The sequence below is a fragment of the Fringilla coelebs genome (assembly GCF_963513975.1).
Source record: "Fringilla coelebs genome assembly, chromosome: 10".
Taxonomy (NCBI): Eukaryota; Metazoa; Chordata; class Aves; order Passeriformes; family Fringillidae; genus Fringilla; species Fringilla coelebs.
In genome coordinates this window covers 7,167,658-7,239,746 of record NC_140036.1, presented here as the reverse complement: position 1 = coordinate 7,239,746, position 72,089 = coordinate 7,167,658, and the positions used below count along the sequence as shown (strand labels likewise).

The 72,089-nt window shown below is 42.2% G+C and overlaps 1 protein-coding gene across 2 annotated transcripts; it reads right to left on the bottom strand.

Annotated features, from left to right (window-relative positions):
- Window positions 1-17,682: 17,682 nt before the first annotated feature.
- Window positions 17,683-65,595, bottom strand: PXYLP1 (2-phosphoxylose phosphatase 1; the record flags this gene model as incomplete). Of its 2 annotated transcripts, XM_084212194.1 has the most annotated exons (6): window positions 17,683-19,929; window positions 21,223-21,362; window positions 29,246-29,372; window positions 30,241-30,402; window positions 50,458-50,589; window positions 65,566-65,595. In XM_084212194.1, 5 exons carry the CDS (start codon window positions 50,534-50,536, stop codon window positions 18,998-19,000), a joined length of 1,440 nt encoding a protein of 479 aa, XP_084068320.1. In that variant the 3' UTR covers window positions 17,683-18,997. The 2 variants fall into 2 exon arrangements, with proteins under 2 accessions (XP_084068320.1, XP_084068321.1); XM_084212195.1 differs by lacking the exons at window positions 50,458-50,589; window positions 65,566-65,595 and adding an exon at window positions 35,314-35,407.
- Window positions 65,596-72,089: the final 6,494 nt, after the last annotated feature.

Genomic DNA, 72,089 nt, shown 5'->3' with positions numbered 1-72,089 from the left:
TCAGCTTTCCCTGATAATCAGCAGCCTGAATGAGCCCACAATGATGCTTTTGATGCAGTTCTGGGCCTTTCCCCTCTCCAGAGCATTCATATCATTTTGATCTCATTGCCTTCTCCAGAGGAGACTACCCACAGTGTGCAGAGATGGGCAAGACAGGGAAGAAGGGGTTTAAGATGTAATTTGCATTTCCAGGTGGGAGTTTTCTGGGCCTGCATTTGTCCTGCATTAGTTTCCGAAGCCTGCACTTGTCTAATGCAGTTCAACATTTGAATAACAGAAATGGATGGGTTTGAAGTAACTGCAATCACTTGGAAGTAAAAAAACCCAAACAAATAAATCCAATCTACCCCAAAACTCTACAAATCAATTCATACCTTTGTTCAACTTGCATGAGTGTTTAACAAAGCAAATCTAGGGCTGGCTAAGGGACAGTAGCAATATGAATATTAAAAATATTGCAATTGCATCAGTTACCACTTATTTTCACTGAGGAACACTGACGTTCTGATTATGCTATGGAATAAACAGAAATAGCATATTGCAAAGCCAGTGATGGGCATAACCATAGAGATGAACAGGTTTCTAAAGACAGGTGAAAACAACCAGAGGTGCCCACACCCATCTCTCCAGCGCAGCTCTTCCCTACCACAGTGCTAGTCAGGGCAGCACAAGGGTCCATGGAGTGGGAGTCACTTCTGCCTCAGCATCCCAGCAGCTCAGTTGGCACACACAGCATGACAGCAACTGGGCCATGGCCTTGGGACCTCTGAGGGAAAAAGCCACAGCACAAAACAAAAACATTTTCTGTCCACAAAACAACTGAAATGAGTTGAACTAAGCACAGAAACAAGGATCTACCTACTGTCACTATGACAGAACTGGGAAGGGAAGGGGAGTGAGGAGTTTATTTAAACTCTCTGGTTTACATCCTGACACAGACATTATGAATTTTGTGTATTTATACATTGTCCTGGCTTATGTTGTAACAGAACCTGTTTGTTGTTAGCTAAAGCCTTTGAGAAGATATTATGACAGAAGGTTCTGGCATCTTTCTCACAAAACTTTTACCAGCTTGGAGTCTTGTCACTTCTCTTTACAACAGGTCTGCAAGCCTCCTCCCTGAGGTCTATGGCATTTCAATTTTCTACAAACATTCTATAATTGATGTCTATTTCAAATGTTCCTCTCTGTTGTATTTCATGGCAGAGGCTAAAGTGGGGGGTGGGGGGGCACTTTCCGAGAATTGTGTTTGAAAACCACTCTCAAATTTCTGCTGCTGTGCGTGACAGATGAAATAATGGAGATGAAAGGAGAGTATGGAAATTTTGACTAATGAGGAGAACATGAAATGTAGTTAGCCTCTGGAAATACCTTAAAGCAACAAGTCTGTATATTACCCTCTGTTCTTTCCTGTTTACACGCAGTTTTTATACAGGATTCACCACCTAAGCATTTAAATGCATCATTTCCACAGCATTTTTGTGGGGCACATCTCACTTTACTTGTCTGTACACACCTTGGACATGGAAGCACTCTAAAAACAGTCTGGGCAATGTTTCTGAAGAGAAGTACAAATTGTTCTATTGGGCCCCACTGGGACACCCTCTCAGGGTAAGCAGAGCATGGCTTACAACACCTCTCTGCAAGAGACACAGGCACTTGCCTTGAGACACTCAGCAAGCACAAAGCAAGGCCAGAAATAAACCTCCCACAGATTTAATTAGAGGCTGGTGTTTATACTCTCATTTCCCTATTGCCTTCCTGACCAATGGCTGAAATCAGGCATGGACAGAAAGAGCTTGAAACTGGCTTCAGGTGATAATTAACAAACTCTCACTCTGCCACCTCTCTGCATGGCTAAGGAGGCATTTCAGAAACATAAATCTATCCAGCTCTCAGGCTCTGTTTATCACAACTTCTTTAATGCTACCCAAATCCCCTTGAGAAGAAGGCATATTTAAAAAATTAACATAAAAATAAAGTATACATATTTTCTGAGAGCTGCATCTTTTGTGCATGATGAAGAGAATTTGGTCTCCTACAAGTTGCCAATGCAGCAGTTTAAAATAAATGTTTGTGTTATTAAATTCTTATATGAGGCTAAAACTTCTGGACTGGAATTCAAAATTTTAACCTGAAGTGGTATGGTACTATTTACTGTATTACTGACATCTCATTTTCAGTGGTTGTTAACAAACTCAGTGTTTGTTCTCTCTAAAAATCAGACCTCTTAAGTGCCGGAACATCTTGGCTAGCCAAAGTCCTCTGCTCCTTTCTACACTCTACATCCAAGAACATCAGTACTAAATTTCACATTTCTACTTGCACAGACCAGTTCTTACATGACTATCAGCATGACAAATGCTGAGATCAGGAGTAATTTAACAATCCTCTGAAAAGAAGCAAAACTTTCTTAAGTTTTTGCTCACGCTTCTGGTAGATATTTAGTGAAATACCTAAAATTTTCTCACCAAAACAGAAGGTCCTTCAGGAGAATCAGTAAAAATAGGGATTGTTCGAGAGGGACAAGCAGCTTCTCACTCCATTGCTTCACTCTCTTAACTGACTTCCAGAATTTGTCCTATAATGACTGTTCTTTAGGGCTACCAACATGTGCATCTCTGTCACTGGAAGAGAGCACTGCACTGTGCACCCTGGGATGCCGTGATTAGACACCAAACTTCCACGTCTGGACACTGGTGCTGTAACACTGAAGCCCTACCACACCACCCAAGAATACAGAGCCAAAATTATACAAAAATACTAAGCATGCAGACAGTGACAGAGAGCAGTCACAATGTGAGTGTAATACAACACCAGTTGGTCTCTGTGAGCATTTTTTTCATTTATTCAATTGCAAAGTTTGTATTTTTGTCACAGACTTGGGGATGGCATGCCAGTTGTACTGAGTTTCCAGCTGCCACAGCCCAAGCCAGGGCTGTTGCATGTCAGAGTTTAGAATTAAACATGCAGAATGCAGAAAACAGTCACAATACCTCCTTTATGATGCTAATGAAAACATAAAAAATGAAATTAAAAAGCCCTCATCTAAAGTAAAAATAGCAGTCACTGCCACAGAGACTGTATGAGGCAAAATGAGAACTACATTTCAGCAAAACTGCACATGCTCTTGTAGCCAGACAAGAAAAACCTTCTCTTTTGCTCAGTGGGATATTAAACTTTATAGCTGTACTTCTTATTTTTAGATAGTTCTTTGAATGCATAGCTTCTGACTTCCCTAATTTCTTTTGAATGTAGTAAGTTTGGATATTTTTTAATTTTTTTTTTTTTAAGAGCTGCACTGTCATAAATCAGTCCAGTCTTTGGAGGTCTTAAAAAATGTAACCGTTATGACTAATATTCATAAATACCTTTATTATCCCTCCTAGGCTTTATGGAATGCCCTGCCATTCCCATCTCAGGCTGGGCACAGTACCCACCATGTCTCTGGGCATGTGCAAGCACACACACACAAAGAGTCTCTCACTGCAGGCTGTTCAGTCCAGAAGAGCCCGAGCACACTCCTGGGGTGCAGCAAGTGCCAGCAGTGCTATGGTGTGACACAAAGCAGGACGGGAATCCCGGGCTCATTTCCCACAGGGAAGAGCCAGAACTGCTAAAGATGGATTCACCTGCACACAAAGTCCCTGCTCCCTCCAGGGGAGCAGAGCAGGCACTAATGAGCCTCGGGCAGAAAGAGAGAGACATCATCACACTTCCCATCACTATGAGCACCTTCCAGCTGCACCAGCCCAAGGAATGAATATGAGCCCGAGCGCAGGAGCTGTGATCCACGGCCAAGGAGCCAAGCAGGGGGCTGAGGGAATGACCTTTTGGCTTCAGATGTAGAATAATTGATGGGTCTGTTTGTAGGTGTGATAGAGGATCTGAACCATTGCAATACAGAGGATTTGCAACTGGTCCTCAGGAGACTGGAACCTGCAGGAAATTTCAGAGAGCACAGTCAAGCATTGACTTTCCTCAAATGTCATCTTTTCCACTGGACACATGTAAGAACAGGAATATGTGTGATACCACTGCAAGGTGAGTCTCTCAGCCACACATTCTCTTAAATGTTAAGCTTCAGACATAAAACAGGCTCATGCCACAAAACCACATCTAATTCTAATCCCTTTACTGCTACTAAACTAGACATTTCCCCAGTTTTCAATCAAGCTCAGTTGGCTCTAACGAATGCATTGCAGCTGTGGAAAGTATCTGAAAGAATTAGCTGTTGTTTTGAGGAATCTCAGATGGAACATTCCACATGTGGTCCTTTGGGACTGCCACACAGCAAAGGCTGGGAAAGCCAAACCACAAAAGGAAAGTCCATGGGGGGCTATGTACATGCTCCCACAGGGTGCAAGGTGTGTTGGCTGTTTCAAAGCTCAGGGAGGGAAAGGATCAGGTCTAGCAAACAGAGCTAAAATCAGCTGGAGAAAACCCAAACACTATATACAGCATTTGGAGAAATAGCTGAACCCAGCTGCCAAGGACACGATTCACAAATTGAAAACCACACACACACTACCATCAGCTATCCCCTTAAACCCAAAGAGCTGAGGACCTGAGCCTGGATTTGATTGCTACCACAATTCATGAGACCAGTCAGGACTAGTGCTTTGATTCAGGTCTAATAATACCAATTTAAGTTACTTCCATGACATCTGAGCACCAGAAGACAGAAGTCTTGAGATTATTTATTCTTATGAAGTGAGTCAATGGAGTAGAGACAACTTCCTTGGATTTATGTGTATTCCCTCTAAGTTAACATTTACCACAGCAAAGAATTAACTGCAAATTCTGCTGAGAAGGCATGAGACTCTTCTAATTATGTTGAGAATGCTTTTGCAATATAATATTCATTATATTAAGCCTCCTATGATGCAAACAGTGTTAGTATATATAAGACTATCTGTAGAAGAATTACATAGAATCAGGGGAAAAATGTATGAGATTAAGGTTCCCAGACATTGCTGTATTTGCAATTCATGCTGACTGTGTTCACTGTCGAGATGTCATTTTACATTAGGAGTTTATTTTCCTGCTATTGATCCTCTCTCTGTTTATTCTTTTTCTCCTTCTTCAGCTGCCCGGGTTTTGGAAAACAATAACAACCAAAACTATAACAAAGAACCGGAAGTCCCAAACAAATTTTGCACACATTCATTCCATGACCATCTGCCAGCCTGACTTCTACAGCCCCATGCAAATTTCCATTAAAGTTGCCATGCATTTGAATAATGAGTCAATTTTAAAAGAAGAGAGGGAAAGAGGCACAGTGCACTCACATTGAAGAGGAGCTAAAATCAAATAAAAGTACTTTACAACATAGGTGTTCATAACATTGTAGTTGCTGTAAATAAACTGAAGCTGAAACTTGTTTCTGAAAACAAAATCTAACAAGGACAGAAATATGGCCAACAAATTAGGTGTTACATTTTGGTAAGGAATAAATGAAATACCCCATATAAACCAGACAGTTACAGAAACAGAAAAGGAAAAAAGATTGTGATAGGTACAATTCACCCAGGACATTTGAACTATATTCTATGCTCAACAGCAGGATTTGTCAATAGTAACGAGTCTGAAAGTGAAAGAGATATATGTGGAGTCTTTCTCCTTTTCTAACACATTATTCTTTTCTAACATTTTCTAACACATTAGTCTTTCTATTCTTTTTTTTTTATTTACTATCATTGCATTTCTCCAAGCTGGTTTTGGCTGAGACAGAGCATGGGAAAAAGCAGAGCAAAGTGTGTGTAAGCCTAAGTGTAAGATCTTTCTGGCATGCAATGATGGGACACCCTCTCCTGGAGAAAGAGACACACTTCCTCTGCTCCAGCAGTGAAAGAATAGGAAATTAGTGATATTCCTGGGATCTGGAGACAAACTACCACAACAAATCTTGATATCATGACAATAAGTAGGAATGTTTCCCCTTGATATACAAAGATTCTTCTCTGGACTGACAAAGACACTGTTAGATGCACCACCCTTCAGAAAAATCACTCATTCACATTTAATTATTAACAGCTATATTAGAATCATAAAGAGAGGAACATCTAGATGAAATAAGTCAGGACTTTTTACTCAAATTCAGATCCTCCACAAGGGGGATCCCATTGGTGGACTGACTCCCTGCATCACAAAATACATCACTTTGAACCAGGCAGAATATCACCATTGAGGTGGTTACCTCCTAAAGGTAAAAATTCAAATAGCTCAGATAGAAACAAAGGGTCATCTTGCTTTGCTAAAAGTCCAAGTTCTACACATTTCCTTCACTCACTTCTTTAAGATGTCATTGTTTCACGTCATTAGAGATTATGGCAGTTCTCACTAATCCACTCATATTTGCTCAGGATGTCATTTGCAAAATTTATAAAAGAAATTATGAAACTTCTCAAAGGAATGCCTTCAAGAGGCAAAATGTTAATCAACATGCTACTGCCTGTGGATGAATAAGAAAGCAGTGAATAGAGCAGGGATTTGTGGTGCCAGTGACCAGGCTATAGGTGACAGTGTGGTAATGCCTGTAGCCTTTAAAAATGAAAGACCTCTACAGGTACAGGGCTCCCAAATGAGCAGCCTGGATTCCAGCATGGCATATTCACACTGGCAGCAATACCTCAGACACCACAGTGGGGAATTCATTCTCCCCCCTGAGGTGGCTGGCAGCTCTGCTGTGTGCAGAAAGCAGGACAGCTTCTGAGCTGGACACTGCTGACTTGTATCTTAATTAGATGCAAAGGGGAGAGAAAACCACAGGTCAGTGTGGTCGCTGATGTGAATTTTGAATTTCATTTGACATTGCTAACATTGCTTTCATTTGCAGAGCTTCTAACCACAGTCTCGTGGGCTATGACAAGTTTGCAATAAATTACAAATGATCAAACTGCAGGTACTTCTCTCAGTTTGCAGCCCAATTTAGAAAACATCAGTGGAAGAACAGCAGCAGCACATGGCCCAGGCTATGCCTGATCAAAGGAGTATTATTCCTCACAGCTCCAGGAGCATTCAGGCACTGTTTACCTCAAGGCAGGAATGAATAGCAAGGATAAGGCACTGAAGCCCCTAGGAAGTTCTCACAGCCTGAAAAAGTCTGCAGAGAAAATTTCTAAGATGCATTAAGCACAAAGGTTCTCAGTGCCCAAGGCAAACTGGAAAATATTCCTTCCCTCAAGTTACTTAACATTAAATCATCACCTGCAGGATCAGGCTGCCATTTCACACTGAGTCACATCCCACAGTGTCAGGAGTTCTCCCCAAATCATTTACTCTTCCCCTCCCCACCCCAACACACACAGTGGTTTCTCATACAAGAACTAGCAGAATATGAATTACCTCTAGGAAGGAGTGAGACTTATATTCATACATAACATATATTAAAGCCCTGATTAAATTCAGCCACAGCCTTCCAGTCACTTCAAACGGTTCTACATTCAATTATAGTTAGGAATTTATAAAGAAAAAGAAAATTCTCAGCATTTCCTGGTGTTATATGTATACACTGACCTAGTGCATTTATGTTTTAAGTTTTGGCAAAACCCACAAGAAAGCATAACAATTTGGCACCCCCAGACAGTTAAACAATCAGCCATGTTCATAAAAATCTCTTCAAATAGTATCTCATTTCTGCCGGGCATTTCATCCAGAGGAATCTTGAACAGACTTTGAAATATGCAACAAAGCACAGTATAAATTATATAAATTATATTATCATTTCCCTCTCAGATGAGCTCTAGCACCTGTTTGACACTGAGCAGCATCACTGCACAGCAGGCTGCAGCTGGAAGCAGAGCAGTTTTTATACTGAAGCTGCAGGTGGAGTTCAGAGTCAGTATAATTACAGAGTCTGGAATTTCATCAGAATCCTAAAGATGACATTCCTTTCACTGCTTCTTGTGAAAGTCTGTAAAACTTAAATTATTAAAAAGGTTTTCCTCCAGCCATTCTTATTTTGGATTGACATTTCTTCAGTTGACTCTCAGTTTCAGTGATCACTAAAATCACAAAGGAATTGTGCTCTGGTAGAGCTTCCCAACAGGTATTGCATGTTGGAATAAGATCAGGATTTTCAATGAGGATGCAGGGGAACCTTTCCAAAGTTTGGTTCACATCTGTGAAGGGGCCATGCTCCTTACTAATAACACCCACCAGGGAGATGCATATATCATTTCTTAATGCAAATAACATGCTAACATTTCCAGCAGATTCATCTGAAATTGCTTCTCTTGACATCAAGAAAGCAGAGTGCCATGGCAAATAAATAATTTGGAACTTACCTTCCTGTTCTCCTTTCAGAAACCTCTCTCTTCAGGCCAGCTTTGTGGGAGTATAAGCAGAACCTGGAAATGGTGCTTTACCTGCACAACATTTATGGACAAGTGTCTATTGATGGAGAACAACAAAGAAAAAAGTAGGCTCCGGATTTTAGAAGCCTGTTGTCTGTGCATTTTTATCTTACCTCTGATCAACTTCAGTGTCTTCAGAACAGTCTTTAACCTCCCCTAGAGAATCTCTCTCCTCTGCTGGTCATATATTTTCACAAAATCTGTAGAGCTTGGTGACTTATATTCTTGACAAATGTTGTTGAAATCCACCCAGGTTCAAAATTTACCAAGGGGAGACCTCTCCCCAAACCAGTGCCGGGTGTGATTACAAAAACCCTTCTCTCCTGGGCTAAGGTGCTCCCAGCAGATCAGATTCAGTAGAGTACCAGATTAAAGAACCAAAGCTTTGTGCTCTTTTCTCCCACACATCCAACAAAATCAGTGATTTACAGAGCTGGCCCACCAGGGTAACAGCAGATATTGGCATTCTGTCAGCCTGAGAAAACTCTTCAATAGAGAAGACATCTGCTGAGAGTGTTTCGTAAGGACACTTCACTCTCTTCCACTGGCAAAGTTATTTTCAGAAGGTGTCAACAACCAAAGTCTTTGCCTATCTCTGTCCAGATGAACTACAGAAATCCCAGAAGTTTTGATAGAAACTCAATTGATAAATGCTGTAACACACTTTAAATTTTAGATCAATATTTAACAGGACTGTAATCTCCTCTGACAGGAAAGTGTTCTCATTAAAAATACTCCATTCCATACAGGGAACCTGGCTGGAAAATCACATAAAGAAATTTTGAAAATTCACATTTAGGAGGGCCTGAAGAAAAGAACAGTGCATACAGAGCAAAGTGTTCTATTCAATCCCAATTCTGACTTGGCAGATCTGACATCTGAGTGTAAATAAGAAACAATGAAAAAAGCTATATCAGAAACCCCTGTAAGATATTGTTTTTATATGTAGGCACACAAACAAATGCACATGAACTCATTGGCACCCTTTGGATTCTGGAAAAGCCAAACTTTGCAACAAGATTAAATAAGTTAAAAATCATAAGTTTATAAGATTTCTAAACAGAGTGGCTCAGAGGTGCAATAAGCCCTTCTCAATTCTGTGTCTGGAAAATAATTGAATTTTCCATCCCCCCCCCATCCCCCCAATCTCAATATTCCCATTCCCCCCCCCCCCCCCCCCCCCTCAATATTTTGGAGTTGCCTGAGTGGTCACTGATTTAAGAGAAAAATATATCAGCTTCTTTGGAAAGAGAAAATTTTGAAGGGAGGGGATGGGAAGGAAGGAAGTAATGAAAGGTAACAGATTAAGATGATGCAGATTTTTCCCTGAGGAGGTTCTTGGCAGGAAGCCCACAATGAAATCTACATTTGCACACTCCAGAGGGAACTGAAAGAAACCTCAGCCCTGCCAGACTATGTGGCTTCATTTGGATGGATGAAAAGGCTTTAGATAACTTGCTGTAGATTGGGAGAAATGCACAGCTTCCAAACACCCAAATCCATGAGCTGTTTGCCAGGAGGCTGCCACTATACATGCCAGAAGCAGTGGACATTAGGTAATTATTTCCATACAACCAAAGAAAAATAAAAGATGAGAGAGACCTGGAAGTCACCTCTTCATCTCCTCGTTACAAAACAAAATAAATGCTCAGGGAGGTGTTCATATCTCCTGTTCCTAAAGACATGGAAGGTCTGTGGCATCAAACCTCTCCCACCAGCTCATCCCATCATTCTGCTAGGCTTACTCCCACAATTTCTTTCTTAAATGCCCAACTTGAGTATTTTTAACTATAATTACTTCTAGCCCTAACCACAAGGAAGAAGATAATCAAAGCCTTTTTTTTTTCTTTCATAGTAACCATATTGGCATTTAACTGAACCCTTCTCCCCTTCCTGATTTCTCTCTGTAATCTCCCTCCAGGTTGCTCAACCACAGTTTTGAGCTTTCTCACTGTTCCGGATGATCAAAAGAAGGCATGGCACTTGAGGCATGTCCTTCACCAGCTCTGAAGGAGAGGGAGGATAGCTCCATGCATTCTCTGGACCACAGCACTTCCTTAGTGCTGCAGCAACCTTTCCTTCCTTGGATCTCCCTCTGGCAGTCCCCTGGCAGCAGCATCCCTTGGCTCTGGTTCTCTCTCACACAACCCTCAGGAACACAGCCCCACCCAGGCTCTGAGAAAGACCCTTCTTCCTCCCATCAATGTTGTTGCTACACCGTTGTATTTTGTCTTAATTAGTATAGCCTGCAGGGCACTCATTCTTTGAGTTATCCTGAGAGTTATTTCTAATAAATATAGATGAGAGGAACCTTCAAAGGTTACACCAGCTGTTTTAACACCATTTCCTACTGGTGAAATAATATGTTTCAATGTGCTTGAGAGCTCCAAGAGGCCAAAGAATTGTGACTGCTTCTGTGATAAATTGAAAGCTTAAGAGAATGAGGATGAAACATGTTTCATACTCAACCCATATTCATTATTTAAAAGCACACAGCATTAAAAAAACCTGACCTGGATTCTGTACTGATGAAATGATGCCATTTAAAAAAGAAACTAAAGCAAATACTACATTTCCTATTCCATAGCAATAAGTAAATTGCTCATAGTGTGTTTAGAATTAGAAGTGTGCACAATGAACCATTTACTAATCTATCATCTTTCCATCCACAAATTAACCACACAGGATGACAGAACAGTCTATCATCAATCCAACTTCATATTCTCAGTGCCACTTCCGGAAATATTCAAAGGGATTTCATAGCATATTTGAGCTTTGAGTTTGCATGCAAAATGCTCCCTGCACCTGCTGTTACCAGTGGCTAATATTTGACATTCTGTATTTTTCTTATTTCATTCACATACTTTCAATATTTATGTTCTCTGATCAGCCAGGTTCCGAGCCCAACATATAACTACCACAATATCTTCACAACAGCCAAAGGTGTATGAAATCTATACCATATTTATAGGGAAATAAACATTTGTGCAACAAGTATGACTGTCAAGTATGCCAGTGCTGATTTACTTCCTCTATAGATACATGAGAGCATAAATACAGGAAATTTAAAAAGCATTTGAAACTGGGATACAACATCAGCACAGGGCACGAACTCAACCTGCATCCTAATTTTCTGGGTGAAGCAGGAGGCTTCTTAAGGTGGCATTCCAGTTATTTGGAGGAAATACTTTGCGGGTATTTGCTGGAGGGAGAGGAGATCCTGCCTCCAGGGAAAGCCCTGGCTTGCACATTTCATCGGGCTTTGCTGCTGCTCAGACCTGCTCACACACGCACAGACACACCCAGGGCTGCGGAGAAGGGAACGTGTGCCTCAGCCGGGCACACACGGCCGCACCCCACCATTCCTCGGCTTCCACCACTGACACACGATCCACTTCGGAAGGTGCCCTTTAGAGGCAATTCCGTACCTCCTTATCAACGCCCCGGTGACCGCAGTTTTCCTGCTGGTCGCGTTTTTGGGGAGCCGTGCGGATCCCTGCGGCGCGGTCCGTCCCGGGCCCGTCTCCGGGAGACGCTTCCCAAGAGAGGCAGGGCCGGCCCGGGGATCTCTCAGCGCAGCTTCACTCCCTCCTGATTTCACAGCACGTTCCCCGCTTTGGGTACCGCATCCCGGCACTCCGTACCCGAACCGAGCCGCAGGAGCGGGCAGGACATGGTCGCGGTCCCCTACTCCGGCATCCCGGGGCTGCTCCGGCTCACCGGAGCATCCTCGGCATCCTCCTCCTCCTCCTCAGCGCCGCACGGCCCGGCCGGCACCTGCAGCCCCGTGTGCCCCTCACAGCCCGTGTGCCCCTCACAGCCCCCTCACAGCTCCGTGTGCCCCTCACAGCCCCATGTGCCCCTCACAGCCCGTGTGCCCCCCACAGCCCCTCACAGCCCCGTGTGCCCCTCACAGCCCGTGTGCCCCCCACAGCCCGTGTGCCCCTCACAGCCCGTGTGCCCCCCACAGCCCCTCACAGCCCGTGTGCCCCCCACAGCCCCTCACAGCCCCGTGTGCCCCTCACAGCCCCATGTGCCCCTCACAGCCCGTGTGCCCCCCACAGCCCCGTGTGCCCCCCACAGCCCCGTGTGCCCCCCACAGCCCCTCACAGCCCCGTGTGCCCCTCACAGCCCCCTCACAGCCCCGTGTGCCCCTCACAGCCCGTGTGCCCCTCACAGCCCCGTGTGCCCCTCACAGCCCGTGTGCCCCTCACAGCCCCGTGTGCCCCCCACAGCCCCCTCAGAGCCCCGGGTATGAGAGAACCTTGCGGGTGGAATTGCAGGATTGAGAATCTAGGCCACTCTTAGAAAATTCAAGTTTCTGCATCCAATGACGGAGTTGGAAGATGGTAAAGGGGTCTATTTCCCTGACAAAAAACGAGGTGTACCATTTGCATTGTCATCTGTTGTTGAGGAAGTAACACTGCGACCCCTAATGAAAATTGAAACCATCAATGATGGCCAAGGTCAGCAAACTGCTATTAAAACCGTGTGTGCACCAAGTCACTGGCAAGGCCCCAGGCAGCGTTTTTCAGTGTTGCTCCACAAACATCAGAGTGGAGCAGCAGGGAAAAGGGCAACAGCTCCAGAGCAGGAGCAAACCTGCAGGATTTAACCTGCAGCAGGGAGGCGATGGGGCAGCGGGGAGGGCTGAGGGCTAAAGCCACAGGCACAGCAGCACCCCATGGCTCCAGCAGCTCCAGCCAAGGGCCCAAAGAGCACCCAAGGAGCTATCGAGGACGCAGAAAGGCTGCTTCCCATTTGCAGGAAGTTTTCCTCCTGGCAAAGCAGGCAAAGTGAAGGTCTGTGTCCCAGCAAAGTGCTGTACAAAAATTACGGATGGCAAGCAGTCAGTCCTTTGTGAAAAGGGGAGATTCAGTCAAATCCAGTGGTTTCACAGGGACACATGGGTCCTGCTGTGACAATTACCTTCCATTCTCTGCCAGTCAGAATAAGCACTGCCAGAAGCAGCCCAGATTCACAACAAGGCCTCACAGCTAATGAGCCCGTCTAGCTGTGTTTAAGCTGGCTGCCTCCTCCTTATAAACACCACTTCAGAGCAGCACAGCCTGCTTCCAGTCCCCTCTTAAAAGCAAAAGTATTTTTATCACTCTTTAACAAGATGCAGTGCTCTTTCTTAGCAAAACCCCAATTACCAGATTGCAGACTCAAGTTAAATATTAACAGGTAAAACTCTCCCTAAACCTACTTACCTCTGGGTTCACAGCTAAAGGGTCAGCAACACAGCTGAGAGCACACTAATTGCTGACAAATGTCACATTACACTAGTCCTACTACATAGTCATGGACATCATTTAATCCCCCTTGGAAGAGGTTTAAGCAAAAAGACACCTCTCTAGTGCTTGAGATAGGACTCAAGCAATTATTGTTGTCCACTTGACAGCTAAAAATGACAGTAGCTATTAATCATCCTTCAAGATATGCTTATGCATGTATGAGCAAAGCAGAAAAGCACTGCAGCCTGTTACTTATAAAGGTTTGGTTGTTGAAGATTTTTTTTTTTTAAAGGCACTGAATTGGTCAAAAGCTTGTTATAACTGGCATTGCTAAAGAAGAACATTCACTATGCGATCAGTTCAAAAAGGAAAAAGAAATTAGCAACCAGTGGATCAATACTGATTCATCAGGAGCCAGACTTGATTCCATCCCTGTTACTCATCACTTTTGGAGGCAGACAGACTTTTAAAAGAGATAAAACAGTATTGCAATCATCCCCCTCATCATCTAAATCTGCAGAATCCCTTCTTAGGTCACTCTGCTTCTGATGACAAAATTGTTTGAGCCTATCCAATACCTGCAGCTGTGCCTACACAGGTCCAACCAGGAGTAGGACAGCACTCAATGTGTCCAGTAGCTGGCCCTGGACTCTTTAACTTCTGCCACTGCTGCAAACACCCCAGCAGTCACCCACACACCCTGCAGACACCTGCAGTTGCCCCTAGACATTCCTTCTGTCCTGTAGCTGGCCATTGGTCCTCAGACTCCTAGTTAGGAACAGCTTTGAGCCATTGCCTCTGTACCTGCTCCAGAAAAGGTGGATGCAAGAAGCCACATTCTCTATTTGCTATTTACTATTTTTCATCTTTTATCCTACGTATCCTGTTTTGCAAGGACCTACAGCAACAACTTCTGCTCAGACTTTCCCCTCCCACATCTTGCCATGACCATTCTACAGTGGCATCAGTAAGGCTGTGCCCTGAGGTGATGCTATGACACTGTATCCCCTGCCGTGGGCTTTATGCCCACACATGGGTCCTGTGACTTAAGGTTCAGAGGGGGAAGCCGGGGAAATTCCTCAGTGTGCAGTTTGTGTTCAGCTCTCACAGATCCCTGGCTCTCTCTGCTGTGCAGCCAGGAGAGTTGAGTCTTTGCTTTTAGCTAGCTCTTGTTCGTTAGTTGAGGCACAAAGTTTTCCTGGGGCTGTGGCTTCTTCTTCGGGAACTGTTCAGCTCTGCTCCGGTCCAAAATCCAGGCCAGCACCGGGAGCCCCACCCCGCGGCCCGGGGGGGAGGCTGCAGGGACATCGCGGCTCCGGACCCCAGGAGAAGCCAACCAGCTTTCTCCACAGTGAGAAGGTTTATTATCTAATGTTATTCATTCTTTCTTTTTCCGTGCCTGAGTGCACTCTGTTTGTTAAATAACAGGTTTGATTTTTTCACTTTCCTCTAAGAAATTCCTTTCAAACCTGCAGGGAGGGGCTGCCCAAACCTACCTTTCCTTAGAGGACACATTCATTTTAGGACGTTGCCTCCTAATTTGTCTCAGACTGAGAGAGACTGCCATATAGATGATTTTTTTTACCCTGCCAAAAAGACTTTTTAGAATGCAAACTGGACTGTTTTACATTTCAAATGCAATCACTTTCCTTTCACCCTACATTTTTACTTTCAACAGAAGAAAAAAAAAATTATTATTTTGGTCAGGGAAGCCTAAAGGAATAGCTTAAGTGTAATTCTAAATCACTTTTGAAAAGAGGTCTCCAGGACATTTGGAAACAACAAGCTTAATGGTGTTTGATTTCAGTTTGAAGGAAATTTACGAAGTTCAGACTCTGTCACATCTCAACTGCTTGAATAAAGTCATATACTCACATGTAGCATAGCTACTTTCATGTGAAAAAGGGGGAAGGAACAAAACCGCAAGGCAAGCAAACTGAGACCAAACCAGAAAACTGACAGGAAAAAATAATACTCTGTCTTATACTTCCCTATAGAATAGGCTTTACTAATTTCAGAAATAACTCTGCTGAAAAGTGAAGGGCTGATTTTAGTGCACAGGCTAGCAAAGCTGTAGAATACCTGCAGAATACACCTGCGCTCAACATGAATGACTCACTTCAAAATTACCACCACAGCTGTCGTTACTCCTTCCTCACCCCACAAGGGTTTGAGCATCTCACATAACCACCTGTTCACTTCAACCGCGGGTTTCTCGGACTGCAGAATGAAATCCATCTACGGGTCACCCGGTTTTAACTCTTCCTTTTCCAGAACCTTTCCCGGTGTAACTCCCGCAACCCGAGCTGCAGCGCAGGGAGCCGCCACGCGAGGGCGCCGCAGCCCCGCCGCGCTCCCGCTTCTCCCGGGGATGCCGCTCCCGCATCCCTGCGGCTCCGGGAATTGGCCTTTAGAGCCCTTCCCTTCCTTTTGCATGCACAAATACACGGCAGCTCAGGCCAAGCCATTTGGCACTCACAGTGTGCCAGGAGCGTTTGGAACTTAAGCTGTTACGGCTTCCTAGAAATGGAACAAACAGAGGGGAGGAGTGGGCGGGGAGAGACGGGACATCAGCACGGCGCTGGAAAAGAGCTGGATCGGGTGAGGAAGCACTGCAAGGATTTCATTCACAGTACAAGTACTCAACATGTTTAAACATCAGTTTCCGAATACCGTGTTTAGAACACAACAAAACAGCCCACTCCTACATCGGTTTCAAGCCAAGAGTAAGACCTCAAGCAGCATTCCTCAAAGCAGCAGCTTTTAGTCCTGCTCTATCACTTGCTTAAACTGTGCAACTGCTCAAGCCAGTGCATCCCAGTTAGTACAGCTAATTCATCAGTGCAGCCCTACAGAAAGGCTATTTATCAATTCCAGGATAAATAAATTCCCACCATTTCCTCTTTTCATTGCTCAGGTAGTTATATTTGTTACCTTAATCCAAATATAAATCTACTTGAAATTACAAATTGAATCATAAATTAGGTCAAACTTCAAAATGTCACGATGAATCGACTTCAGTAATGCAGTTTGCTTATCACTTTATGTCCATAGCCAAGTCCAAGGTTTGTGAGAGTGATCTCAACCCTGCAGCTCTTTCCTTTAGCTCTTCTGGTGGCACTGGAGATGGATCAAGTCTTTCATTGCTGCAGATCCTCTGCGTGTATGGCTCACAGGAGAATAAAATATCTTAATGAACTGTGCATACACAGAAGATTAGCTTTTGCCCTTTTTAAAAAAATATTTTTCTATTAAAGATTTGGTTCTGCCCGCCCAGTGACCCTCAAACTTACAGGTGAACAGATACTGACGACCTGAAGCTGTAACTGAAATTTGGTTCCAGATTTCCTTAAATTCCCTAATCCAGGTTTCTTGTCACTGCCCTGACCACAGTGGAGGCTTTTTTCCTGGAACAGATATCATTGCTCTTTTCCACACCAGGACAAGAGAGATGGAGCTGCTGGAGAGTCCCCACTGACAGCCAAGATGATCCTGACATGAGGGTAGAGCTGGGTCTGCTTAGCCCAGAGAAGAGAAGGCTCAAGGAAATCTCATCAATACCTGAAGGGAACTATAAGAGACATCTTCACAGTGTTGCCCAGTGACAGGAGAAGAGGCAGTGGGGGCACAATCACAGGAGGTCTCACCTCAACATAAAGGAAAAGTTATGGGCCTTTGCTACTTATATTGGGCAAAAGGTCCCCTTCACATAATCTCTACAGTCAGCTCAACTTGCAGATTCTCTCTTCCTGTTTGCCCTCCAGCTCACAAGCAGATCCAGTCTCTTAGACAGAAAGGTTACCACTCCAATGTGGTACAAAAGCCCCAAATATTCTACCAGGATTTCTAGTTCAGTATTCAAGAAATGTTTACTTGCTCCTGCCCAGACTGGGGCCCAGGACAGATTAAGTGCAGAAATCAGAAATGTAACAAGCAGCTTAACAATATCCACCTTGTTCCTGCAAACAGCTAAGGAAGTCACAATCAACATAACACAAAAACACAAAGAGACCCCAGAATTTTATTTAAAGAAACATGTTCAAATGCAGCATTGAAAACAGAGAGAGTGGAATGCCAAGAGTCAGAGAATTTATGCTGAGTTATGTTTTCTTTGACAAACTAGCACCATTGAATCACAACTCACAGACTAATTTATTTCTAGAGGTTACAAAACCTCCATCATTATAAAATTTCCAAGAATTCTATTAAAAATTGGTTCTCAATTTACTACTCCTACAGAGATGAAAGCAGTCTGAAGTTTTCATATCTACTCATTTTTCAAATTACCCATAAGAGACAGTTTATTCTTAAGTCTAAACATCCTGATCAAGGGAAAAAAATGTCTAAAAAGTGACCTCCACAAGTCTTTACAAACTAAACAAGTAAGAAAGATCTACTGTGTTATAAATATACACAGTACAATATGTACAAGTCTGGTCTTACAAAATAAGAGCTTCCTAGTCCATAAAAATACTAACTCAACTACGAAATTTTCTCAGTATTTAGTCAAGCTGTCCCAAGCAGTCACCATAGCAAATTCCTAAAATACTGATTTGTACCATAGCACAACAGCTTGAACGTGTTCACAACGGGAAAGAGCCCAACACTTCACCATAAAACTGATTTCTAAGCCTAATTTCCCACTCAGGTTTAGTGGTACTGTTAGTGTTTGCTACCTATTTTAATGTCACAAGGCCTTCACATGTTTCTAGACTGTGTTTGAGCTATTCAAAGTGCTGAAAGTGCAATCAGAGAGTAGAGTTTTGTATCCTTTTTCCAGTACACCCTTCTCTGGCACTGGCAACAACAGCCAAGGGCTTCTAGGTCTGTGAGGTGCAGAAGGCACACACTCATTTGTACATGCTCAGGAAGTATTCACACACACACACATCCACTTTGTCTTAAGGACCATAATATTCTAATATTATGGCTTCCTCTGAGTAAAGAAATTGAAAAATTCCTTTAAATTGCCATAATGCAGACACCTGGAATTCATAATGACCCTGACATGAAGTGCTTAAAATGACTGTGAGATGGTGTTAGAAAAAAATTGAGTTTTGGCTTTAAACTTAGGCTATCCAAGTATTGCTCTGGAACAGAGAAACACAAAGTCTATGCTCTCTCACTCTATCAAGCAAGGGCCGGGTTACATTCACCACATGGTTTATCACAACAGTTAACAGCATTTGTGAGCGTACACATACACATAACCCTTGGCATTTGTTCTTCTACTGAAGGCCATCTGCAGCCTGAATGAAAATGGAACTATTTGAAGAATGTTTCAAGCATTACCCTTCTGTACTTACACATGAAAATACAAGAAATAAGAAAACTGAACTGTGCCTCTGCCAGAAAACAGATCACTGACATAAGTTAACACTGCCTCCTTTCCTCCTCCCTTCTCTACAGTGCTCTCCTATGACATGCATCATAGTAGCTTGTACTGTTAAAAATTAAGAACATATCCCTCTTGACAAAGTTGACAAGTTTTTCTAGTGGGCACATTGGCTTGCTAGAACGTTTATAATGATCCTTGCAAAAGGAGGTCTGGAATGTGACATCAGCACCGTTGTACAGGATGCGGATAAAGTGTTCTTTGGGCCTCTTCCCATCCTGCCACAGCTCAAAAACTAATCTGGCAGCAAATCTGGGAAATCTGGCCTCTGTAATGCCCAAGGCACTAAGAACAGGTGACAAGGTGACATCATGTGCAGAGTAGAGGACAAACACTTCCTCCTTCTTGCCCTCTGCAATACGCTGCAGCCTGTTGACAGTCTGGTTGAGGAGAGGATGAGTAGCCAACAGCGAATACAAGAAGTAAAGTTTCTTTTCATGTCTTTCTCTCTCATCCTCCAACTGGTGTCTCTTGATTACTTTGAAGTGTTCCATACCAATGCAGCCAGCTTTGGTACATGGAAATGAGACATTATGACAGAAATAGCACAAGAGAGAATCTATTGGGTTAGAAGCTCTCAGCTGCCTGGTGGGAACGCCCACAATCTTTGCCATATCCACGTATATCTTCTCCAAATTGCTGTTTTTCACCCGTAAGCTGTACTGCCTGCGCTGCTCCTCCTCTAGGTAGTGGTTTCTCATGGGGCAGTCACAGCTTCCTGAGCAGAAAATGGTGCTCCACTGGTGCCTCATGTTAATTTTCTTCCAGTCAAAATCTGGCAAAAAGGTGTAGAGCAGGGCCAGTGCGCTCTGCAGGGTTCGGCTTTTCCCTGTGGTCTCCAGGTAGAGCTGCTTGGCTGTCCAGTCACTGGGGAGCAGTTTGTGTTTGTTGATGTAAATTTCTCTGAGCAGTTGTCCATTTCGCAAGTGCTGTACAACCCCTGAATTTTGACAGAAATTACAACACATGATTAGAATCTTTCCAGTTACACAAAAAAAAATTACAGCTCCTAGCCTTACTGATGATCTTACAAAACTGAACTGCACTTATGATGACTGTAAAGAAAACAGTCTGAAACATGAGAAACTTGCTATTCTTCAGTGTCTCTCAGATTCTAGAAACTAACCTGAAATACAGAAAAGAAGTTGGTTCCATAAATTTTTTTTTTTACCTCAGTGGTATAATATTAATTCTTTGGACTAGGACACAGACTGAATGGGTCTAACAGGAATATACAAGTAAGGTATTTTTTGAAGACTGCACCTCAGGTTTTCAGGCAGACAGAGAATGCTGTGCCCCTGAAAATTTATGGCAGCCAATAAAACCACCAGCAGTCAGGACACAAATACACAAAATGTAAATTAGCGTGTAAACCCACAAAACAATTGTGAGGTGTAGAAATTGCATCAAGCTTCCTTCTCCATCTTCCTTCAGGGAGCATTTAAATTGCTTGAGAATTTCTGCTAAAGCTCTGCCTTTATCCAGCTGTAGAGTGTATCCTTCTCACGTGCCAAAACCTCTACTCCAGAATCCACATTTCTTGCACAGCAGCAAAGCAATAGGCCTGAACCCTTTATGCCCTAGAACACCTCTGTATACCTTGCTGCAAGCCACAGGATTACCCAGATGCAGCTGAGTGACACAATCCGTGTGTTTGTGCAATTTCAGTGGTGTCCTGCCTTGCTTTCTCCTGATATCAATTTGCAAGACTTGACGGCAGCCAAGGATTCCTTCCAAAGGGATCCCAGAACACACAAGGATTTGACAGGCACCAGATGTATAAAGCATTTCCATAACACAAGCACCAGGTTTGTCTGCTACATCAGCATCTCTTGTAGGAGACACAGGGGCCCTTTGAATCACAACCCTGTCTGTAACAGAGCACCAGATCTTCCTCAGGAGGGCTGAGCAGTGCTGTTTGTCACAAGGGTAACAGAGGAGCTCTGAGGTGTGAAGCAACATGAAAGAAAGGTGCTCTGACTTGCTACAAAGGAATTTAAAAGAGATGCCAAGAATGACCAGTGTGTAACAGGATTGTCAAGCTATAGTACAAAGCATGGCTTCTACCAACTGTTGCCACTTTTACAGTTGAGTTACATATCCCAGCATAGCTGAGGATATGACCAACATGATAAAGCATTTATGTCAATATAAGGAGAATCAGAAGATCCTTTTTCAAGCAAACTGTGTTTAACAGAGCAGGGGACAAGACAGAGCTGCTAGGGGAACTCACCTGTCTGCGTAAGCTCTCCCATTTCACACAAGGAATGACTGGGAAAGTGAGGCAGGCTGCTCAGAGAACCATCCATTTGGGCTGCAGACCCTTTGGACATATGCTTAATGAAGGCTTCAAGCTGAGGATGAGAAGGTTTCCTAGAGAGATAAAACCAAAATGTGAAAACTTCCAAAAGCATATGGGAAAGCAGCTTAAGAAAGTCAAGTATTCCAAGTATGTCAGATCAGAAACTTCATTATGTGAAGTTCTTTCCCACTGGGACAACATCTGCTCTTACTCAGGACTTTTGCAAGTATGGACAAGAAATCTAACTACTTACTATCCACCAAAGGACTACAAAGAACTATGTCTTGTCACGTTAAAATTATGATACCTTTCACTAAGTATTTTAGAGCAATTTCTGGGGGTTGCTTTGAATTCAGTCACTAATACTGTTATGAATTAAAATTAAAAAGAAAATATATTTAAAAATCCTTAAAAAACCCTCCCAACCTCTCTCGTTTCTGAAGTACCAGTGCTCATTAACACCACAGCCAAAGCCAATTACAATCTAAAGGGGTTCAAATACAGTACTTTAAGGAGATGATCTTGAAGGAATTCTCAGATATTGTAACGTGCAATGCTGACCACAATCTCAGCTTTTTTTTCTACTTCCTTCAGCCTCAAATCAAAAAGCATGTGTAGTCTCACTTATGTGGGACTGGAAAGCAGCACCCAGTGGCCCCATTAAAACTGGAATCATTGCTTGGGGTACTACACTTTTATCCAGGAAGAAAGAGGCCAACATATACACAAGTAAGGTACTCTGCCATGGAAATAATGAATGCAGCTGGAAGAGATATTCACTAAAATATCCCAGTTAACTCACTGAAACAGAGTTCAAGTCAGTGAAAGAATGCTTAAATCTCCCACACTGCACTGGAAATTTCAAATACACCATGGATTCAGCTAACTCCGGTACCACTGCACAGAAAGCTACAAAATAATCCCACAATGTAACCCAAAGGTAACCAGAACCTTTAAAAAATAAATCTGTGATCACATTGTGATCACATGTGATCACATTCCTACAGCAGAAATGCATTACACAAGTGGGGACTTCCTTGCTAAATGTCAGCAGTTACCAAAGGTTACACAGTCACCTCTCTAATTTTGTGTAGAACTACATCAGAAACTGCTTGGCAACCCAACTCTGCTCCAGATGGTTCTTGTCTTGATAGGATATTCAGCTTGAATACAGTTATTTTCATGTTGCTTAAAAAATAGATATATAAAATTAATTTTGTCAGGGATTTCTTACAAAACTCTGGGATTTGTGTTTACTGCTCACATTTACGCTTGTTAGAAGGATAAACTTTTTTTGATATAAAAATCTCAGGTCTTAAAAAGAAACTTGACTTGCACACCAGAGGGAGCAGTAACACTACTAATGCAGGAATGAGAGTCTGGAATAGAAGTTTGCTGGGACAAAGACATCCATGCTCACTTAGAAGAGCCAACTGAGAAACTCTCACACATGAGAAGACCTCTTGCAGAGCTCTGCTCACAGCCTGCCTATACAGGAGGGCTCATAAGAATCAGTGTCTGCCAACAAAAAGGTAGCTCATATCGTTTTATAAAACTTGAATTTTTCAGTATCTAATTTCTCTTCAGGAAAAAAAAAATCCTGGCAGGAAAATGTTACTATTATGCCACTACTGCCAGTAAGAAAAAAATGCAAAATGAGACAAAAAGCATCATGAGATTAAAAGTCAGACTAACTTTTTCATTTTACTTCAAATTAAAGGAAAACAAGCCAATTAATGATATTCTAAATCCACAGCTTCTTCTGTATGTTGTAATTTTAACAGGGCAACTGAAGATCAATATTTGCAAAGCAGAGAAAGGAACAAAGCCTGGGTTATGTTTCTCAAGCAGTGGAGGCTTCCTTTGGTACAATCATATATTAGAAGCCTTCTCCAGCCCAGATGAACATTTTCAACAGAACATTTTGTACATCGCACTATTTTCACAGCCCAGCAGTGAAATCTAAAAATGGAAGAATTGAGTTGAGAAAATTAAATTGCACCCATTAGCAAATGGCTTTTTAAGCTTATTACAGAGGTAGCAGGCTGAACTACCAATTTTCTAAATTTTGAACTTTATAAAACTCTACACATGAATAAACTGAAAATCAAAATTTTCCTTAAACTCTGTTCATTTAATTAATAAGTTCTGCAAATACATGTGAGAGAAAACTAACAGAACTGCTTTACCCATTCTGCTTCTTTTGCTGCTTTGCTTACAAAAGCCTGAAAGAATTCTAATGGAATCAAATCTGTGCTGATAAAACTGCCAGCAATCACTTGTGGGAAGAAAGAAAGGGAAGAAGAAAGAAAAGTATTTATCTGTACTTTGCAAAAGGATTTTTTCAAAAAAATGGCAGGCAAAATAAATTAACTTTCAAGATAAAATTACAAAAGGGATGATAATTGATGATTTTATATTCCAGTGTATTAATAATATTAGACATGGAGATGCAAGTTACTTCACTTTGGATTACACTGGATTTAAAGTGAGCGCAAGATAAGCCCAAGCCTGCAGAAGTGCATTATGAAATATGACTTCTGGACATCTTTCTGAATAGAAATTCAAAGCTTACTTCTTGTTAAACAGATATCCCTGTACAACTGGGCAAACAAACACCTATTTTTCTCAGCAGCAAGACTTGCAGCAGCACTCAGGCTCCCAGCTGACAAAGCATTCCCCCTCCCACCCCAAGACTTGGCTTTTATTTAGAATATGAATCCTCCTGTTGAATTGGCCAATTTACAGATGCTGCAGGAGATGGAGTATCCAGGCAACACGGCTGGGGCTGCTGGGGCTGCTGGAGCAGGATGCAAAGGAAATTGCTCAGTTGTGCAGTTGAAAAGACTGAATTATCCTTAAAATTTTATTTCCATAAGAGTAATCAGAAAATAAAAATGAACTAAAGAGATATCCTCCTGTAATTTTCCTGGCCTTACAATAGCAAGCTACCACATTTGTAAAAGGTAGGAATATAAAAAATATTTCAAATTTTGCCAGAAAACAGAACAGCTTTTCATTTAAACCCACTAACAACAGCCACACTTCCCAATTTTAGCATTTGGTTCCCTTATTTAAAATCTGTTAATTTGCCTTTTAATGATTTTATTTGTGTACAATAGAATAAATTTTATCTGTAACAAAACTGAGGATGCTTCTTTTCCCTCAAATAATTAATTCAGTTGATCCTTTTGTTATTTACAACCTAAGCACTGGGATAATAGATCCCAGATTGAATACTCTGGTTTTTATGCACTAGCATTAAAATGGACCAACATTTAAATCCCTAATCAACACTTAAATATCATATTTGCAAAGGTCTTAAAATGCTTTAATATCACCTTTTATTGCTACCCTGTAACCACTGTCCATGGGAAGGAATATTGCACAACTATTTGAACTATATTTCTGCCAGGAACAGAGGGGGCATCCTTCAATAAAATTTCCTTTTTCCTTGAGGAATTAATACAAAAATTCATGGCAAAAGCTGAGAGGAGCAGGCTTCTCACAAGCAGTTGCAGAGCACTCAGTGCATCACTCAGTGAGTAAACATGACCCCACCAGGCTTCAAACACACAAACATGACTTTTCTGTAATCATACAATACAAGATTCTGCCTGCAAACTACCCCAAGAGTCCCTTTCTCTTTACTTAAAATGCAAAAAATTATTTTAGAACTTCAAGCAAAAATAACGTGTGTTTTCTGTGAAGTTCACGTAGGCAAAAAAAAGTGTGAGATCAAAGGACTGCTACAGTGTGTGCTTTTCACAAAACAAATGAATGGTAAAAGCCACTAAACCCAACAATAGATCACTAGTCTGCAGAAGAGATCCTAAGGCAGTGGTAGTACAGCTGGGATTATTTATTCATAAGGTCTCACAGCTTGTACACTTTTATACAAACTCCTCAGTGCTCCCCTAGCAGGGGGAATGAGAGGATCTGTGAGGTCCTTTCCAGCCCAAACCATTCCATGGCTTTGTAATTCCATCTCTTCCAAAGCCAGCAGAGGCCTCAGAAGACCTTTCTTCACCTGACTCTGGTCTGGATCCTACTCTGACCTCACTCCAAGTCAGATCCACACCCCCTTCAGCTCACAGTATGATACTTTTCTCATCTCCCACCTCCCAGCTTGTTTTTGTGGCAGTTTCAAAACATGTGCATATTGAACCTAAAATTTCAGTATTTGTTACCAAGCTTCTTATGATTACCATCAACACCTCTCAAAATGTCTTCAAGTATATGCTAATTAACCCAGCTTACTATCAAATTATAGCAGTCTTCTGAAATCATTTTAGCATCTTCCAGAAAGCATTTCTTCTCTCTCACATACAAACTCAGCGAAGAAACACTGCATATTTTTTACTTCTGACACTATAAATGTGAGCTACATAAGGAAAAAAAAAGTGTGGGATTAATTTCTTTCCCCCATAAGCAAATACTACAATGAACAGATTTTCATAACATCATTCAAGTAATTTTCTTGAGGAAAAAAGCATGCATTATTTGGTTCCCTTTGGAAATTTGCATCCAGAACAATAAAAATTGTAACAACAATATTAATTGAAGTTTTAGATGGAAGAAATCTCCAAAGCATTTAATCCATTTGCTTATATTCATTCCACACTTATATGTCACAATCCATAATTCACAAAACCGAAGCGTGACCTCAAGGCTATTTTGCATATCCATTAGAAGTCCACGGGGCTGTGGCATAATCTGCTTAATTAATGAATTCCATCAGCTGAATGCCAAGTCAAATAAAGAGCAGCCTGCATATGAGCAGCTTGCTTATCTGATATTGTAAGTCCAGAAACCTTAAACAAGCCAGACTTTCCATCAGACATCTCAGCTCAACTGTACAGCAGCAAGAAACCCTCAGTTCAAAGGCAGCGATTACAGACCCTGTCACACTCCCCATATAAACACATTTACAATCTAGCTCCAAATTTACATCACAAAGGAATATAAGCCTGACAGCCAAACACAGCAAATAACTTCCTGATGCTGAAGTAATGAATGTTCCACTCAAAACAATGGCTTCATTCTAGCTTTATTCAGTAAGGTCAGCTTTAACACATCTGGACAGAATGGTGCAGAGCCAACTCCTTTTATCTTTCTGCTGCCCTAAATTCAGAGAGGAGATGCTCTTTTATATAAATTTTGTTCTTGAGGAGACAAGGTCTTTCAGTGGCTGTGAGTGGTAAGTGATGTGTCATCTACACAGTGATGCTCTAATGCTCACAAATCAGTGAGAGCCACGGGTGTTCCCCTCTGGCCTCCCCAGAGTCTGGCCGTGCCCTCTCAACTGCTCCACTTGGTCATTCTGTGTCAAAGCCACACTGCTTCCTTGCCTTTTATGGATAGTTTTTCTGACTCCAGGGCCTTCATGTTGTACTCCTTGCCTCAAACTGAATTGGAAACAGCTATAAAAGCTTTCCTGACAAATACAAAACTGAGGTCCCAGGTGGCACACTAATATTGAGAAACACAGCTACTCATCTAACACTGTCACTTGCTGTTAACATCTTTTCAATAAAGCTTCCTCACATACATTCTAACATGACAGATATTAAGAAAGATCAGAAGATCAGAGCCTTTAGGAACTCCAATAGAAATCTGGATCATATTTCTCTACTTAGTATTTCATGCTGAAAATAATCTCACTGCTTACAGGCAGGTCATTAAAAATGTTATCATAGCTATTAGCAAACAATTAATTTTCCGTCTTCTTAGAAAAATTAATTTTTTATTAAAACAGGTCCCACTCCACTCTGTGGCAGAGATAACTCAAGTTTGGTCTCCTCTCTGCAGTCTCAGGAATGCACATCTCATTTCAGGAAGCTACTCAGTTTGCAGTGAGCACAGCGTGCTTCTGGGCTTAGGGACCTCTCAAGGAAATCCAACTTCTCCTGAAAGATGTTGGACCAGACCCCTGGATGACACCTCTTGACAAAACAGGCATTTTGGTAGAAGCTGAAATGGGAACACAGAAAAGCAGCAGCCAATTTCTGCCCTCTTGAGCTGCCAGTGCACACTGCTGGCTCGTGCCCAGTTTTCTATCCACCAGAACCCCCAAGTCCTCTGCAAAATTATTCTCAGTGACTCCTCCCAGCCTGTACCCATGTCTGGGATTGCCCTGAGCCAGGTGAACCTCTTGAACTTCTTGACCCTCTTGAGTTTCTCATGGATCCATTTCTCAAGCTGGACACAAATTTCTTGTCACTGCAAACTGGCTGAGTGTGCACTCAATTCCACTGTCCATGTTGGTAATGAAGGGATTGAAGAGCACTGGTGCCAGAGCCCTGAGGGACACCACTCACACTGGCCTCCATGGACACAGAGCTACTGATCACCTCTGCATCCATCTGCCAATTCCTCATCCACTGAGCAGTCCACCCTTCCAATCCACATCTCTCCAGGAGTTAAGGATGCCATGAGAGACCACTCTGAAAGCCTTGCAGGACTCCAAGTAGATGACACTGATCACTCTTCCTTTCACCACTGTCCCAGTCACCCCATCACAGAAGGCCACCAGACTGGTTAGGCACATTTGCCCTGAGTAAAGCTGTGCTGCCTGTCCTGGATCATCTCCTTGTCCTGCACTTGCCTAAAAATTCCTTCCATGAAGATCTGGTCCATGATCCTCCCAGGCACCAAGGTGAAATGTACTTTCAGTGTAGCATTAACACCTCCAGCACAACAGAGTAAAGCCATTTGTGAGTCAAGAAATAATGTTCTTGCTTTTCTGGTGTGGAATTAAAGACAGAGGAGATTCCATGCCATTCAGGAAAAAGGTATTTATGGTCCATCTACACTGTTTTGTGCACCTACTGTGCTTCTTTTCCTGAGTAATGGATGCAGGAACACAACACACAGCCCTCAGCCATTGACATCTCCATACCTGACACTGCTGAGGGGACAGCAGCATGAAGGGGTAGAATTGCCCAGAGGTTTTGCTAACAAATCTTGGTATTTTTCTTTTAATTTTAAGTATTCAGTAGGTTTACTGGTAAGTCCTCTGCTGAAAAATCATCATCATCATCATTCTACTTAAAAGTACTTACATGTAATCAAACAAAGCCATGGCAAAGGTTGGGAAATTATACCATCACTGGGCTTTTCTACTGCTGTACACTATAATTCACCTGTACCAGTGAGTAGAATCAAAAAAGGAAGATTCTGCCACAAAGAGCAATTCAGATCATATCTGCAGCTCAAAGTGATTCAGGTGTGAAAACAGTTTTCAGCAATCTACAAAGACATGATGTTAGACAAAAGCATTATACTGAAACAGAAAGGAAAATGTTGTTTTAGTGGCAGTTAGACACAAATAACTAACTTGTGAAAGATCTAAACAGAGAGAGGTGACTACAGGAAAGGGGTAGTTGTCATGTAGCAAACAGTAGCACTTTGTGTTAGCTTGTATTTTAATAGTTAAATGTACAACTCCTATTTTTTCCTGAATTTTGACACAAATCATTAAGGGAAAATTCTGATAGCCTATATTTCTGAAGAGTAAAATAAAAAATAAATATAAATATGGATAAATAAATACAAATATCTTATGGTAGTGCTGAACTGCCTGAGAGCTTTTTGTTTTCAGATGAAGGGAAGCATAAAGGGAAGCAATCATCTCAAACAATGCACTTACATTTTCAAAAAGTAGAAACTTACCTAAGAGGAATGGCAACTTAAATATCCAACTAAATAGCTTTTGCTTTTTAAAGAAATATGAAGAACTTACTCTGGTCTGAACTGGTAACATGCAATAGCTTTTGTTTCAAATAAAATACTGGGCACCACTGATCCAGGGGTTGTTTTTTTAAACCGTGGCAATACACAATGGTCAGAAGTCACAATGTACTTCAGGCTGCACAAATTGTTTCCTGAAGAGGAAAGAAATTATTCTCGAGCAAAAAAAGAGCTTAGTAAAGACAAACTTCAAGAATTTTACCTGCTGGGCACCAACATACAGTCGATGTCAGGTCTCTTTGTCTTGGGAATGGCATACAGAGGGTACCTATCACCATGTCGAATCAGCACTTGAACAGACACCAGCTTAAAATAATGAGGGGCATGACCTAAAGTGAAGAAAGGGAAAACAAAAAAAAAATTTACCTGTATCCACTTTCGTTAATATAAAAAAAATGTAGGTATCACTTGATAGCTTTGGTATTGAAATGAAAGAAAATACCCCTAGGAAATTACAATTTACCAAGCCAAGAAAGATATTACTTCAGATTGCAAGACAAGTTATACAAGACTGAGGCTCCTAGCATATCTCCACAGTACATCTGAAGTCCACCAACCACACAAAACACTACTCAAGCACTGAACTCTGTCAAAAAATAAGGTCATTCCACTTGCATAATGCCTCTCTTCAGGTCCCCATCATAATGATGGATTTTGCAGCATGTCTAATCTGGATCTTTCTGACATACTGGTTTGTGATTTATTTGATAACCATTAGTAGGATATGCTAATGAAGGGCTTCATTCAAACTTGCTGCAGCTGCTGTGGAGTAAAGATTGCAAATATGCCTTCTAGCTGACCATGTCTAATGGCTTGTAATTCCAAAATAATTACTTCTGTGGGGTTTTTCTTCCTGAATTCCAAGTGAACTGTTTGAAAGGCAGCTGATGTGTAACAAGAATTATGATTCAAATATTAAATATCTATACCCCTCCCAACCCTTTCAGTTTTAGACCTATAGCTGACTATTGGCCAGACAGAACAATTTCCAAAAATCAAGACAACGAAGAGGATGCAAAGGGAGGGAAAGAGCAGCAGCAGGTTTTGAATGATTTAATGTAACTCAGTGACCAGCTGGCATTTGCTCCACCTTCTCCAAGCAGCAATGAACTGACAGTGCACAGAGTTCTCATTTCCAATAACAGCACACAGAAACAAGCAGCTGACCTGAGGCATGCCCTCCCCAGCCCAGCTCACCTTCCATGCTGCGCTCGGCGATGCTGGGAACGTTGCAGTACACCTGAGCTTCATAAACGGGGTCTATGGCAGGAGGCTCCGTCAGCAAATCAGGCATTATTCTCTTCCTGCTCTTGGGATTCAGCCCATCCTCCCTCACAGGGTTTACTGGGATTAAATGCACTGAAAGATACAAAACATACACCAGGCACCTTCAGGTGACTTCAAGGACATAGAGGATTATGACTTTTTTATCATTATTTTTAAGTAATTATGCACAAAGATTACGGTTTCATGAAAGGATGTCTCTCAACAGTATGCAACAACTTCACTGTGATTTTTTTTTCCTGATTTACACAGCCCAGAAAAGCTCTTTGGCTAAGTCAATGCTTGGCTAAGACTTCAGGAACAGACCCAGATGTAGAACAACTCTGAGTTTCGCACTCTTCTTGAAGCTGCTTTTTCTCTCAGTCTCTCAGCATGAATCACAGAAGAAGTGCCAATACAGTTCTGGCTGTCCCTCATCATTTTTATTTAAAAACTGACATTGAAGGACATCAGCAAAAGACACAGCACAGTTATAATGAGGGTAGTACAAACCACTGGGAAAACAAAGTAGTCAAGATTGAAGGACTGTATTATTCATCATTTTCCTCACTAATCCCTGTCCTTACATTGCCACCTTGTCACCCTTAAACACTCTGGCTTATTTAAAAAAAAAAAAAAAAGAAAAAAAAAAACATAGAAAATATATTTTTTTGAATGAAACTGAGACTGCCCAAGAAATGCAGTAAACACATACAGATGACAAACTAACAGAAATACCACCACTAAGTCTTCTGACACGTAGATGAAAGTTGAAGCATGTCTAAATGTAAAGCCAGAGTTGTAATGACCCTATCTTAATGTGAGAGCATCAGTGAGTCTTAATTAATGAGTCTTACCAGAATACACTTGTAATAACAAATGCCTCTATTCTATTCTGTTTTCTGGAATTTTAATCAGAAGCTTTAGAAGTGGAAAAGAGGAGGAAACGTGCTCATATTTTTAGCCCCTTAGTCTTCTATTATCTTGAGACAAAAAAAAAAAAAAGAGAAGAGAAGAAGAGACAAAAAATTTCAAAGCAACACTTTACTAATTCTTCTGTGTCAGTTCCTCAGTTCCATCTTGACTCCCAGTTCCAATTTCAGAGGTGAATTTTTTCCACAATAAATAGTTGTATGACCAGGAAAACCAATGAAGACAGCAAACCAAAGCAAAACACACACAGATTTTATGAACACATAACCAATAATAAACACAGGCTCTTCATTCTTACACTACAATACATTACACTTCAAATATTTTATGTGTTTACTCTTTGTTTGCCAAAACCAGAACCCAAGCACTTTCCAGCCTTGCTAGCGCTGTTGACAAAGCCAGTACCTGCCAAGTGCAGTGACTTGAAACTTTTCACTAAGCTGCTTCAGATTTTGCTTTCAGCTGTGTTTGGTGAGAATATTAAACTGCAATTTTGACTTTGGACACTTTAATTGTGGAGCTCAGCTGCCATATCAGCCTTTATCTACCAGATTCAATTTTGAACTCCTTACTTAGACTCACATGGTTGTGAGACATTGCAAACCCCTGCCTAAGACACTGGCAGTACCACAGAGCCTTGGCAATACCTACCAGAGGCTGGGAACTCTGGGCTTTGCAGTACATTTGTACTTGGGCTTTAAATCTCAAACCCAAGAATGTCATACAACAGTGACTGGACTCTGCAAATAAACAGCACTACAGACAGCAGCTGTCCTCAGCATAAATTACAGGTGCATTCTATTGCCAAGTTTCCAAGCCAGAAAAGGTTACAGCAACAACTCCCAGCTTTCTGCAACAATATTCTCTAGAGCACCTCACAAACAACACAGCTACTGCTCCCTAATGTCACACACACAGAGCTGGCTGGAGTACCCAGGAGGTCTTGTAGCTCAAGTCAGCTTAGACACAGGAGTGTTTCAGCAGACAGGGGAAACCATACCCCAACAGCAAAAACTCCAAGTTAACTCTGATCCTAAATTTTGGTTGGGAGACTTAAAAGCAGAATAACAATCCTAATTTTTTCATCTAAGACAGTTTTAACCACAAAAACCCTGAATAGATCCTACTTTTGTAGTGAGACTACTAAGGGCAGAAGCCAACAGATGAATACATCAGCTTTAAAAATCAAGTGCCTATGACTCCTGAGACCAAATATCTTGTTTGCAGAAAGCAAGTCTCATTTCTAATCAAACTAGTTGAATAAATACTGTAACACTGCCAGACAAATTGAAGAATAAGGAAAAGAACTATATCTTACAGAGAAGCATCTACTCTTTAAAATATTAAAAATAAAACTGAAGATCAAGAATAACATTGAATATTAAAAATAACACCTACAGGACTGCCAGAATACATGTTTGCAATTTAAAAGGCAACTGAAAGAACATTTTTAAAGGTGACTCTTAAGTCAATACGACTCAAGAATATTTTGTGGAGTGGAAGTGGACTCAAAGATTAGAAATATCAACAGTTCATGTCACAGTTGGTAAAACTTGTCCTTATTGTACAGTGAATATGCTTGGCTTATACAAGGAAGAAGAAAAGACACATGACAAGCAGTGTTTGCTTTTAACACACTGGAAATAACACATATTAGATGCAAATAATGGCCATCAATCAAATTACTTACTCAAACACATGGGTCATCAATTTAACGTAGCTAAATAGAAAAAGGAATTACATGAACTGGCCACCAGTGTCTGCAGTCTCCTAAAAATCTCCACCAGGTGCATACAGATGAAAATAGCAAGTATTTCAGAGCTGGGGCAATGGGGATAGGAGGGATGAGGACAACAGGGAAGAATGACAGCACAGGACCAAGGAGAGATGAATCCCAGCTGGAGCTGCCTTCCCATAGCTCAGCACAGTCAGCCTGAAGATCCCACTCAGCCACACTGGTGCTCCTCAGCCCTTGTTAAAGCTCCTGGAACACTCCTGCAGTTTCGGAGCTTTGGGACGAGGATCCCAAGTAACACATCCTCCCTCTGTATTTCTGGCTGCTGAAACAACAGAGTATATTGAATATTTTTAATATTCAATTTTATTCTTAGTTGCTTCTCAATTATTTCCTCATCTCCTACCATTCCCTGGACACTGTTAGTGCCTCATGTATTTATGATGCTCTCTCCTTTCTCCTTCCCTTCTCATCTCAAGTACTTGGCCTTCATGCTCCCTTGCTCTGCTCATTCATCCCACTTCCCTAGTCCTGCTTCACACTCTCATCCTCTCCAGCTCCCCTTGCACACAAGGCTCCATTTGCTCCTTCATTTGTGTACTCCCTGTCCCACAGAGAGCAGGTCTCTAAAGCTCTTTGAAGAGCTGACAGTCTCTCTGTATCCAAGTATTTCCCTGCTGAAATCCTCCCCTGCAGGGTCAATGCCACCTCTGTCTCCCCCATGGGTTTTCTGGTCCATTTGTAAGGGACAAAAGTATTGAACTGATACAGCTCAGAGAGGAAAGGAAAAAAATAAATAAAATTAAACTTTAAAAAGCCCCTCACATGAAGCTGAAGTTTGTTCTATTTTCCATACCCAGTTCTGCTCTTCCAGCTGCAAATCATTACAAGGTCAGAATACTACAACACAGTTTTCACATTGTTTTTTACAGCTTAGCAATATTTTACGTGAATTTCTCTATTAGTTCACAGTAACATGCACTTGCCCAAAACAGAAGTCTGCCAGTGTGCACAGTCACACTTAAATCTATGATTAAGGGAGGTTTTGAGCAGGATTTTTCCACTGCTGTGCCTTTCAAAGCTCATGTTTCACTACGACAGGAATACAACAATGTAAACCAGAAATGTAACAGATGATTTTGATGTGCATTTAGCACAACCAGAGCACTTAATAAAATAGATCTGAAACATATTTCATCATCTACCTGGAACCTTTGCCAACACTGAAACTATAAAGTATATGGACATGTTATTACAGAGCTAGCTTGAGAACAGAAAGGGAAAGAGAAAATATTTTTATTTCCCAATATTCATAAACTTATTTTTGTAACTAAAGAAGCTACATAAAAACTACTTTGAGACAATAATTTTGAAAAAGTTATAGTGAGGGGAAAAAGTAGTAAGTCAGAAAAACAATAAAAGCAAAGAGCTCAATGCAACTGTTCCCTGAGTCCCACCAGGCTAAAATTGTTTGAGACACAAAGTAAAACTAAATACATGGGCTGGTATCAGGCAGAAGTAAGACCTGATGGAGCAGTCAAACAGCAGCTGCTGCCTTGTGAGACAAAGAGGTTCTGGTCACAGAGGATTGCACCTAAATACTGCTGCAGAATCACTCCTTCAATAATTCTTGCAGCTCCAAAACTTTTTTTAAGCCAACACAATTCAAAAGAAATAAAATCCAAATTCTGATAGTAAGTTTAATTAGAAAAAAACCCTCCAAGAACCTTTACTTTAAATCACATCACAGAACCTGAAGACCACATTCTAAAATGAACTCAACAGCTTGACTAAGACATGTGTTTAAGAACAAACCCAGTGGCATCTCAAAAACTGTGAGTATGGTTTTATTTCCAGTGTACATTAATTAGGACCAATTTAAAGAGCAAAAAGTTAATTGTATGACTTCCATACTCCCTCCCCCCCACCAGCTCCTGAATGCCACCAAATATATAAACTCCCAAATATCAGACAAGTAGTCTCCAAGCAAGAGAAACTCAGAAGTGCTTTCAGTGGAATGATAACAATTCCCACACAGCAACTAATCCCCTCTGGAAAAATGGCAAGTTTACCAAGTCAGCTATTGTGCTCAGAAGCCCAAGCAGGGAGCCAGATACGCATTAGGGCTACAAAACTGACATGAATTTGACAGAGTTCAGTACAGCAGAAAACCAAACACACAAAGTGCAATTCATGTAGAAGGAACACCAAATTAAACACTAAATCATTATCAATTTCTCTCCCTCCTGCAGTCCTACTTTCAGCTTGAGATACAAAAGGTAGCAACACTGTTTACCAAGAAACACATTTATCCATGAAAAAGAATCAAGAATATTTACCTAAAATCAGAAAGACTGGGAATAAAACCAGTTTCCATTGCTGTTTTCCCTTGTAGCTCGAAACAGCCTGAGAGGCAGCAGCACAAGTAGCCATGTTAGTCTCAATTTTCTGACTTAACAGAGAGCTGAAGTTTTCATCTTTTATAATACAGAAGGTTCTTTCAGCCCCATGCAAACACACTATTTAAAACAGTCAAATAGAAATGCAGCCACACAGCAGAAATGAAAAACAGCCAGCCCACTGTAAGGAACCTTCTGCTGTCGGGTAAAGAAAAGCAAACGCACACGTTAGAGAGCACAAAAAGTTATTTATCCACTTCCACCTTTCCCCCCACCCCCTTCTGCTCCTACCAGGGCAGTAACAAGGCTGCCTAGCACGGAGCAGAACACTTAGGCTTCTGAAAGTCTGGTCATGAGTGTAGACTTCACAGCCTCAGACTCATTAAGGTTGGAAAAGGCTCCTGAGATCCCTGAATCCAATGGTTAACGCAGCACCGCTGGCTTCACCACCAAAACCTGGCCCCAAACGCCACATCCACACGTTTTCCCTCATATCAGTCTGCAGCTCCCCTGGCACAACTTCAGGCAATTTCCTCTTGTCCTGTTGCTTGATGGGACTGGGAGAAGAGACTGATTGGCACCTGGTTACAGCCTCCTTTCAGGAGGTTTTAGAGAGAGAGAAGGTCACTCTGAGCCTCTTTTGGTTCAGGTTAAAGACCCCAGCTCCCAGCTCTTCTTCTAGCTGCTCTCTCCCTGAAAAAATGGAAGCTAGAACAGGAGCACTGCACAGAAGAAGAACCCAAAAGAGGAAGGAATTCTTGAAAACAACTGAGGTGGGGGGGGAAAGGTGAAGAAACCATCTGAAAAACAATCTGGAAAAAGCAGCTAAGGCACACATGGGCTGAAGAGCACATCCTGCAACACTGAAGGCACACTGCCAGTGGAGAAATGAAACAACCTGAGCACAGAGCTCTGACATCCTGTGACCCTGGGTATGACCCTGCAAGTCCCAGGTCTGATCCTGCAAACCCCCAGGTGTGCTCCCAGAAAACCCCACCCTCACCCCCGAGCAGCACCCCCAGGATCAGTTTTAGAGCTCTGCCTTGGACTGCAAATGCACATTTGGATATTAATGAAGTTCAAACGTGCCTGTGTGACACACAACCCACCTTTCTCATTTTCTGCTTTTGCATTGCTAAATAAAGGCTCTGACTGGCTCAAAGGTAAGATCTGTATTAACAGCAAGGGCCTTCATCCATAATGCATAAGGTCACAATCACTAATGTGCTGCATTTGAATGGTGAGTAATCACACAAACAAAAAAAGGCTTATTAACCTCACACTGGTCAAACTATCAAGTACTATTCAAAAAAAAAATAACCATAAAGGTCTTTTGAAAGGCTTTCTAAGCCTGTGAACACAAGTTTCTAACTTTAGATTAAGTATTTATATAAAATATAAATGGAGCTGCTAAACTTTTACAGTCCTAAATTTCCACTGGCTTTTCATTTATTAGAATGTGTAGCTTAATTAACAAAAAAAAACCCAGTTATTTTTATTTTAAATCAAACCTCTTGCCATACAGAACTTGAAGAGGAATCTTTTTTTATATAACACCTGTCCACACTGAACCTACAAAGCAGTGACAATCCTCAGTGTATTTTCAGTCTCAATCCCTTAACTACTTTTTTCACCACAACTCTGCTTCCCCAAGCATTTGCCCTTCCATTTTCTGCACTCTTCCTGTGTGTCCTGCCTGCTGAGGAGCAAGGGGAGGAGGGGTCCCTCAAGCACAGATGTGCTGATGGGCAGCCAAGCCCTCTCTGGCCTACAGAAGAGGCTCTGAGCTTGAAGGTTTTCTTCCCACAGTGCTGCTAAATTCTCTGAGCACAATTACAAAGGAGAAAAAAAAAAGAGTGAAGGGAGCTATGGGGGAGGTGGGTAATAGAGTGAAAAACAGTGGGGAATGGAGGAGGGCACACACTTAAATTTAACCTGGAATAGCAACAATGAAATGCTCTGCTTTAACAAACCCCTGAGAAGACAAAGAAGGCTCCTTGGAGTGCAATTTCTCCACAATATTTCAACCCAACAGTTGTGTGCATTCCAAGGTGACACCGGTACAACCTTCAGAGTGCAGCTGTGGCAGGGCAGCAGAGGGGAGCCCTTCCCTCCTCACACCTGAAATCCTACCTGCCCAAACTCTGAAAATGGGTGATCCAACACAGAACCATCAGCCTCAGCAGGGAACAGGGCAGGAACTCCCAAACTCATAGGATTGACTAAGCAGCCAAATGGGAGCAAGCAGAGACTCAGATCCCCTCTGAGTTTCCAACAGTTTGCAAACACTCAGCACCAGTGGTGAGTTATGGGCTGACATGTGCCCAGACACACACACACCTATTTAACCCACTCAATTTTGTGACTGCTGCTCCTGTTTTTCCCTCTGTAAAAGAAATCATAGTAATTTAGAGACTTTTCAAGCAGACTCACAGCACAGTTCTATTGCCAGCAGCCTACATGTCACATTCTAGGACAAACTTTAAAAAAACATTCACAAAGAGTACTTAGGTGTAGCAAGCAAGTAGCAGATATCATTGAATAAATATTCTTTTCATGGCAGTGTTTCTAATCAAAAGTGCTGAAAAATGCTTGCCACAGCAGCCTTGAACACCTGCACTTCACCCTGCAGAGCCACACTTCTGCCATGGCCTTCAGCACAGCACATTTTGACACCAGAAATTAAAATCCACTAGAACAGTTCTATCGATCCTATCAAACAAACATGGACATCTCCCTTCCTACAGCAAAAAAACCAATTACTTTGGAAAACCATGAGGAATGCTGCAGCAGACTTGCGAAACAGAGCTTCATATTTCAAATTCTTACTGAGAAATTTTAACCCATCATGAGAAATTGATTAAATTCACATAGCTGGGTGGATGAGGAGGGTGTGTGTCCATTTCAGTGCACTCATCTTTGTTGGGTAAATTTCTGCATTACTTGAGTCAATATCAGAAAAATGCTGCTTTTAAAATTCTGTTAAGTACTATGTTTATATTTCCTCATGTAGTTCCTCAAACTACATCTTCAGTTTCATAGTGACAACACAGAAGTAACAGTTCCATTTCCTCCCCCAATTCTTTCTTGTGATTTAATCAAGAAAAGAGGTGGATTTCCCTTTTCTTTTAGCCTTGCACACTCAGTCACCACAGAGCCTGAAGCACCAGGTCCCTTCCTGCCCTTCTCCACCTGGAGAACTCAGCTACATCCACTCACCATCCAAAACACACTGGAGATGGGAGCAGGGCAGCAAACACAAGAAACTGCTCTCCTCCAACTAAAAAATACCCACAGGGTATTTCCCACAGGGGAAATTTGAAATAAAAATGCTGTTACTCTGTTCAAAGTGTAGGAAATGTAAGTTTTCTGAGGCATCCTGTATATCATAGGCTCACTGACAGAAAATGGGAACTCAGGAAATCTAGGAGGCTGCAGATGGAGCTCAGCTAACCCAGTGGAAGTCGGATCTGATGAAGGGGGGAAGGACTGTGAGCTCTAAAGTATTTAGACTATTAATGTTTTGAAGAAAATCACAGACATTAGGACATAAGGAATAAAAACTTGGAAGACTTAACACTGCTCTCCTGCCACACACATACAAAATGGAAGCCTACACACACACACCCCAGCGTGAGTTTTCTCACCACAGTCCCTGCTCTCTCCCCAGAACAATAATATAACTGCAGCTACAACTGGTAAGTGCATCTTAGTTTTTCTAACCAATCCTGGTCATTTTCTTACATCAAATGCAACCAAAAGCTTATTCTTCAGTCTACTGCCACCTGAGTTTTCAGCCTTCTTAGTTTTCAGATCCCTAAAGTTTTCCACTGGAGATGCAAATGTTCCTATGGACAACTGAGAGCTACTATAAATAGGCTGCTCTCCTCAGCTGCTTTTCACAGAGTTGGACAGAAATAGCCAACCCTCCTACCCCTTCCCAGGAGTGGGGCAAAGCCTACTTGTCTGCCTATTTTCACAAGCTGTGAACTTTCTTTAAAGGTTTTCCTCATTGCCCAAAGCAGCCCTTGCCCATGGAGCCACAGCTCACAGGTACTGACCCAGGGCCTTATTCTCTATCAGAGTCAGGGCAAAAAAACAGATTTCAGTACTTGTGTGTTCATGCTCAAGGGTAAAATAGAACTACACACAACCACCATGCCTTCTAGCTTACCAGCTTTAAACACCAGTACTGCAGAGAACAGGTTTCTTATTTCCAGCTGTATTAGTTGCATGGCTAGCAGATTTTTTTTACAAGATCACAATCCAACTTACATGAGGAAAATAAATATGTTAAGAAAATCCTTTTTGCACCAAACACAACATGGCAGGCCTTGTACTCTTGTGTTTCAGACCTAATTTAAGCAGATACATTAAATTATACAATGTGTGCTTGCATTTATTAAGTCCAGATGTGGCTCTGAAAAGAGCTTTATCGTTTTAGGGGTTTCCCCCCGCCCCCCATTGTTTTTCACTGGACAATTCAAAAGGGCATATGGCACTGCTTAAACAGCTTCCAGGATTTTCAGCCTGACAGCAAAAACACAGCAGTGCTGACTGCAAATCTGAGCCTTTTCAAGCTCTAGAGATGACAATCATTTTCCATTTCTCCTCCCAAAGTGAAAAATTTCTTGCTGCATTTTATCATATTTTCCTACTACACTGAAACTCTACATGTAATGTTTGCCACCAAAGAGAAAATTTATATTTCCATCAATTTAATATACTAATTTCTTTTAAATAAATACACATGCATGCTAAAGCTTTTCTTTCCCAGCATGTCACTAATTACCCCATGGCTTGGCTCTGCACTCAGTCTGGGGGTGGTGGGGGAGGTTCCTATGAGACACCCAGACAAGCAGATGGATTTGCTGCTCTATAAACACATTGCTCAAGTCACATCTTGCTCCCTCTCCAGGTTGTTCAGTGACAAGCTGCAAAAGGAGCCCAGCAGTGCTTGCAGTGACACAGTTATGTCAGTCCTGGGCCACACAGGCTCGCTGGGACTCCCAAGAGAGAAGGGCAATAAACCACCAAGCTCTGGTGAAGTCCCTCCTATTGCTGAGAGCTGCCACATCTCATCATGCTGTGAGAAGACTTCATCTGTGCCAAATCAGTGTCCTGAGGGCCACCAAACAAGGCGGAAATACACAAAGGCTGACCAGGGGGGAATTATGGCCAGAGCAGGAATTTTATAAATACAGGAGATCCAGGCACTGCTGCTTATCCAACAAGATTCATGAGCACTGCAGGAAGATTTTAAAGCACTTTCCTGCTTCTGTCTACAGAACTCAGCACCAACTAAATGAACTAATCCAACTGAATTGTCCTGGAAGAGATTTTCAAAACAGCTTTTATCAGCTGTGTTCAGAAACAGCTGGCAACTCTTCCCATTTCCATAGTACTGTCCCAAAATCAAGATCAACTGCTCTACACTGACATACACTGCACTGAGTGCCTCTGCCATCCTTTTCCCGGGGTGGGGACCTTTGCTTTTAGTTTGGGATTTGTTTGGTTTTGGTTTTTTCTTTCCTTTTGTCCCGTATGATTCCCACAAATCCTGGAGTGGGAAGCTGTGCAGCAGTGATTGCAATATGACTGAAAAAAGGATGCTTGGCAGATTTCACACATGAACTGAACACCAACATAGCCGCCAAGAAGATTCAGCACAGCAGAAGAACACACAGCAAAAAGTATTTTCTCAGGAACATGGGCTACAAATCCTTCAGGCTTCAGTGATCCCTTCATCTACAGCAGCTGAGCATGATACAAAAATACACCCCATAAAGCAGAGTTCAAGACAGTTCAAGAGTTGTTCCTGTTGTGTTACCCAGCAATCTCTTGCTTACATGAGCTCTCCACAGCTGAAGCCCTGTGAGTGCTCCCTGCACCAGGGCAAGCATGCACTACTCCTTTTTACCATCCCAGATGCTTCTTTTCCTTAGGGCTCTCCCCAAACTCAGAATGGGGAGACTCAGTCTCCTCAGACTCATCCCAAAATACTCACTGTATCTTTTGACATTCAAGTCAAGTGTCATTGGGATGTGTACTAGAACATCCAGCTGTTGAAATAGGAATCCCAAGATACACAGGGAAAACAAAGAAAAAGATACTTAAAACCACACCTTAGGCCTGCCCACCACATCTTCACAAGTACTGCTGCCCTGGTGCCAAAACACCAAGGCAGCAGCTCTTGGGTTGCAACAAACTACATCAGCTCACTGGTAAAAGCATCTTCTGAACCCCTCTCCTGAGCTGCTCCCTGCAGCAGCCCTGCCTCACACCTGGCTGGAGGCAGAGATCAAAGCTCTGCCAGCCCAAGGCAGGGGGCACCAACTGCCTCATATGTTAATGGCATCAGACACAACCCACGGACATCTGGCACTTCTCTACAGCACTGTCCTTCCAAGATAAAAAGCCTTACAAATTCAAATCAATATTTTCACTACTGCATTAAATTAGCACTTTTCTGTTTCACATCTAATCCCAACTGCTTTCTGTCCACAAAGTGACCTGCTCAGGGAAGTGATCTCAACACCATATGCCACTGCTTACCCAAGCCAAGCCAGCTCACTTGTTTGCCCTTGTCAACACCAGGCCAAGGCACAGAAAGCTGCATGGATTTGCCAGTACCAAACCTCAAAACATATTTAATACAGTAGAACCTGACAGATTTTTGTGCTGGGGAAACCTTCCTTGACAGTCATTAATCTCAGGGATTCAGAACAGTGCTCTCTGGATCAGAGAATTATTGATATCTTTGGGACTCTTGCCATAAAACAGCTTAGGGGAAGACAGTGAATCTTATTTCTTGTCTTCATTCAGCATTAATGTGCACAGTTGGTAAACCCAAAATTACACCACATATGTTTCCAGCTCTTTTAATCCAGCCATCTCACAAAAGTAATGAAGAGAGATCACTTCCATTTTACAAGACTTCATATTTCACTGCAGCAAGTCCACAAAAGCCTCAGTCTTTTAAATACAAACTACTTAGACCCTGCCTCATTTAAAATAAACCACAGTTCCATTTAGTAGTACAAGCACTGCTTTTCTCTCAGAGTGAGCTTTGAAAAGCCAGAAGGGAACTAATTTTAGGAACAGAGATTACTCTTATTAGAAGAAACAAAAGGCAATAAAAAACTGCCTCTAGGCATTAAAATCTTCAAAATCAGTATACTTTGAGACATTTTATTAATCACAGAAACTCCACATGCCCAAGAACACACAATAAATTTTTCAAAAATCTTTACAGTCAAGTGACAAGACACTTTGGATTAAGTCAGTCACTGTATCATTTCAGCAATGATACTCCTGCAAAAGCACAGATAAAAGAACAAAACTGCCTGAAAGACAACTCACAAGAGAAAAATTAAAAGGACTAAGGAGAAACATGAACAACTGTATGAAGCATATTAAGCATCTCTCTTTCAGACACACACAGTGGAACCAGCACATCCATAAACCCCAATGGTTTTCATTTGCAGCAGCACAGTGGGGATTAAGGCAAGAACAAAGGACAGCTCAGAGAAACAAACCTATCATCAAACATGAAGTTTAAGTAGCCCTCCATGCTTTTCAGAAGTCTGCCCATGAGCTAGAAAGAGGGGAAGCACAACTGCATTATACCCAGTGACATTAAGGCAGTTTTCCTGGTTCTGCTTGCTGAACAAGGAGAGAATGGAAATTTGCGTCAGAACATTCTCTGATGAAGATGCAGAACCCAAATCTCAAACAAGGGACAGCAAATTATTAAAGTATGATGAACTCATTTGCAATTAATAGATAACATTGTCCTAAAAGCTTTGGTAAAAGTAAAGTAAGAGAGATAAAGCTAATAAAGTGTGAATGATTATGAATTCTCAGAAAACTGTTCAAAAATCAGAGTGGTCAGCCAAAGATTAACAAAAGGCTCCTACTAAAACAAAGAGTGACAGGGCTGTGTTTGAAAAATCCTAGGAATAATTTTATTTTATTTAAAAGACAATCATGCCATATTAAACGTGCCTGCAGTGATCTGTAAGGCAGCCAGACTCTGCTTGCAAGAGCTGTGAAAAAGGAATTACAGAGAACTGGTTTAATGACAAACTAGATTTTGCTAATATATAAATAAATAAATCACCTGACCTACCACTACAGAATCAACTGTACAGTAGCCTTCAAACATGTCTCTTAACACTTCATATTAATTCTGCTAAAATACAGTCCAACTATCCACCATGGATGAAGTCAGAATATGTAGTTAAATAAGAATTATGAAGTTCTGCAGCCTGACAAGTAACTTCTGTTGGTCAAGTCCTGTCTCAAGTGATTTAAACTGACCTATATTTAAAGCAACTACTTTGAAATGATTGCTCTATTTTTGCAGGAGAAAGTAAGACTGCCCCATAGTATCATTCTCAAGCATTCATCATGCCTCCTTTCCCTTCCAGGGTTCATTTTGTGGACTGATGCATTTTATAGCACCACTTTTGAAAAAATCACAAAACAGTTATTTAAAACTCCAGTTACAAACATAAAAAGGACCCTTAACAAAAATCTCTGTATTTAGTTTTCTTCATTTGCTACTAAAATATACAGAGCCTTGGATTTATTATTTGTGGGTCGTTTTTCCCTTTAATCTTAAATTCAGATTAAATTAGCACTTCTAAAAAACAAAACCCAGAGAGACTTCTCATGAGTGGAAAATTTGCCATGCTTATGAGCTTGAAGGCAAAATTCATGTAGGGAGATATCTGTGCTCCTTTTAATTTCATATGCTGGTAACACATGACAAAAACAAGTTCTCTACATCAAGAATTCTAAAGCTGGGGCTTTTTAAATATAGCTACTTGTATAGACCAGCAAAATGCAATACCCACCTGAGCAGCCACTGCCCCAGGGCTCTGGCTCCCAGCAGGGGCTGCAGGAAGCCTTGTGAGGATCTCAGGCTAAAGCCCAAACACCTCAGTGCAGAGTATGATGCCCACACTGTCCTCATCAAGTAAGAGCTGCTGGCAAAGCTCAAGCCAACAAAATAAAACTCTTCTGCTTTTCTGTGTGGAAAATCCCAATTTCTGTTTCCTGTGACTCATCTTTAAAACCAAAACCTCCAGTGCAAAGCCAAATGACAGAAAGAAGAAGGAAATTATTACTGGAACAGCAAAATGTCACTTACAGACATGCTGATACACCAACACCCCAGCATGACCCATCGAGGCAGAGAAAGTATTTTTTAAAAACCCCAAAAAACCCATAAAACAGCTCTCCACACTTTACATGGCAATCAGCACCCTGCTGGGGCAGTGGCAGTCACCAAAACCCTTTTTTGTCCAAAGGATAAAGCCACTGATCAAAGTATCAAAGTATGTAGGAAAACAAAGTTTAAATCAGAAGAGAAGCTCCATGGGCAAGAGCTGCCTGAGAGCCAGATCCCCCAGAAGGACAGTCTGGAATGGATGTCAGCCACAGGGTTACAAAAAACAACCCTGTAAAAAGGGATGCTTTCCCACTATCATTTTAGTCCTCTTCTCTTGACTGTTACTTTTTCTCCTTAGGCTTTCAGTAAATAGGAAAAAAAATTAAAACAAAAAGTATTTACTTCATGGAAAAATTAATTTATATGTCTTTGATTACAGAGTAAAAAAACCATTGTCAAGCAAATTTTACAGAATGCACACACAGCATCCTAACAAACAGCTTTTAAATTGCCTTTCCATTTGGTTTATTCAAGGAAACTCATGGATAAATTTTTGAAACCCACCTTGAGGCTCCTGCTGCCAGTCACAGATGTTTCTAATGTATGTCATGAAAGGCCTGTGTTTGCCCAGTAACTGGGTTCTCAGGTACCAATCTTTGGAGGAAAAACAAAGCTGCTCTTCAGGCTTGCTTGTAAACTCCTGTTCCTGAGCTGACCTAAGGGCTAACCAATGCAATTAACATTGACAGGCTCCTAAATTCCGTCTCACCTCCTTAGTTTGAGGCTGCAGGGCCACAGCTGGATTCTGACACATCCTTTGGATGCAGGTGCACTGCCATCCTCTGTCCCTGAACTGCAAGAGTTGCCCCCAGCCACTGCACTTACCTTCCCCTGGCACTGCTCTAGGCAGTCACAGCACAGAGCAGGAAGAAAGACCTCAGCCACTGCAACTTCTTCTGGCAAAAAAAGAATGAAGGATCCCTGCATATATTCTCTGTGTTGTACAGAAGGAAACTGCCCAGTTTTAGTCAATAGCATTATAGATAATACTTACAGAGACAAAATACACAGTCTAGAACAGCTCATCTTCCCATTCTGCAGTTTTTCTGACAAAGTGAAACACTGAAAACTTTAGATAAAAACAACATAATTATATTTTAGAACAGCCTTAACTGACAAGTCTATCAAAACCAGCTCTCCTTTTGTCTCTAATGCTGAAGTTTTAAATTGTTTTACAACCGTGCCCATTTACATAAACAAAGAGGAGTAAAATAAAAACACATGTGGACTAATAAACACTATAAGAAAAATACTTCTCTACTCTTTTCTGTAGATCTGACTCCAAGCATAAAACAGGAGGGAAACAATGACAATTCCTAATAAAACTTTAATCTGCCAGTCATATTTGGTTTGGAAGTCAACCAGTTTCCCAACCCAATGGGCTTCCCAAACAAAAATGTTCCATTGATATAATTATCCATTAGAGACATCAAAGTATTCTTCTAGCCAGCACTGGAATATTTTTTTCACATTAACTTTTAACACTCTCATTTTCCTACATTATTTAAAAATTCCAACGTACAAAATCCAGTGGCATTTGCCATTCAAGAGAGGTTCCCTCTATTGCTGACTGTTCCAGGTTTAACTCTGTACTATGCATTAACAGCAAAACTGAATCTGAGGGCACACCTGGTCCCAGCCTTTTGTTCTGAAGTCCAGGCCACACAATTACATTAAATATGCCTAGAACTGCAAAGGCTTGTACCTTTTCAGCAAGTAGAAACTCCTTGTTAAAAGTCTTCTATGTGCCTACAAGAAATGGTAACCAAATCTGACAAAACTATGAGCAGGTATTAAAATATCCTAGTAAATTTTCAAATGTGTCTCAAATGCATTTCTCCCATCATGCACCAGGAATGTTCAGGAAAAATAAAAAAATGTGGCATTATTTATCTCAATAAACACACAGAACTTGAAAACAGTAAGGCTTCCTGAAGCCAGTTCCCTTACCCTACTGCTCACTGTGAAATTGCCAGGGAAGCAGAGAGCCCCATGGGCAGACAAAGCTCAACACAGACCTGGGCCTTCTGCTCCTGTTCAAGGACATAAAGAGCAGAACCAAAATGTACAGGACAGAGGACCCTGGCAGGAAGGAGTGTGTCTCACAGGATCCACAGCATCACATCACCTTGAAGAATGACTGTTACAGTTTAAAGAGAGTCTCCAGCTGTGCAGCAATCTGCTGACATGTCTCCTTCTAGCCAGGATAAGGAGATGAAGAAGATGCAGCTGGCATTTGATGCAACCAGCCAAGCCAGAACACACATGTGACAAACACAAACCAACTGCTCCAAGAGCTGCCTGCCCCACCCCTGGGACAGAGCTGAGGGCAGCTTTGACCTGGGTGCTGGCCAGCTGCTCCATGTCCATCCTCTGACACTGCTGGAGGGAGAGAACACCTCTAGCTCCCCGAGCTGTTGAGAGAGCCTTTGGGGGAAGCTTTCTCCGTGATTTACCCTGTGAGCTGAGCTGTTAGTATCCACAGAAAGCACCAGCCTTGTGGTGAAAACAGCGCAGGAAAGCAGAATACAGAACTCAGAAACCACAAGAGAAAGGGAGCAAGAAAACCAAACATCACAACAGGGGACAGAGTTTTCTATCAATCCTGGGTTCATCCCCAGCTACCAACACTGAGGATTCTAAGGTCCTACCCTGGTTGTTTTCCCCAGCACTTTTCTCCTTGTGTCTGAACTCAAGATGTGACAACTATTAGCTCTGAAACAACTGCCCCAGGAGTTTGTCTTACAAGCAAGGACAGACTTACTGGGACTGCTCACATGACCAGCCACCACCTCCACCTCACTGTGGATGCAGAGGTCACTGCTCACAAAGCAGTTCCATGTCCTCCCCAGCACAGCACATTAAAGTCAACCAGCATCCTCTTCTGTTTGACTGGGTAGCAAACTGCTGCAAGCAATTCCTGAATCCTCACAGCTGAAGCAGGAGCCAGACTGTGACCTTGTCAGCCACCCCAGTGTGGGTTGTTTGTAATATTGAGTCAGAACCTACAGAAAAACAGCTGAGCTTGCCCTTTTTACTACTCCCTTTGCTCCAGAGTCAGCTACAATTCACAAGTCTGGCTTCAAATGCCACAGTTCCACATGTGGATATGAGGGATAAAATATCAAGCATTTACAGGAGTTATGCTCTGCTCTAAAGAAGTTTGAAAATAGAAGATATGTACCACTTCTATAAGTATACATTTAGTGTTACTGTTTTGCTTTTATAAACAAATTTATCACAGAAAGGAACAGACATTTTCAACATTTCATGCTTAGAAAAGCAGTAGCATATTTTAAAATTACCAGCCCTCCTCCACAAAGCTGTGCACTGCTTGCTAACAGAGATTCACAATCTCACAACAGCATAAAACATTCATTTCCACTCCAAATGCTTCAGGAGGTACCTCCCTTCCAACAAAACAAAATAAATCAGTAGCTTGGGCATTTTCCCGAGCCTAAATGTATAAACACTCATTTTCATTCCATGAACATAAACCATATTATCAATCATCTAGGCTGGAAAATATCTCTAAGACCAACACCAACCATTAACCCAGCACCACTGTGTTCACCACCAAACCATGACCCCAGGTGCCACATCTACACGTCTTTGAGATCCCTCCAGGGATGGTGGCTCCACCACTGCCCTGAGCAGGCTGTTCAATGCCAATCCACCCTTCTGGGGAAGACATTTTTCCTAATACTCAATATAAACCTCCCCTGGCACAACTTGAGACTATTTCCTCTTGTCTTGGGAGAAGAGACTGATCCCCACCTTGTACAACCTTTCTTTGAGTGGTTGTAGAGAGTGATAAAACCCTCCTGAGCCCCCTCTTCTCCAGGCTAAACATTCCCAGCTCCCTCAGCCACTCCTCATCAGACTTGTGCTCCACACCCTGCAGCAGCTCCACTGGGGAATTGCTCCAGACCTCAGTGTCTGTCTTGCCATGAGGGGCCTGTAGCAGAATGCTCTGCCAAAGTGGGGGTAAAACAGCTCAAATGTTACCCTGTTTGCAAAGAAGTTGTAAGTGCTGGATGGAGAAGGAGGGGTTCATGCTAATTTTGGTGTTGAAGAAAGCTGAGACCAGCCAGACTCACCAATCCCAAAGTTCAGCCTTCTGAGGATGTGAAAAAACAGTGTTTCCTGACAGCAACAGGCACTGATGAGGCTGTGACAAAATTCCTGATAAAGCAACAGGTGCTAGCACTGGTAGCTCACCTGAAGCTGCAGGCTGCCCAGCTGGCACAGCTCACCTAGAAGCACAAGGTGATCCAAGAGGGTTTTGGTTTTGCTGTGTAGATGAATTAGCCCAAACTTGCTCCAAGTTTGGGCTAATTGCTCTACATCCTGAAGCTGTCAGAAGTTAAAGTATCAGGCTACCTGAATGTCTTGGCTGCCAGTGGACTATAGTGCAGCTCTCATGATGTAAAGGTCTCTGTACCAGCGTTGGTATTGGCACTGAGCTCCACCTTGGTGCCTGCTGCAGCTTACATGCTTTTTAAAGCACTTCTCAAACATCCTTACCTCTAGCAGAAATGTTATGTTCTAATTAAGCAGAAAATCATTTTATCTTTAGATGAAATGTGATCCACTCTCCTAAATGCCTACCTCCTCATCTCTAAATAAAACTCATTTAGTTAACAATTCAGTTTCATGTTTCAGCTGCAGCTCCTCCAGGAGCCTGTGCATTCACCCTATGCACAATTCATAACCAACCCCACAGCATCGAGGGCAGAGCTATAACGAGCCTAAAGGGCAAAAGAAGCTGCAATCACACCCCTGGCTGGTGCCCAGAGGAGGCTGAAAAAGCAATTCAGATCCACAGGTCCCTTTATGACATGCAGATGAGCTTAAGCACACTAAAATAACAACAGAAAACCACAAAGTTTCTTTCATCTTCTCTCCCTCCCTTTTTTTAAGCTGTCTGTCATGTGCAAAAGACACATTCTAATTCTAATGTAACCTTTTGGGTTTTGGGGGTTTTTACAGAGTGCAGAAAAAAGCACAGCCCACAAGGACTGTGCTCAGTAAAACACAATGTCAGATGACAACAACAAAGAATGTTATCCTATTCTGTGTACTGTACTTTTACTTGCCTTCTAACAGCAACTCACTACATTGCTGTGCATTAATTAGCACAGACCACACTCTCACAAAACATGGCTTTACCTATAAATGTTCTCTCTGCTGCAGCAGGTGACAACAGGCACAGGGCACAGTGCCCATCTGTCCCCTGCACTGCCCTGCCTTCAGCACCACCTCCTGCTCAGCCACCAGGGCCCTCTGCACTGACCCATCTACAGCACAAAACTGTTTCACAATTTTAACAGTGTTTTACAACAATTTATCTGCTCTTGAACAAACCACCCACTTCTGGTGAACCAATCTAACTGCCTGAAGTTCCCTGATGGGAGGGTACAAATCAGGAGAAGTTCCAGCACTCAAACCTCTCACAGCAGTTTCCTAAATCCCATCTGTCTGATGCAATGTAAAACAGGAATTGCAGCAGTTTTCACTCCAATGTCATTTGCCTGCTTTCGTGGAAGGATTCAATCACACTCAATTACTTAACTGCACTACAAAATGCAGATTTTTTTTTTTTTAATAACATAGCCTGATTTGAACTCTCTAGATCATATAGATTGCTACACAGCACACAAAACTATGTTTCTTACTTTTTTGGAAAACAAGCAAACAAAAATTCTTACAAACAAACAAAAAACCCCAAAATAAACCCCAAGCATTTCAATAAATAAAGAATGCTTAAACAACATGTAATCATGGCCATTTTTAAACACACCTATAGAGCACCATATGTGGAAAACAAACATGAGGACACTTACAGAACTGCAGACTGAGGCTCAGAAAGGCTAACAAGGCTGCCAAGGCCAGCAAGAACAGAAAGCGGTTTCGGAAAAGCATTATTATCCACTCTGCTCACTCTTCATGGTTTCATCTTCAGATATCTGTGGTTCCTGCAAACAACAAAACAGAGGCAAATATGTATTTCAGATGTGGAAGCATCAGTTATTCTATAAAGGCAAGCACAAAGGCAATTCAAATTGGCAACAGCAGAATGGAGAAGTTGCCTTCACTCTAACACTAGGATTAACCGTAATTCCACAACAAAACTTTCAGGTAAATAAAAAATATTTCTGTTTTCCATAAAATTAAGCTTGCTCCTGCTAACACAGGGTTAATACTCACATTCACAATTCTTAAGATAATAAAGAGTAAGAAAAGGAATCAGTCCCACTACACAGTAAACAAAATTTAATAAAGCCTCAGCAGTTGTTATGCATTGCAAAAATAAAAATACAAAAAAACCAAGCCCTCTCCTGAAAACATCCAAACACGCTTTTCCTTGCAAAATGACATTCTGAAGAGTACAGAATTTGCTCAAGTGCCCTGTTTTCACAGATGTATGTTCTCCTGTGGAAAACTGCTCTAAATAAGGATGAGAGGGGGTTGCTCTCCCCCCTTACATGCTTTTTTTTCTCTTTTAAACAACCAGCTGCTCTTATGTGCAAGAGATGCCTCCTCCTAGCCCTGACAGTGTGCTGCAGGAAATTGGTTAGTCTTGAAAGAAATCTTCTGAGATTCCCAGATCCTTTGAACTGAGTTCTGTTTATGACAGGACATTCAAACCTGTTGACAGAAAGTAATTTTTTTCCCCTCCACCACTTCTTTTTGCCTCAGAACTTATTTCCTCACAGAAAGAGGCCTCTCTTTATTTTTCCTGCTTTTGAGAATGACAAGTCTTACATACACATGTAATTAATACGTATTTGCTTACCAAAACTCTTCTGGACTCCAAAAACTAACCATCTTAGATTTTAATATCTGACTGCTGATAAAACCACAACCTCAAAATTCTGATTTTTTTCTACACCATTCTCTTCCCCTCCAATTAATTTTCTTAGTGGTATTTAAAAAGGTCTCAGGAATCACTGAACTTATTTTACCCACTGGGGCTGGTATTGAAAAGAGTTGTGTGATTGCAGTAAGTGAAATAAATTATACACATACATTTTGCAGGACTGAGGTCTTTCCATCTCATTTTACTTGGACAACTACCTTTACAGCTTTTGGAAACTGTGGAAAAATGGAAAGATCTGGAGATTCTGAGAAGCAAGAAACCAGAGTCATTACAGTATTTTTCCCAAAGGCTAACAGCACCATAAATGGCATGTGCAAGCAGTAATAAAAATAAAGTAAAAAGAGAGGGAGGGGGAAAGTTGGAAGGAACAATTTTTAACAGTTCTCAATTTCAAAAAAATCCCAGCTCATCCTGGAACATCCTAGAGAAGGGCAGGCAGAAGCAAAACTGAACTACATACTGCAATTCAACAAAGCTGTGAAGGATAGAAGGTAAAAGGATTAGTGTATGTCAAACACCAGGAGAGAATAAAGCAGTTCAACCAAACAGATGGGACAACAGAAGGAACCACAGGAAAAAGCAAAAAATAGACTTAGCAGGAAGGAGAAGGTAAAATCTTTTAAAAAGCTCTCAGGAACAAGAGGTCTTGTGCACAGTCTACACAGATTAATACTGTTGTTGCACAAAATAAAGCTGCCACAAAAAAGAAAAAAATTAAAGACTGAAAAGTAGGAGATCTTACACCCTTCATATTAGCAAAATGTTTTCTGAGTAAGCTTAATGAGCTTTAAGCCTTAATTGCAAGATCAGAAGCTTTAAAACATTGAGTGTGAAAGGCATCATTCAAGAAATTACAAAGTGGAAAGATTTTTCTTTTGAATACACTTTGGCTTGCTAACAAATTAAAAGTTGCTCTGTTGTGACTTATGAGGCATAGGAACAGCTCCTGCTGAGAAGCTGTTAATTAAAAGCCTGTCAACACAATTTGCCATCAGCTCCTTCTCGGCAAGAAGCTGCAGGGAAGCAGGTGAAGGGATGTGACACAGTCCTGGAGCCTCTGCTCCTCCAGGCTGGCACACGAGGAGTGCAACAACCACTGTGGGCACTCACTGAAGGGAGCCTTGGTAAGCCAAAAAATAAAAAACAAAGAATGGAGGGGGGAGAAATAAAAGCAAACCAACCTTATCTTCCCACAAAACTATTCTTGCATGCAGCTGAAACAAAACAACAAACCACAGAGCAGAACACCTCTGGGTGTCCAGGACAGACCATGACAGAGCAGGAGCTCTGCAGAGCATCCCCTGCTAACCTGACATTCAGGCACTGCTGATCCTCCTCTGTATACCCAGACAAGAGCAGGTCCTGCCCAGCCTCCACATCTCCACACCAGGAAGGGATGATTCCACCAGCAGCTGACAGCAGCACCTGGCTGGCTGCAGGAAGGTGGTTCAGAGCCAAGGAAGCACCCACTGCTTTTGGAGGGCACTGAGCCCCACAGCGAGGTGGCACTGGTGACAGGAGCAGCAGCTTCTGCACAAAATGCAGTGACTGATGCTCATCTCTGAGACAGGGAGGCTCAGACTGGATATGAGGAAAAATTTCTTCACAGGCTGCCCAGGGCAGGGGTGGAGGGATTTAACAGACCTGTGGATGTGGTGCTCAGGGACAGGATTTGCTGGTGGCTTTGGCAGTGCTGAGGGAACAGTTGGACTTGACCTTTTCCAACCTAAACAATTCCACTGTTTCTATGAATGCAGTACTTGATAAAGATGACCTTTACAACTCCAAACATTTCAGTCACGGTAATTTTAAATGTGACACAAAAACAGTTCAGAAAATCATAAGGATAGTCATTAATGAAGCATCCTATATTGAAATGCAGGTAAGTAAAAGGCTCCTTCTCAGTCACCTTTTGCGGCATACCTACCTACATACCCATCCACAGAATGGAACTTTTCCTTTTAAACACAATCCACAATCTCAACTCATCAAAACATGCCAGAATGACTCACAGCACTTAGAGCACTCTCAGTATTTACCTAATCTCACACAAGTGCTTGGGTAAGGTGTTATTGCATGCTCACAACAGTGTAAAAACAGCCTTATGGTTGAAGGCCAGGCCAGGGAGTCAGGAAAAATTAGTAACTACCCAGAAATGCTGGGAGAGAGGCAGGCAGCCTGCAGCCCAGGCGAGGCAGAGCAGCTGGCAGCACTAACCTACATTCTGCTCAGCACTGGAGGGGCACCGCCAGCCAGGGCATCACCAGAACCTCCCCCTGGCAGCACCAGCAAACCAGAGACAAGGCATCTCCTGACTGGCCACACTTCTTTTGTTTAAGTCAGGCCCTGAAAATAACTTTACATCAATGCTTTCAGAGCACCTGTGAGATTATATGAGACACTAAACCAGCACTGCCAAACTCCTGTGCCAATTGACTGATGCTGTTACATCCTCTAAATCACCAGCATCATCTATAATACAAACCTACTCTCCAGCATGAAGCATAAGCACAGAATGATACTGACTCACCATGACAGCTTAAATGAATTTACTTGATTAAAACAGCATGTCTCCATAAATAATCAATAGTACTCCTCAAAGTCTGCCTCAATAAAATTACTGTATTTATCTGATGTGCTGCATCAAAATGACATTGTCTACTGAAACATAAGAGGGCAAAAGTGGTCACAATGAAAAAACAGCAAAGACAAATGGAGACTTTGCTCCAAAAGGAAGGCAGTGCTCAGTCAGTACATAACTGTGTGCCAAAGACAGAGAAAAGTGTATTTTGGAGCAAGCTTATAGAGTGTAGGAGGGAGAAAAAAAAGCCCACAGACAATATAAGGTTGATTTGGAGTAACATTCATAGATAGTTTTAGAAAAGGTCAGAGGATAACACAGGGACCCACCCATTAGTCTGATAGCTCTACACTGCAAAAGAGATTTTAACTATCATTTCTTTCTGATGTATCTTTTGCCTTTCATTTGCATCTGTAGGCTTACTTTTTGACAAAGCCTGTTTTGAAGGCATCTGAAATAAAGGTGACAGCTCCTGATACAGTTATAATGAAAAGTTCTGCCTTGACTTTCACTTTAACTCATGATTCTCCACCAATCAGGAGGAGCCTACCAGGCACATTTTTCATCGACTCCCAAGTCCAGCCCCCAGACAACTTCAGACAGTGAGCTCATACTCTTGAATTAGCAACTACAGAAAATAGTTGTGTCAGCAAATGGCACAAGCCAACCTTTTTCTTTGGCACTTCAAGTGATTTGCATTTTTTTCCTGCAGGAATGCAAAGCAGTGGCTGGGATTTTCTGGTCATGACCAAATGGACCAGAGCTATAAAGACCCGTGGCAAGAACCAGAACAGAGTGGAATGGGAACATGCAGCAGAACCAATTCCCTGGTCAGCATGACCTGCTTGGTTACTGATGCTTGTAATTGTCACGGTGAGGAAACCCTCACAAAACCCCTGCAGCCACTGTAGCAGCAGCAATTTAAATTGAACATATGATCCCTGAAACACTGAGGGTGCATTTTGCACAGCATCACAAAGTAACACAGCATCTGTGACACAGTTCAGCACAATTCTCCATTTTCCCATTGGAAAAAACCAAGAAACATACTGCTTTTTTTTAATAGCATTTAAGCAAAATAGGTCACAACACTTGGTGCAAATAAATGCATTTCTAAAAAGAGTAAAACTGGCTCATCATTGAAAATATTAAATAAAACCTGCCCAGCAGTATTATTCGTGTTAGCCCTCCTACCTCATCGGTTAAACTGGAAGTCAGTAACCACAGGACACACAAAACTCAACTGAAAGTACAAACAGGTCAGCAGCCTCATGAAACAAAAACAAACAAAAAACTACACATACAAAAAAACCCCAACACCTAAGTGAAGATAAAGTAAGCCCTGATAAAAAAGGCAATTTGTACCACTCCACAAGTAAAGCATGGCAACAGCAAGAAGCAGTGCCTGTCCAATAGAGCATGGCTACATGTCAATATGTAAAAATTAATAGTTACTTGTAAGATAATTTTATTTTTTAATTACTTAAAATTTTACCAACGAGTATCTGATTTAAAAAGAAAAACCGCTAAGACACTGAATTTAATATATTTTATCACATGAAAATGTCCACATCCAAATTTTTCTTGTCTTTGTTTGCAAGTTTCCTCCTTACCTGGCAGTTCTAAAACCCCCATAGTGGCACAGCTGGTCCTAGCTGTGTGCTAAGCTATTGCAGTGGCTCAGCAGTACTGCCCAGCCTTTCAGGTGAGCAGCATGAGCTCCCACTTCACACAAGGCAAGGGGATCAAACAGATCTTACTTGAACAATTGTGCCCCTCTGTACAGCACTCACCTTCCCTGTGCAGCAGATTTACCCCTGAATTTATTAAGCCTGATGAGTGCTGAGCACACAGAAGTGATGAAGGCACCACCAGCCAGGCTGAACATTGGCACGCCTTAAAGATAATCCACTGCTCTCAAAATACAAGGTTCTCTTGCCTCCAAAATCTGAGCTTTTAAACTTCAAGGTACACAAGCAGACAAACTGGTGAACATTTTAAACACCTCTTTCTCCTAAGCAGCTTTCAAGTTTGAACAGGACTCTCGTAAAGTTTTACACTGGAAATGCTGGAAAAGCCACCTGCAGCTTGCATCCTTCAGAGGGCTTTTTCCTTCTCATTTCTGTCCTACTCAGTCACCATTAGGAGCTGCCTTCTCTCAGATACCAGAGCAAAACAAGTGTCTGCATAGTTTGGGTTTGCATTTGATTTTGCCAGTCTAAGTCCTTTAGAATGTATTTGTTTTACTGAACTTAGAACCCACCAGTCTGTGAATCTCCTGAAACGGGCCAATAAATAGAGTCACACAGAGACACCTATGTTCAGGTTTTGTGCATTAATGTTATAGTTAATGCAGTGTAACATTAGAACACTGCAACTATTCTTTATGAGTTTCACAGCACTGGAAGTTGACTTATTTCTGCAGCCAGAAATCTTTCAGTTTCTGGAATTTCCTTACACTTAGATTGATTTTCTGATGAAATGATGCCCACGTTATCTTGAACAAACATTAAAAAAAAAATCATGGGAGCTGTTAAAAAAGCGTGCAAAGATAATTAACTGTTGGTTTTTAATTGGTTTTTTCACTCTTGCACAACAAACCATTTAAGTGTCTCATCTTACCTCCCTGTATTCTGACCACTAATCATTTGCAAAGAAGCACTTCTAAAACCAATGCTTCTGAAAACTCAAACAAGTACTTGTGGAAGAAATACCATAATTGTGAGTTGTAAATACCCACATAAACACTCAAATACCAAAACAGGGGGGTTTTTTTAGGACCAAGCACAATAATTTCTGACATGAAGTCACTAAACAAAATCAGTACTGCAGTTTCTACATAATCAATGGTTCCTAGAACTATTAATAAGAAAAATATAAGTAAACATATGAACTAATTTAGAGATGAAAACCATAGTTTCAAAATATAAGGTACTATAAATATCTGATGCTTTGGGGATGAAGTCATTACCCCAGAACACTCTTTTCCTTCTCCTATTCCTAGAATTATCAGTATATGTGAGAGAAGTTCTCAACAGTTGCAATTCAAATACTACTTCCACGTCCTGCACATCCTTTCATTAAAAATAAATAAATAAAACCACTATAAATTCAGTCTCCTTTTCTCCCAGAGCACATTCCCTTTAGAGGCTCAGCTTGGAGCCAGCTTGCTGCCTTTGTGCCCAGGCTCTGGCAGCACCCTGACAGCAAAGGCATTTTTGCTCCTACCAGCCTGTTTACACAGAATATCCAGTGTTTCCATCAGCCAGGACACAGGGATGACATGCCCCTGCCTGGAGGAACCTAACAGAAGTCTAAATTAGCTCTGACAGTAAACAAAGGAAAAGACAGGGCTGCACACAGAAACAATTATGGAATGTTTATTCCAAGCTGTCTGCACACCCCCTTCTGTTCTGCTTTCTCACAGATTTAGACATCTGTTTAGACCAGAGGACAAAACAGTGGTCAGCAGCAAAATTCAGGCTGTCCAGCTCACACATCCTCTCCTTTTGATTCATACTTTTAGTCACTGATGCTATGCATCACTTCACTCTGGGGGCTCAGAGCCCAGGTAGGAACCTCCATGCTTGAGCTCTGCTCCACAGCATGGAAAACACACAGGAAAGCTCCCCACAGCACCCACAGGAGCCTCTGAACTCCTCCAGCAGAGATGTCTGCTTGGCACAGCCAATGCTGCTCTAAGGGCTCTGAGTGCAGCACAATCCCTGAAGATGGATGTGGGTTTGAATCTGAAGCTGCATTTTGGACAGAACAAGATACAGTAGGAACTGCTTCCCCCAGACCACAGAGAAGCTTCTCTGGTGGGTTACTGTCTACCAATAAAATCCAATCTATAATAAAATCTGTCAAATTACAAAGCTTTCAATAGAGTCCAAATGGATGACAAGCCATTCCCCTGTTTAAAAGTCAGACTTCATGGTGTACCAAATCTTAACTATTGAAGAGACCACTGCAGTTCCTTTGCTAGCTTAAAACCTCTTCTCTGATTTTCATATTCCTTTCATGAATTGTTAGAAGTCCCCATGCTTTAGCCTTTGGTTTTCCAGCTATGACTTTATAGGTCTCACATGCTTTACTCATTTGAACAGCAAATGTTCATGAAGCATTTCCAGGAGTAGGTGTCCCTAACTTCGGTTTCTTTGGTCCATATAAACCCTTAGCTCAAGAGATTCTCCAGTTCAGACAAACTTTTCAGTAAGTGTTTTGATCTGGCTTTGATTACTTCTTTTTGGTTGGAAATAAGATCAATGTTCTACACTGCTGTGTAGAAATCTAAAAAAATTTGAAGTCAATACCAACCCATCAGTCCAGCACATCACCTGGAAGGCTCTGCTTGAACCAAATTTTAATATCCAGGAAAATCTGTCAGAAGCCCAGCTCTCTGTTATGCACTTCAGGAACGTCTCCATATTCCTACTGCTTTTCCTATGGAATACCAGGTCATACAAGCCTCTGAACTGCAGAGAAAGTAAAAACAAAAGCAAAGGAAGTTCTTTTACTTCCTTAAAGGAAACTGAGTGACTCTATTCTAACAGTATTATGAAACTTGAAGGAAACCTTATGATTTTGATGGCTCCAGGCCAGAACTAAATATTAACTGGCAGCAAAACCATTCTAGAACATAGAGATAATTAAATAATTCTTAAAAAACAGCACCAGAATGTAATTATTTTAAACTTACCATTTTAAAACCATATACCATATGCTCATAACTGTAAGCATAGATCCTAGTCACCCCCAGATCACAGCCAGTGGCTGATCAGATAACATCACAGCTCCGAAAAGCACAGAAAGGCAAAGCAGTTAACATGCTTAAATCATTAAATGATTTTTGGGGTTTGTTTTTAAGTTAAGGTTTTACTTTTCACAGTTTCATTGTTTGAACAACTCCATCTCCTGCTATAACACTCCCCTGTGCCTGTGTTTCCTCTGACCCAGAATCTGCCTCCCTCTCCCCCAGTGTCAGGGGCTGTGTCCTGAAGCAAATACCTTCTTCTGGCACTAACTTTGAAAGGAAACATTGCAGGGATGCACTCAAAGCTAGTTGAGATCAACCAGGGAAGACAAGCTGAATAAAGAGATCAGTCAAGAAAGCTCATAAACACAGAAAAATGCTTATTTTCCCACACTGAGTCAAATTTATCCCATGTAATGTTCAAGATGGTGTTAGTATTAAGGACAGTATTTTTCATTGCTTTTCAGCTCTTCTAGTCAGGTTAGATTTGGATTTCAGAATGTGATCTGAGTTCCCAAATCTGTACTTCTTTTAATTCCAAATGACCTTATACTGGGTCAGTTTATACATTCATACTCGACTGGTGGAGGTCACACACCCACAGTCCTCAGGGGCTCACACAGGTTGATTTGCTCACAGTATATACACTGAATGCATTTGGGGACACTTTCTCTCTTCAGCCCACTCTCCATCCTGTTCTGTGTCCCATCTTCACCTGGTCCTTCACACTCACCCTCTGGAGAAGAGCCACAATTTGAACCCAGTGTAACAGCCATTCCCCCACAGCTGCACCATCCACCACTCTTACCCTAAAAGGCACCATTTCACATCTGCTGATTTTGCCACCACTGAGAGTTTTCCAGGTAATAAAACACCATTTTACTAAATTAGCTTAATTATAGATGTGAGAAATGGCAGTGCAACAACCTGATAAGTGTTGCAAGACGGATGGATGACATTGATTTTTACCCATCACATTTCTACTCTATCCTATCCTTGTGTTCAAGCTATATTTTGACCCTCATCCTAAAAGATTTTTCTTCTGCCTATAGCCTTGCATGAGATCTGTTCCATCCTGGTTTTCTATGTCAGATGACCCAAAATTTCCATATTCAACCACTTCCATAAAATTACACAGCAGATACACACTTCTGTTCCAAATGGAAATCTTGTGCTTCCCCACACATTCTACTATTACCCACTGCCACTCATACTGGAGAGGAAAAAAAAAAGATTAAACATACTTTATTCAGCAGTTTTGTCATCTTCCTGCAATCTAACCCCAGAATTACACAGATGCATTAGCACACAGTCAGCATTTTCTGCTGCCCTTTCCTCCCCACAGCACTCTGCACAGCTGCCAACTTGCCTGGCTGCTTGAGAGCTGAATGAGGAATAACACAGGCAACAAACTGGGAAAAGTGCCATGCTGCTGGCAAAAGGGCATGCCTGGCTCTTGCCTGGATCCTCATGGCAGCAGCACAAGCTAACCACTAGGAACACATCATCTCACAGAGGGAGACAGCTGAACACACAGGTGCAGACAGGAGAGTTATTGCTTCAAAAGGAAAAATAAAAATAGGTTTAGGTAAGCAGTGCTGGCATTAAACATCATGTCCCAGCATTTCCTTGGAAAGGCCCTTTGGCTACAGGTCTGTTACTTTATTTGCTTAGCTGGTTTTACATTTTATCAGCCCACAGAAGCTCTCCAGGAAGGTACCCAAAGGTCTTCAGAGAAACACAAGGCTGTGTTCAGACTCGGGAGCAATCAACAAACCAACATCACAAGCACAGAGACAGGGAAGGAGAACCATGTATGAGAAATGCAGGGCAAAGTGCAAGAACCATTGCCAGCATCACTCTGTCCGTTTAACGGTGATTAACCACTGAGGGTACCAGCTGTGTGTCTGCAGGGTCCCCATCAGCCCTGCCAGCATCAGCAAGGCACAGCACAGCACCCTCCACTGCCCAGGGAATGGGACATTCATTAGTGCACACACTGACACACAGCTGTGCTGTCTGTGGTTTTATTTTCACAAGGGAAACCATGAATGTGACAATTTGGGGGGGAAACTGACTTCATTCTTGGTTCGTGCTAAAGTTCTGGGTGGCTGTAGAAACTATGAATGGATCAGCTGAAAACCAGCCCCTGATTAGCATTTCCAGACAGCCATTCTGGAAGTGTTCACCATGTGGCACAAACAAATAAGCCTAATTATTTCAGCTTCCAAAAATCAGTTAAGAAATATGCCAGCTGTCTAGCTTTTCAAAACCCAGTTTACTTCTCTAATCAATATGAAATAGCCTGTCAATCTTGCTCTGAATCCTCTGCCTGTCATCAGAACCACTTAGAGCCTAATCATACACTTACCATCTACCTTTGTAGCCCTCCTGGAAAATGTGAAAATGTTTCTATTATCAGCTTGCACAATGCAAAAACAGAAACAAAAAAACCCCTCTTTCTTGCTGCTTAGGATGAACCATTACATTGATGATTCAGGCATTATCTGTTTTTTCAAAAAGAATTGTAAATGTCATTTGTCACAGTACACCTTCCCACTCTTATCTTTCTTCACTGAACAAGAAAATGCCTCAGCCAGCTGTAATGAGAGAACATCTAATATTTTCAAGACAAACAAGAACATGAATTTTTAATTCTAACCTAAACCAAATGGAACAAAACAAGCCATGTGCTCCTACATTGACTAAGTCAAGACTCATGTATCCTCCCTTAGAAATTTCAGACAATAAAATTTCCCAAATTCTTCTGCCCTAAACAGTGTGAAAAGCTAAATGTTATTAATAAAAAGAGCTGCCCATTTTTCTCAAAAAAAGGTTGCAGAATTACCAGTTTAACCAGATCTGGCAGAGTAGAGTTTTTTGTTAGCTTCATGTTGTAATCACCTGTTCAGAGTGGGTGGTTAACTCCCTATTGTTGAGAATTCCCCTTTTTGGCAGTACCACCGGCATCGGGGACCTCAGAAGACATACAAATAACCTCAGAGCCAGGATGCAACGGGGTAAACCCCCCACCAAACTCATCAAATAAATCCCCAAAAACAACGAGCCAACCCAGAATTAAGAGATCAAAGTGATGTCTGTACGTGAGGAACAAAGTCTAGAGCCTGCAGAGATCCCTTTTTGCCCCTCACCAGAACCTAAAAGATGTTGGCTGGACAGAGGAGCTCAAATGTTAAACTGGGAATTTGGGAATCCCTGGTGCTCTGGTGAGGCTGGAACCCCCAGTTCTACCCCTAGACTAGTGGACAAAGCTGCTTTTCTCCTCCTCCCCTGCACCACTCCTGGGAGCAGCAGCAGTGTGAGGCTCTCACCCACCTGAGCTGATCACTTTTAATAAAGGCATTAAAAAGGAGAAAAATCTCCTGCCCAATTTATTTCACTAAATGCTTGCTTCAGGGATTCACCAAAGTGCAGCCTGATTTTAACAAAATATGAAGCATGTCACAGTCTGTACAGCATTCCTAGTATCATCCTGGAAAACTGCTACAGAAACCTTCAGTCATCATCAGCCTTTGCACAGCTTTAGGACCAACTGTTTCCAATTCTGTTTCTGTGTAACTTATGCCATACACTGGCCTGCATTTCCATTCCCTATTACAGAAAGCATTTTCAAAAGGACATAAAAGAAAACAAGAAAATATGCATTTTGAAGAACAATATTTTATCAGTACTGCAAGATTTTAATACAAGTCCATTAAAATTACCATGACACTCAAATCCATGCAAGTAAAAATCTTGTTTGAAATCTACTTTTAAGTCTCCTCCCAAGCATTTGACATTTCTTCCGTTTTTGCTCCAAAATTTAAGTTTTCTTTTTTGTATATAATTTACCACTCAAGTCAGAGTTTTTTTAAATACACCCTTCTGACTGTGAACCAATGCTCACTTACTGCCTCCCTCTCCTGGAGAATCAAGATTAAAGGCTATGTTCAAACACTTCCCAGTTGTGATGCACTGCTGGGACAGTTTTGACCCAAACTACACTCTTTGTCCAACACTCAGGACCACTGAGGTTCTTTTTAAGCAGCTCTTTTCTCACCCTTGAGGCTGCTGTCTGGCAACATTTGTGTGTGTGCTGCTCCAGTGCCTGTCAGGCTGCCACAATACCTTTCCCTGCACATTATTGGTAACTATCTACCAGTAACTCCCAAAACTTTCCTTCCTTCCCTGTAACAAACTCCATCTTCTTCAGTCTGCTCATACCTCCTTCACCAAATGATTCTGTCAACAGCCAAAGCAATAGCTGTGTATTTTGTGCACACTCCCAAGCTCCTTGAGAGAGCAACTTCATCCCTTTGGGAGAGGCAGGCTTGAAGACTCCACCCTCTTGAACAATTAAAGTACCACCACCTCCTCTGTGGCATCCATCATAAAACAAAAATCTAAATCATAAAGCATATGTTAGTAGGTGGATTAACATTTAATTCCTATGCTCCTGTGATGTATGCTTGTGAGCAACACATACCTCACAGTGGTTTTCCACTTAATTAATTGCCAACATGCTATTGTTGGCCCAAAGATAAAATTGTGGGGAGATGATGAGAATATGCAACTAGAACTGACAATAAATCCAGATAAAAGCCACACTTAGAAACACATGAATTCACCATTCATTTTTTCGGGCAATAACATAAAGACACACTTAAGATAAAAAGCCTCTATATGTAAAAGAATCTTTTTTATATTTGCAGCTTCATCAGAAAAAGCATCCATAAGTCTGGTTTCAAATTTCTCCTATGAGATAGTGAAAATAAAAAAAGACATACATAAGAAAGCTCACAGGACACTTTAGGGTTTGTTTGTCTAAGGAGGTTATGGTAAGTGTGTAAAAATACACACCTCCTTGTAAAACCACTGGAGGAAGCACACTTCATGGGGGACAGTGATTTTGCACACTATGAAGCACTGCTTTTTGTGCTTCTTCACTCCAAGATGCCCACCTCTAAAACTAGACAAAAAAAAAAAAAGCTCAGAAGACAAAAGAAAGCTGTTAAGAGAAAATGAAGTTCCCAATCATGAAAATTCAACTATTTAAACAAGTTAACATTTTTTACAAGTTAAACAAGTTTTTAACAAGTTAAAGCCTGCAGCTTAACCCAAGGCACACCTCTACTCTACACAGGTACAGACATAGCCTCAGTTACACCAAAGTCATTTTACAGACCTGTTGTTGTATGACATCTCTGTCCCTCGATGCTTCCTTTGCCCCAAAACAGGGAGCTTGTTCAGTATGGACTGTACATTATAAAAAGTAGTATTTCAGCACTACTGAGTTTACATAACACAATCAAGATACTACAATTAAAAGCCATTAGAGAGGAGCATATGTGTTTTAACCATATGCACTACTTGTAGTTACCTTTTTGAGAAGATTAAAATTAAGCAGCTTTTGCTTTCATCTCACTCACACCCTCCCACTACAAATTCTGTCTGAGCTAATCCTCCTTCTAGAGACGTCAACACAGGGCAGGAGTATTACAGTTACTTACTGCCAAAATGTGCTGGTTTAATATCCCATTAGTATTGTAATACTGGCACAATAACTTATTATATGTGACAGCTTTTGCAGTTAGTCAAAGATAGAGCCACTTATTCAGTACTGGTTTTTTCATCACATAAAAATATCTTTGTAAAATTTGTAGAAGAGAAAATTTAAGATCTGTACTCAGATGCCCATCTGAGACTATGAGGCCAGACAAAATAAAAGGCATATAAAGTTATTACACATGCTTTTCTTACCCTGTAATTTCAGAGACTTTATGTAAAGTGATCAGTCCAGAAATTCAGGTTACAGTGTTTACAAATGCATTGTTTACTCCTTACTTCCCGGCATTTTAAAACACACTTTCACAGAGTTGTTTTGTTTTTTTTAAGGGCCACACTCTGCACGAAGGCCAAGACAATGTCCACCTCAGAGCACACTTCCAATGAGAAGCCCATGCTTGTCAAAACGCTCAGAGTTATTATTCGGGAACCTGCAGCACAGATATACAATAAAAAGTCTGTTCAAGGCCCTAGAAATATCTAGGTTAAGTACGTGCGATGCAAAGGATGCCGTGGGACACGCTAAAGACAAGAGGCGTCAGGAAACAGGTGGACCACGAAGTTACTCCACTCCGGCCACAGTGTATCCGCCGACAGTGGATGGCAAGTGCCGGTACCCGGAGCAGCGCCGGCACCCGGAGCAGCCCCGCTGCCGCTCGCCGCCAGCCGAGGGGGGCACACGCGGGGACTCGCAGGGGAACGAGCCCTGCCAGCCCCTGTCCTGCGCCGCTCGCACACACCGGCACCGGCTCACACACACCGGCACCGGCTCACACACACCGGCACCGGCTCACACACGGCTCGCTCCCAGCGGGTCTCGCACAGCCCGGGGCCGGCCCGCGCTCCCGTCCGGGGCAGGGCTGCAGGGCTGACCCTCCCCGAGGCCCCGCCGGCCGAGCCCCCGCTCGCCAGGCCGGGCCGGCCGAGGCTCCGCGCCCGCAACGCTCCCGCCGCCCCTCTCGGAGCCGGGCACGGGCCGCACCCCCGCTGTCCTCGGGCGTCGGCAGCGACCGCCCGCCTGCTCCGCCGAGCCCCTACCGGGGCAGCACAACATCGCGGACACCACAGCGGCGTACCGGGGCACCAGGCACAGCGCTCCCCGGCGGCGCGCCCCAGGCCGTGTCCCACCTGCCCGAGGGGGCCCAGCCCCGCCCGCAGCCGCCCCTTACCTGCCTGGCCGCGCTCGGCACCTCCTCCCGGGCCCGGAGCTGGAGCCGCCGGAGCCGCCACGCCACGGCCGCGGCTCCGCGCCCGCCGAGCGCCCGGCCCACCCTGGCACCGCCCCCCCGGCCACGCCGCCCGCCCGCGCCCCCTGCCGGCCGCCGCCGCGCCGCCACCGCCCGGGCAGCTCCGCACGGCACGGCCGGGACGGGCCGGTCCCACAGCCGACGTGGGACGGGTTGCCCGCTGCCCCCTGCCGCATACGCGGCTGCCCGCCAAGAAGCCCTGGTTTTCAACTTCCCGCTGCTTTTAGCTTGCAGCGTTGGACAGGATGGCTGTCGGTTCCCCGGAGATGCAGCTGGGCGCGGTGGGTACTGCCGCTGACTCCGCTGGTTCTTCTGATATCTGACTCGCCGGGAGTACGGCTGGAAGCTGTCACGGCCCTTTGGAAGAAATGCCACAAATTTCAGTACAAAGATACTGATAACAAACACTTCTCCTGTGCAGCTGATAAAAGTGAATTCATACCATAACTTGCGCAGTAGTCACCAGGATTTGCTCCAAACAAAGCAGTTCCCAGCTAACCAGCCTGTCCAATTCTGCTCCACTAGCAGGAGGGCTTGTTCAATCCTGCAAGCTGATCACCTTTCAAATACAGCAATTTTTCATCTATCCCTAAACCAGATTCTAGAATCAATTCTGCAGATTTGGGGAATGCCCTAATTCCCTTTACACACCTACTCTGGCATGTGGATGCAGAGCCTATGTGAATGCTAGGTGATCAAAAGCGACAGGAAAGATGTGCGCTTATGTCTTCACAAACAATTCGATGGGTGAAGGTATGGGTGTTAACGTCTTTGGAATGGGTCTTAATGTCTCTGCCAACTTCAAAAAGCAGGTTCCTTACCGGGTTCAGACACCTTGACTCCTGGAACAGACAAGGGGCTGCACAAGGCTGAACTTTGGGGTAAAATGCCAGGTTCAAGGGGGGAATATGGGGTAAGTGGTTTGGGAAGGCTGAACCTTCCTAGCAGCTCAGCCGATGGGGAAAGGAAGAGGGACACACACGGCTGGAGGTTCAGGATAAAAGGGAGGCTGCACCCTCGAAAACCTCGAGAGAGAAACTGCACGGAGGTGTGCCCCAGTGGCTCTCTCCCTTTATTTGAATAAAGACTCCTCTGTATGAAAAGGACACTGGCTTTTCATAGAGTGATTTTCTGTAAAAGACCTACGCACTGTCACTAAAAATGTGGCACCAGCCTCTTTAGCTGCAGTAAGGAGGCACCTTGAAGAATGTCTGTGGTTCTCACACTCCCATGGTTCCACCTGCAGCCCTGGATACTTCTGCCAGCTTCCAACTGTGCTGTCACACTGCTCTGCCAGATCAGCAGACACACTTATCTCTGTGGCCTCTACTCTTGGGTCACAGAGACTGATGATCACAGCCCTGCCAACAGCAGCATGGAGCCAAGTTTTCTTTCTTTGATGTTACACATCCACAGAGCCAACATAACCAGGAAAAAGATTGGGCACAGTTTCCTGGCTAAACTTGTGCTTTTGCATGACTGGTATGATTTCACCTGAAAATGCTGAAGTTCTCCAACTTTGTCTTTGGGATAAGAAGTAGGAATTAATCTAGTTTTAACCCACAGACTGCAGAGCAGTGTGGGAAGGGGTCGCTCATCTGCAGAGCAGAATGGAGCCTTTACCCACTGCTGCTCTCCAAAAGCCATCCCCAGAGCTGCTCAGCAGCCTCAAACAACTGCTGCACATCAAATGCAGGCACAGCTGTTCTTCCCTGCTACCAGCATCACATCAGATTAGAGCTAATTGATCACAATAATTTTCTTATTTTGTATAAAACCAGTGTCAACCATCTGAAAAAGAATGGCTGGTAGAGGAGTGGAAGACAAGCTGTGGGCCCCTAGATGTGGACAGTGAGTTCTGACTGCAATTCACCAGATCACTTTAGGGCATGTTAGGATAGCAAAATGCCCAACCATAGCACAAAGAAATCTGACCTTCCACTACCCAGAAAGCAGAAAACATACCTTATAGAACAATTATCTCTGCATGGAAACAGTGATTTGCCATGACAGCAAATGTTTGCTAGGGCAGTTGCATTTCCACATCCCTCCAGAACATAGTGCAGTTCAAAAAGGATTTAGGATTCAGAAACTCTATTGGAGATCCTTGGGAGGAGGATTTGTTAGGGGTTAGTTCATAACTGCCCTGCAGGCAAATTCTAACATGCATAGTACACAATCAATTCGATTTCACAGTATAAAATAATTCATTTTTCTATTTAATCCAACAGCTAATACTTCTGCAAGAAAGGAGAATCAGGGAATAAGCCCAAAGGCTTTACCCAAAATACCAGCTAGATCCCACCTTCTGCTTGATAGATAGGTTTCCAGCCAGTTTTGTGCATAAAGAAAGGTTTGGAGCACTTCTAAGCTATTGTGTCCTTGAACTGGGTGAGAGAATTTTATTTGAAGTAATATTTGCATGCACTTGTTTCACTTCTAGGTTTATTTCTTCACTAACAGTTTCAGTCCCTCTAAGTCTGTGGGTGGGGTTTTTTCTTCTTTTAGGAACAGAGGAGTTTCAGTGATCTGAAGCATTCTTTCAGTTCCATTGTTTGACTTGGGCTGGATTTCTCAGCTACACGCCTGGATGCTTCAGAGAGTCCTCACTCTCCATCTAGTAAAAGGTGTCATTCTTAGCAAGCACTATTTTCATTTTGCTAATTACTGGCTGAGATGCTTTGTGTTTCAGTCCTACTGCTTTTAAGTATATTACAGAAAATGCCAAGTCTGGAAGGAAACCCCTTTGAAAACAGTTATGTATGCCTCTTTTTACCACCACATACCTGAAGTCTGATGTCACCTCTTTCAGCTGCTTTGTGCACGTTCCTCTGTCATTCCAGGTGTCATCTGGTGTATCTGTCCAATGCCTGACAAAGTTACCCCTGATTTTATAGCTTTGAGTGCCTTGGTGACTCATGTATATTTCAGAATTATATTCCTCTAACTTACCAGGATGAAAATATCATTACCCATTAAATTACCAGACTCTAAGTCTCACTGGATATTTTGGAATCTTTTAATAATGTTCTAACTGTTGATTTGGATATGGTGCCACAGCCACTCACAGAGATTTCTGTAACCCTTCTGTTGCATTAAAGAAGCTTCTGTTTTCCTTAGAGGCTATTATCTTATTCATCAGCATTTCTACATATATGGCTTTACAGCATTTAAATTATCTCTGCAGGGAGTCACTCAATCCAACCCTCAAAGATGCTATTTTGCAGAATATCATGATCATGTTAAATGTTATGTTTTCATCTCTTGCTATCAGGATTTAGCTCCTGATAATATCATCACACTCAGCCTCATCAGTTTCAGCAGTAATCAAGCAATCAGTAATTAAAGTACATACTAGGAATATTACCACATATCTCGTTATTTTCCTCTACTCTTTCATGGGTTGATTAAATCCCAAATAATAATTACAAATTCTACATTGTTTCCAGGTGAAGAAAGATACAGAAGAATATGCCTTATCTGGCTGTACATGCCAATATTGCCCTTTCTTTTTGGATAGCATTATAGAAAACTCCATTTATTTTTCAGAGGGAACAGAAGAATGCTATTTGGTCATGACTCTGTGTCCTGGAGGATATAATACCCCTTCATTTGGAAAATTACTGATTTATTTGCAGGACTTAAAAAATAAATTAGGGCCTCTGAGCAAACGTAACTTGGACAGTTAGTATGGCCTATTACTTCCTCCTCCTTTTTTTTTCCACATCTCACTGCCATGAAGCTGGATGCAGATTAACCACTGGATTAAAATACAGGCCTCTGCTCATAGCATGTCCATGTTTTATCCCAGCAGGAGCCACAAGAGTACTGCCAGTGCATGGCAGAATGGCAAAGACCAGAGAAGTCACCCAACAGCAGTGCAGTCAGCTACCTACAAAGTTAGTTTAGCACTCATGGGACAGAATCACCACAGGGCAATGTTGTCCATCACATTCCAGCTGTACTTTTTCTAAGTGTTCAGAGTGATGCATTTTGAAGAAAAGAGCTTATTGTCACTTTTTTATGGAGAAATTGCTGCAAGCAGCAGTAACCACAAATTTAATTTGAAGTTAACCACAAATTTAAGTCAAAGCTTTTGAAAGAGGAAGTATGTGGGACCACACTTGGGGAGGAATGTATGCAGTAGAAATAGGCTTTATAAGTACACTAATAAAACTTATATAGTGCATTACTTATTTCTCCCCAGCAGAAACAAGTGCCATTTCCCACTTTGCAGATGTTCAGCAGTAATCTTCATAGCCCAATTTATCCAGCATGGACTTGCTAGCATGAAACACAGTAGGGGAACCATAGCTCTCCTTTTGCTCAGTGCCTCTGGAGAAAAAGCTTAAGTGGATTCTTTATTTTGGCATAACACCTTATGACACATCATACTTCAGTTCTGATCAAAGGGCTCCTGTTCTTAACTCACACTTCAAAGCAGTTTTAAATGAGATCCTACACTCATTTAAGAGCATAAACAAGTGACTCAAACTCTAGCTTTTGCTGCTATCTAAGATCTCTTTTAATGAGTATCTCTTGCATTGATAATCAGTAATTGTATTCATAGACTTTTATCCAGGTGTTATTCTGAATGCCTATCTAGGTTTGAACAGCACATATAATGAGGTGTGACAGACAGCTTTTGGGACAGCCTTAGGCCAAAATTAAATGTTAAGGAACTTTCCTCTTAGAAACCCTGCTTGTTTCTCCAAATAGTAGAGCTCTGGGATGGAAAGAGAGCACCCTCCTTTGCCTCTCTGATAGGTGCACTATTTGGCCAGCTTACTATTTCACCTATTTAAAGCTCCATTTAGTAATTTTCCACTAGAATTAGCTTCTGAAAAGAAACTCAACCAAAAAGTTCAGCACAGTCCTCTGAAACACGGGTCTCAGATTGTCTGAATATGTATCATTGCTTTTATTTGCATTTCAAACAATGCAGATAAAAGTACAAGTGCCCAAAAAGGCGGCAGGTGCATAGAAAAAGCCTCAAAAACAACACTTAAAATTACTGCATGCATACACAGCCACTCTCCAGTGTCCTTTATGATCCCAAACATGATCTCCTTCTGTCTCCCTGGAATAAGGCAAACCATTCTTCCAGCACTTAATTGGTTCTAGGGGTAACCAAGTCCAGCTGCTCTGTCTGGCAAAGCAGCACAGCTGCCTTCTCTCAGTCCAGAGGAGCTGGGGAGAGGGGGAAAAGGGAAAGTACCCACCATTCAAGGGCTCCATTCCCAGGGTCTCACATACCTGACTAGAATCCAGATCAGAATTTTAAACAGATCCTTTAGGAGCAGCAATCAGCTTCCTAGGCAACCAGAGTGGCCACATTGCTGGCTGCTAACACGAAGATAGGAGGAAGGGGAGAGGGTGTGAAAATACATATATATACACATACACGTATATATATGTATGTATATATATAAAAGATTGCCCTTATACGCTTACAGGAGGGTTTCCTAGTTCATAAATATTCTTGCTGCAAGCTGTGATTTTAGTTAAATTCAGACTCAACTTGCCAAAGATGTAGGCAGTAAAGTTATTCAGAGTGACAGCTCTTAGCCCTTCTGTTGCTGGGTGAGTTAGGATCAGATGGTGAGATGCCAGCAAAACTGGCTTTAGTGTCTGAATGCTTCCTAGCTTCTGAGGAATTCCCAGGTATCTTGCTGGGGAAGAATTCTGACCCTTCTGGCAGTACAAAACTGAAGAGTTGTCCATAAAGTTTGGAAAATTTTAAGCACATTATATTATTTCCCTGTTGTATTTCGTTCTCAAGGAAACTGCTAACTTAAAAAGTAAAACTGGGGAAAGCTACCTGGAAAAATAATCTTCAGCAAGGACAACATCACTTCCAGCTTCCTTATGACCCCATTCTCTGATACACATCAAACCAGCTCATGAGGGACCCCAGCAAGACAGGAAAAGTGGTGGCTGTTTCCTCCTGAGTCATTCCTGATGGAGCATCAGGTCTGGATGCCAAATGAAGCTGCACCTGCTGGCTTTGATGCAAAGTTCTTCCATTAAAATCAATATCAAGGGCACTTGTATGTCCCACACTGCTGTCCAAAAAGTGAAGTTGGGAAGAGCCCTGGAATACTTTACGGACACACACACACACAGAAGCTGGTGCTAACATACAGATATTTTCCATACTGTATTCTTTGTCACCAGAGTGGCAAAGAATTCATATGGAACAGGAATGTCAGCCTCCTTAGGCTGTAGGCACTAACACTGCTTTGCATCAAAGCCAGCAGGTACAGCTCCATTTGGCATCCAGACCTGATGCTCCATCAGGAAACAATGTGTGCATCAATAACATGGGTGGATGTAGAAAGAAAGACCTTCAAATAAGAATATAAAGTTATTGCTACTTGAAATATGAATAACACTGAATAATTTAGGTATCTGAGTATCTTAGCATCCTATTTCTGTGCAAAAAT